Below are 71,735 nucleotides of genomic sequence, written 5' to 3'. Positions count from 1 at the left end.
ATATAAGTGCATGTTTCTCTTGCTTGTTTGGTCTCGTTTTCCCTCCTGCCTGTTAATATTCTAGATAATTTTACAAGTTACAGGCAGAGTTTGATCTGGTTAGTTTCTGTTAATTAAATAGAAGTGGAATACAGAAAAATTCCAAACTTGAGTGACTATGGCTCAGGTTTTGTCATGGGAATTGCCATGGGAATTTTGTGTATGTCTGTGTGTTAAAGCCAGATGATACAAGGACATCTTCATCCAAGCTTGTGGGTAGTGTCTGACAGACCTTCACCATTGACTTGTTCACACTTGGTTAGGAGCACAGCATGTTCAGTAGTATATGCAGGTACATTTTCTTTTTCCCTCCTAAAGACTCAAATGGCACGCCTTTCCTTTGCACAAAACAACCCAAAACTCAACAGCTGAAACTTGCCACCATCTGACCCCCCTTACCTCCTCCTGCACTGGTCTATTGCAGTTAGCTGCTTTCATTGAACATTAAGCTCCTGTTGTTTGTCTTTCAACAAGACACCTGAGCTCTGGTGGTGACCAAGGTTGTTCAGTATTTGGGGTCTGAGGGTATTTTCTACCTCTGTTGTGTTTTTTTTTCAACTCTGCTTAGCAGTGATGAGCTGATGATTATATGCATTCAGACAGATAATCTCAGTTTAGTTTCTGGGAACACTCAGTTGCAAATACCTATCCATAATTAGCCCATCCACTAGCTGTATCAGTAGCCAGGAATGTGCACAAAGCAGATACTGTCAGAAAGGGCAAATCTCACAAACATTAGATGCACATGTGGTTTATTTACTCCAAGGATGTTTAGCTTTGGAGAACAGCAACACTGAGGATGGATTTGAACAAGACTAGTTTACTTTCAATTAATTTTGACACTCTTTTGAATCAGTGTTCTTCATTAAGGTTACAAATAAATTGTATTCCTGGAGGGTGTTACGCAGACAATTATGTCAAGAGCATTAAGATATAATATAGAGTTATGTGATATCAGGCATTCATCCTGCATCTGTGGCTGTGGTAAGAGATAAATTAGGCGGTAGAAAGGAAGGAGAGTTGTTGAAGGATTTAAGTTTCCTAACAAAAACACTGGGGGTGCTTTTGATGAAAAACAGAACAAGTTTAAGGACAAGTATGACTAACTGAGAGCAATGCCCAGATGGTATGGGAAATGTAATTAAACTTCAGCAGCAGTCTCAAAATGATTAAACAAAAATTCACTAAGATTCACTAGTCTACTAAGATGTCCATACATAAAGCTATCAGTTTTTCTACTGATCTAGGTTTACTATCAGTGTCATAGTAAAAAGCCATATGGAAATTATAACAAGACCCAGAAGAAATCACTTAAAACCGCAGTAGCCAAAGACAAGAAAGGTAAAAGTGATGGAGAAAGCCTAATGTAAAACAGAAAATGATTGACTCTTAGTTATCCAACTCACAGGGTGAAAAATGATCCTACTAGCAATAGGAGAAAAATAGGAGACACATTACTTCATGAGGAAATTTGTTTCAGTGCTTCTCTCTAACAAGGTGTCCTTTCTTTCTGACTTGACAGGCTGATAAATCTTAGGATGCCACTAAACTTGAAATGAAGCACCATGCTAAAAATACTCTGCTTTTTTTTCTGGTTCCCAGAACCAGAAGAATCACCTGTGTAATCAGTTTACTACTGAGTTCAAGATACCTCTGTGTGGAGGCCTCCTGGGATGAGAAGTGTCATCTTTTCTCTCGGACAGTCAGAGCAGAGTTCAGTGCTCATCATGTTCTAAATAAGCAGGTAGGATTGGAAACTAGTCATTGGATCCTGTTTGTTCGCTCACCGTGTCTGAATTATCATTAAATATGCTTTAAAAGCTTAAGCCCAAGTATTAGTTGAATGAAGGAAAGTTCTCTTCATAGAAAATGTGGTGCATTTGTTTAATCTTTTAAATTATGTCCAGTTTTATGCAACCACTTTGAAGTCAGATCCTCAAACTTCACATTTCGTGGGCTATGTAACTTTAAACTGGTCTCAATTAAGAGACAGAACTAGAGTACCCAGGAAGGTCTATTGTGTAGGATGTTTAAGGTTTCCATTTTTAGGTTTCATTGGTAGCCATCTCTAACTGCACTCTTCTCAACTGCTGCGTGTAATCACTGGACCGTAGGACTTTCAACAGGAGATAGTCACTAATAGAATCCAGAAATTTCCACAGTCTAATGTGGGGTAGGGCTGACTGAAAAGAAGTTGTTAAGAGTAGTGGATGGGACAGAGATCTGCAAAACCCTATGTTGTGGAAGATGGAAGTTAATCAATATATTATTGACATCTTACATCCTAAACCTCTGTCAGAGTGTTGCTTCCTACCTGAATCACCAGCAACCAAGGACAGGAGGGCAAGTCTTGTCCTGCTTAGGAACTACAGAGGAGAATCTGTAATCACTTGTGGATAATGTTTTGGAGGGTGAAGCAGATTGACAATGCTCAAGGCAGATAATGCTTTTATCTCAACTTTTACTTCTGGCTGTTCACAGCTTCTCCAAAAACCCCAGAATTTTGGAGCCCCTGAGGCAACACTTTGAGCTCTTTAATAATTTTGCCCTTTGGCAACAATTAACTTCATGTAGGTTTGCCTGCAGCAGAGCCAACGTTCTCAGCCAAGTTTCAGTATTTCCACACTCCTGGATGCTTTCTGTGCCATCAGTGATGCTTAGTGCTATGCAAAGTGGTATGTGCGCACATTTCTTGATGAGAAATAAGCAAATCTACAATAAGATACTGCTTTGAAAGGGTGGCTAGAGGAATATCATAATCATTACATCCTTAGACCTAAGGGGACTTGGCCTTCTTAGGGAATTTGGCCAGAGTCCTTTCATCATATCTGTATACATAGGAAGAGCTCCAAACCAGGGCACGCTGGCAGTGGGGTAATGGCCCTCTGCTCTCTAATACTGTTCTCTGTCCCTACACGTATTAGGTTTGACAGATGTGCTTGGTATTCCAAAAGGTAAAGTTACCTTTCAAGCAATAAATAAACTTCAAAATAATGAATATTGAGCATACATTGGTTATGGGACTGAGTATTTCCTGTGAGTTGATGAATGTTGTCCCTTTTGATACGGGTATGTGTTGGTTTTTTCATCTCATTCAGGCCAAAGTGATGTAAGTAAGTTCTTCCATGATTATGACCTGGGGTGTGTTCCTATGAAGTATGAACATGAAAGCTGATCTAAAAGGCATTGACAGAGTTGTTTCAAGGGCATTCCAAGTGGACAACTACATATTTCTTCTCTTGTTCTTCAGAATTGTCCACAATGCAAGTAAATAAAATATTTTTCTCAAAGATCTGGGACTTGCTGCTGTTGGATGAATTTCCTAGACTAGTAAGGCCTCACTCAAAATTCCTGCAGCTGTAGAAGACATTTGATCATAGTGATAGGGGGCCAGAATCTAGCTGTGATGGCTGGCTAGGAATTTCACCAGTTCAGAGAGCTATATAGTGGTATAAATCTGGTAAACGATACTGTGCATGTAGCCCCTGAAGAATTATAGGGCAATGGTATAATTTAGACAACAGTTATGAGACTGCTGTGAAGCTCTAAGGTTACTGGTGCACACTGAGATGGTGTCATCAAGCTGTTTCACTATCAGAGTCCTATACCAAGCTTATCATGGGCATGCAAGAAAATATTGCACGCAGGGTGGATTACAGTGCAGAAGTCACAATAACATTGAGATTAAAATTCCACCTGAGATGAGCACCTACTCCAGGCTTCTGTTTTTCTTGTAGTATTAAGGCTAATACCTAGTTCACTTCTAACTCCTGTTCTTACTGTTTTCCATGTTGGTATTTCTCTTGGATTTGCATAAGGAGAATACCCAGTCAGATTTTACCTGTGCTGTTTTGATTTAATTCTGTCGTGTGATTTTGATTCAGTAGTAAAACATTTCAGTAATTTGTTCAACATATTACTGTACAGAAATTAGATTTTTTTGTGCCCTGTTTATACCAATTTTTCATTCCCAGGTTTGCATGCCAAGTCTGACTTGTTTGGTCTGTTCCAAGTTCATTTGACAGTGACTAAGACCATTCTTGGTGTGCTTGTTGCTGGAAAAGGGATTGGACTCTCCTGTCCCTATAGCATATAGTCTTAAACTGCACAACACATAGTGTAGGGAACTACCACTGGTTTTAATTCACTTGCAGGGTTCCCATGGGCTTGTCACATCTGGAGGAATCTCTAGAGCTCAAGTCTTGGAGTTTATTGTTTGATGAAAGACTCTTTCCACCCAGAATTCTAGTTCAGAAGAAAATCTTTATGTAAACATTGTAGGAAACCCGAGAGTCTACATTTTGTTCCTGCTGAGACAAACAATTTTTGTTCTGATATTAGTGTATTTTCCTGTGTGGAGGAAAATACAGTGAGAGTATTTTTAGCTGCTTTTGTCTGAAGGGTGAAGAGAGAAAAGGAAAATATCTGAATTCTGAGTAATTTTTCTTTAAAGAATATTGTCTTTAAAAAAAAGGGGAATTTTTGGAAAACTAATTCCTTCTTCAGAAAACATCAAAAGATCAACTACTGCCAACTAAACCACTACAAGATAAAATAATAGGAAGTAAATTCTTTTTAGTGAAGGAGAAGAGCTTGTTAGATGGCACCTTCAAAAACACGTGAGGTTATCACACAGTTGTAGAATAAGAGAAAGCATATATTTTACAAATAAATATGTTTGTTTGGGGCATGCTTTGCAAAGCATCACATACAGGCTGAGTTTTGTGTATTTGCAAAGTCTCATCCGCTGATTCATTAATGAATAAAACATTAGAAGACTGGAATCTACCCCAGGGAGTTTGCAGTCTCATTGTAGTACTGACAAACACACAGTATCTAGGGAAGAAGAGGTAAAATCCTTCTTTTTCTTCAGTCCAAGTCCTTTATGTAGGCTTCACTGCAGAGTACAGATGATGCTTTTACTAATGCAGTTCTCTTGCATACAGCACTACTGAAACATTTCACAGGGTAAGATGTTTGAGAAGCATCACATGGGAAGGAAAGAGGTTTTCATAGAGGAAGTAAATTTTAATATTGAATACTTATTCAGATGAAGACTAAGCAAAAAATGAAATTAATATAAAGGTACCTGAATAATTTCAGGTTGAATTACAGTGCATCAAAAAAGAGGTTTTCAGGGTAAGATAGTAATATTTCTTTCTCTGTGTCAAAACTGAAATCTTTAAAAGAAGCCACAGTGGTTGAGCTTCTAATGACATTTTTGTTAACAACTGTAAGACTGACATCTATTTTGTGAAATATAGCAAAACTCTAGAATTAAAATAAAAAGTTATTAAAATAGAAATGTGTTTAGTTTTTCTACTTATTTGAAAGTGGTTTTAGTGTGTTTTTTTAACTTTCATACACTTTAACTGTTCTTCCATCAAGGGTGAGGACTATAAATGTGATATTTTTAATGAGATCATATTTGAGTGCAGTCTAAACAGCAAGAGGTGGAAGAATAAAATGCACTAAAAGCGGGCAACTAATTGCCAGTGAAAGTGAGCAAAACAATTAGCATTTTAATTAAGCTATCTGTAGAAATACTGTGACCATCTTTCTCCAAGTATTTCCCTTTAATAATTAAAAACATTTTGCTTTTCTTGTCATTCCTGGCTCTGTTGGCCCTGCAGTTTTCAGACTCTTGGCTCCCATTGCCAGCCAGTGCTGCCTGTGTTTTGTGTCGTGCAAGGTCTTGTGCTTGGTCATAGTCCTGCTCAAGATTTATAAGGACTGAACCACTGTGAGCTACAGGTTTACAAACTGCTCACATTTGTCAAAAAAATATTTTACACAAGCTTTATGCATATGGGAATTCATTACTAAACCCCAGGCATGAAGTTAAGCAATGCTTCCACTGATTGCAGTTGAAGCAAGTTATTTTTAGCTTGACCTCACCTGCTCAGGTGTAATCAGTTGAGTTCAGCTGATGTTTACCTGTGTGGGTAGAAAATGAAGCACAGTTAGGGATTTATTATGTGGGTCAGGGCTATAATTCATGTGATGTTAGCAGCCCTCCTTTTAGCCTTGTGATGGAAATGGTGAGAGCTATTTTTTAATCTTCCCTGGGGAAATCATGGCCTTGGGAGTACACAAAGATTTAACTTTGGACATGTTCCCCAGAGCTTCATCCTGCAGCTGCTGAACAGTAACTTTAAGTCCAACATAAAGCTGATGGAGGTCAGTGGGTAATATTGCCATCAACTGCAGCACTTTTATATCAGATCTGACTTAGCTTGTTCTCTTAAGAATTTGTGTGTAAGAAGACTTGGACTTTGTATTTGACAGAGACATCGGTCCTCTCACAGTCTTGGTCCTCACCATCTAATGAAAAAATAGTTAGCTAAAAAACATAAGGGTGCAGTAGGTATAATTTCTGTTACATTTCTTTGGTGCACTTATCTACCCCAAAGTGTGCAGATGTAGCATGAGTGCCAGAGGGCACAATGAGGTGTGCTGTGTGGAAGGAGAATCCCATGCTCTTGGATTGCGCTTTCTCTCAGAAAACAAGCACCAGAAATGAAGAATCTGAATAGAAGAGGGGCTAGACAGAGTCCAGAGGCACTGACTGGTCTGATTAAAACTGCTGCTGTTGGAAATTGCAAAAGACAGGTTTTCTGATGAAATCCTGGGTACTTGCAGGGAAAGGGATTTCTGAAAGTTTTACAGTTCCTGTGGTAAAGAAAGTGCAATATCAGTAATACAAATTGTGCAAAAAAAAAAAAATTGCCACTCTTCAGAACAAAATATTTAGTGATTTTTAGAGAGAAATCCTGGCTTTAAGGGACTGACGTGGGATTCCTTGTGCTTTGTCACTTTTTGAAGATAGATTAAATTCTCATGGTGCAAGCCTCATCTTACAGGTTTTAGGCCAAGAAGTAGACTTTTTTGTCTGGCATTTGATTACAAAATCTGCTTGTCTCATTGTATAAAACGACCTACTTTAGAAAAATGAAAGAGAATCTATAACTGACTTTTTAGTGTTTAACTGAGCTTCCAGGCCTTTTAACTTGTAAGCTTTCAGCATGTAAGTAGATAGTACTTAAGTGTGAGAACACCTGCAGTTTAAGCAGTATCCTGGAATGACCCAAGGTTTAAATAAATCACTTGGAAACAGTCATTCAGGTCAATGCCATCCCCACACCCCCCTGGGGAAAGCCACCTTTCAGGTTCATTCTGGGTCAGACCTCAGGATCTGTACTTTGTCACTCAGTCACATTATTTCTGTGGGAAGCCAGACTTCCAGGTTCATACCCAGTAGTCAAAAGAAATGAAGAAAGCACGGTCACAGCACTTAGCCTAATTCTAACCATGATAATAATTTTGCAGCCTTAGACCTAGTCTTTTAATAAAGGCTGCTGTAACTTGTGCAGTTGTGGCTGCACCCTGCAGAGGGTTTGATAAGAGTCAGCCCTGCTCCCCAGGTACAGCCACTGGCAGAAGGGAAAGGAGCTGAGGGAAGATTTGTCTCGTTACCCTCCACAATTTGTCATTAAGCGGGGACAGAACAAGCAGAAAGCAGGAGTGGGGAAAGCAGATACGGGGAATGTGAAAAGGACATGGCAATGGAAAGAGTGAATTTAGAGCCATGTTAGGGTGAGTGCCTTCCTGCATTTGCAGGGATTCAGCCTGAATCCCTGTGTTGTCCAGAAATAGATGCAGGCAAGTCTTAGCCTCCAGTGCCAACTATTCTTAGCTTTCTCAGTTAAGGAAACCTAGAGAAAAATGGTTATAATGGCAAGCAGCTTAGAGGAGGTTGGGGAAAGAAGCTGGAAAATACATTTTGACTCCTTCACTCAGCAAAACTGCTACATCCTTCCTCACTGAGGATGCTTTATCTCAGGGCAGCATGTCTTTAGAACCCCCCCTCCAAAGCAACCTTTACAACTCAGGTTCCTGTCCTCCTTCCCTAATACATCAGGCACACACAGGCACAGGATGTCATCCAGCATTCAGAAGCCAGTGTGCATCCCTCTCCAGGGAGCTGAGCTCTCAGGGGACACTTAAACCAGAAGAACTTGTGTTAGCAAGTGAGGTCTGGACTTGAAGCTACAACATGCAGTTGTATAAGCTGCGTAACTGGAACAGAGAAACTACTACAGAGTGCTGGGTAGGCAGAGAGAAAGACAGACTTCAGCAGAGCTTGTGCTTGTCTGGTGCAACAGGCAAGTGCAGATTAAGTGGCTATTCTGGGAGTCTGGTTTGCAATACCAAACCATTGCCAGGAACTTACAAATACAAAATTGGCACATATAGACAAACACTCATTTATTTCCTGGATTATTCTTAGTAAGGGTGCAGTTAAGCACATTGTTTTTTTATTCCTGCCTGTGTTCTACCAGCTTCTGCAGGCACAGAGAACCTGTTCACACAAAGGACCATTGTGGAAATGTTGGTTTTCTGCAATCCATGTTGCTTCAGAGAACCTGGAAGCAGCTTGTTCAGCTTAGGAGGCAAAATCTGTTGGCAGCACTATTCAGTGTGATAAATCATAACTTCCTCCTGTTTGTCTAGTACTCCAAAATGTCTTCTAGGAAAAATGAGACAGACAGGTCTTGCAATCCAACTCCTATGAGAAGAATTTCCACTACAGAAGACTAATATTAGAAAAGAAAATTTGCATCTTTCTTTACACTTTGAAAGAAACTATCATTAATGTATTCAGATCAGTATAAACTATATTTTTATCTTCTGATTTTTATTGCTAATGCAAGACTAAAATACCACCAACCTAAGTACTTAAGGCATGTGTTATGTGACACCTTCCATTTTAACAACCAACAAAAGAAGAAAAATCTTAGCAAAAGACTTAAGTTAATGGCTGTGCAGAAACAATGTGTTACAAGTCCACATGCCAAAAAGGTAGTCCATTGGTCTTATGAAAAGTGGTTCAAGGTTCAGTACAGAACAAAGAAGCATTGATTTATGGGAGGGCACTGATTTTTTAAATGCATGGGAAGATTCATAAGGACTATTCATGCTGAACAGCTTTGTGCTGCTGCTTCTGACTAGCACTCAGTTCTTCGATGTGCTTGCTTATAAAACTACACTTTACATGCAGCCTTCTGCATGGTAGTTTTTATGAGGCCCTGGAGGTTTATGCAGTCAGACCAGCTGAGCAGAAAACACTACCTATGGCATGAAAAATTAGTAAACAGTGGGTTGAAAGCCAAACTAAAATTGCCTAGTATCAGTGGGTTTTGGTATTGCACTACTTTCTGTATGTTGACATGACTTAAAATGAAATATTGCAAGGAGTGTAAAGTTTACTGCCCTTCTCAACTGGTGAGCAAGTATTACATCTTCCTCTTGCAGAACTGAATTGTCTCTCTTAGCTCCTTGAGGAGGCTTGGTGGTGGTGTTGGTGATGCTACAAACCAAATGCTGTTGTCCATGTTGTATGCATTCTTAACAAAAATGTTCTCCAACATCATTCTCCAGTCATTGTGTCCCCTGTGCTGGCTCCCTCTGCCTTTCTCACTAATGGCTTGATGCCAGTGGGTGCCTTGCACCTCCGTAGTGGAGAGGTTAGGCAGCATCTTACATGTCTTCCTGTATATTAAGCCTCCTGTGACTATCAGATTTAGGAGTTACTTCATCTTCTCAAGCTGCAGAAATCAATTTTATATTCTGGAGGACCCAAGGGTCTTATGTACACCTCCTGTGGAGTTAAGATGGTTTTTGCTGGAAGTTTTCTGCCTTTTATTTTTTTTTTAAGAAAAACAGCAAGTGTACCAATTGTATTGATCCTTACTAAGGCTGTAGGAGAGCTGGCATTTCCCATTATCTCTCTAGCATGGAGGACTGAAGGGTGACCTCATTAGTGTTTATAAATATGTAAAGGGCGAGTGCCAGAAGACAGAGCCAGGCACTTCTCAGTGATGTCCAGTGATAGGACAATGGGGAATGGGAGAAAGCTGGAGCATAGGAGGTTCCACATAAACATAAGGAAAAACTTTTTCACTGAGAGTGTGACAGAGCACTGTAACAGGCTGGCCAGAAAGGCTGTAGAGTCTTTGTCTCTGGAGACATCCAAAACTCACCTGGACATGTTCCTGTGTGACCTACTCTAGGGAATCCTGCTCTGGCAGGGGGGTTGGACTAGATGATCTTTCAAGGTCCCTTCTGACCCCTAGCATTCTGTGATTCTGTGATTATGAGTTCTGGGCTTAGCTGCTTACTTCAAAGAACAACCCTGGTACACACACAGGATCACACAACAGGACTGGAACCAAGTTCTGAGGAAAAAGTAAGAGTAGATGATGAGCTGGGGGTAGGAAAGGAGGCAAATTCAGAAGGGACAGTGCATGGCCAGATGTATGCCACAGGAAACAGGAATGGCAGGTTGCCTGCATTTCAGGCATCTCCCACAGTGTAAGGTTCCTAGGCTGTAGTTACCAGCTGACAGTTGCCAGCTGATTTCTCAGAAACATACTGAAAGGAGTGTGCATCTGTCCCCCATGTTATCGAATAACGTGTAGGCCTACAACTGGAAAAGCAAGTTACTCCATTTGTTTCTTCACTCAGTAGCCACAGTGGGATTGAAGGCAGGAATGGGATCCATGCAGCTCTGCATGGGGAAGTGTGAAGGAAGAGTCAAGAAGCATGTAAAACAATATTAGGTATGAATGCCTTGGAAATTATGTGCAGCAGAACCTTTCATTCTCAGAGATACACTAAAATACGAGTTTTAGGTGCCCCAGGGTGTCCTGCTCATTTTGAAAGGCTCTGGCCATGCCATCTTCAGAGTACCTCGTATCATTTCATAATGGGTAAAAATTTAGGAAGTTTCACAGTACTCCAAGTTGAGAATTTTGGTTCTTTTGCATTTTTCAGTGGGAAGGTGAATCTGAGAGACAAAGCAAGCAAGCCATCCAGTCACTGGAATGCCTGCAATCCCTGTTTTAGTCTCTGGAGCATCTTAATGTAGCTGGGGTAGGCTGGAGCCTAGGCACAGCAAGCTTCACCACCTGTGTATTTAGCTTGTCACTGACTTATGTCCTACTGTAAATAAACTCCTAATACTAGCTTAATCAAAACAGAGGTCTTTTGTGCACAGTGGTTTTATCTCTATAAGCATCACGCAAAGTCAGGGTAGTGGGAAGATGAACATGTTCTGTATTGAGAAACTACTAAAAAAATTACTGTCTTAAGAGGCAGGATAGCATAAAAAACTCTCAGCTTCAATGAGGAGAAGACGAATTACTGTTCTCCATTTCAAAAACAAAGCAAAGTATACACTGCAATACTTGTTTGATAGGTTTGAAGCCAGTGAAGAACACCTTTTTCACACAGCTTTTGATAACTGAATTCCAGAAAGTTTTTGAAACCAGTAATTTGTTTATTACTTACAGTGCAACAGTTTGCACTCTGAGTAATGGAGTAGGATCAACAGAAGAAATAAAGGTGAAGACATTTCTCCACAAGGTGCACCATTCTTCCAGATTGTGATGTAGAATTGCATCTGTGCTCCGGCACTGCTGACCTTGTCCTGAAGCAGAAATCTGTGCAGGTACACAAGTCACTGGGGGCCAAACTGCTAGAGTAATCTGTGCAAAAGAAATTGGTTTGTATGTGTAGAATCTGTTTGGCAGACTGAGGCAGCCACGGGCCCATGTAGGAGCCCTGTCAAGTCACACAGTGTCAATATGTGGCTAAGTTTCACTCACGGCTTTCAGCAACTAGTTTGCTAATTCTACTTGGTACTGAATTGTAATTTGAATCTTGAACACAGGGCTGTGGACAAAATGGTGAGAGAAATATTCTTCTGGCATGGGAAAGTACATAAATAGGTAACAAAAATACATCTCTAAAAGCTGGTATTTAAAAAAAAATAATGGCTGTGGGTTTTTTTAATAATGCAGCATTTCTTGGGAAAGTGTCTCCAGATGGGAAGGTAGTGGTTTTTCGTGCTTGTTTTTAAGTCTTGAAGCTGATTAATGCATGCTTGAGTTGCATTTCTTGAAACTAATAGGGTGACTCATGAGAACATGGAATAAAAAAGGTGACTTTTGTTGAGTCTCATGGTTTCTCTTGATGCAGAAGTTGTCTCTTAAAAAGAAATACAAGCATGGGAAAGAAGATAGGCTATAAATACATACCGGCATATAAATAAATGTTTGCTGACCTCAGTGGGGATGTATTATTAGCAATAATCAGCAAATGTCTAAGCCCAGAAGTAGCTTGTCTCTGAAATAAAGATTGAAAATGTTTGCTGGCATTTGTTTGTGGCACTAAGCCACTTTTCCAAAATACTTGCATTCATTCATGTAATGTCGAGAAGAAAAATGCTTCCAGAGATCTCTTAATAACCACTGAAACCCTAGAAAGCAGTCTGAAATGAAAGAGTAGAGAGCAGAGAGAGGCAAGATCATCAGATGATGTTGACCTACATTTTAACACTGAGGATAGCAGCCAGCATGTCAGGAGAGAAAAAAGTGTAAGAAACCACTAATGTTGTAATAGCATCCTATAAATTATTAGGGGCAAAGGATATAGGTTGAACTTCAGACACCTACCCAGCTTTAACATGACTTCTGGAGGAAAGGGATGGCATGCAGAGATGACAAACTTGAAAGGTGGGCCCATGCCAGTCTCCTGAAGTTCAAAAAGGCCAAGTGCAAGGTCCTGCACCTGGGTTGGGGCAGTGCCAAGCACAAATACAGGTTGGGCAGAGAAAGGATTGAGAGCAGCCCTGAGGAGAAGGACTTGCTGGGGTGTTAAGAAGGGGTGTTGGTTGATGAGAAGCTCAACATGAGCCGGCAATGCACGCTTCCAGCCCAGAAAGCCAGCTGTGTCTTGGGCTGCATCAAAAGACACATGGCCAGCAGATCCAGGGAGGTAATTTTGCCCCTTTACTCCACTGTCATGAGACACCACCCAGAGTACTGTGTCCAGTTCTGGAGCCCCAACATTAGAAATACGTGGAGGTGTTGGATGGGTCCAGAGAAGGGCGACCTACAAAGACAGGCTTAGAGATTTGGGGCTGTTCAGCCTGGAGAAGAGAAGGCTCCATCCAGAGAGACCTTACAGTGGCCTTCCAGTACCTGAAGAAGGGGGCCTAAAGGAAAGCTGGGGAGGCACTTTTTACAAGGCCATGGAGTGATAGGACAAGGGGTAATGATTTTAAGCTAAAAGAGGGTAGCTTTACATTAGACATTAGGAAGAAATTCTTCTCTGTGCGGGTGGACAGACACTGTCACAGGTTGCCCAGCAAAGTTGTGGCTGCACCCTCCTTGGAAGTGTTCAATGTCAGACTTGATGGGCTTTGAGCAACCTGGTCTAGGGGGAGGTGTCCCTGTCCATGCAGGGGGGTTGGAACTAGATGATCTTTAAGGTCCCTTCAAACCCAAACCACTCTGTGATTGTATGAGTCAGATAATTTGCTTGAGTACACCAGATCTCATTCACTGCTCTAGATTCTTGTTTCAGAGTGACAGGTAGGTTTAGTTTACTAACTTTGTATGTAGTGTCTGCAGTTTTTTGAGGAAATAGCATAAATAACTTCAAGCTACTGAGATCATCTGTAACTGTGTAAAGTGAACAAGGGAGTAGACTTGTTATTATGAGAGTTATGCTTTTCATGTCTGTAAACCAGAGCACTGAATGCAAAACTAACAGGTCTGTGAAACCTGCAGTGCTTGCTGGGGGATATTTACTTCATAAGCAAGTGAATGATGTGGAAAGGATAAATCACAACTAGGACACTCAAACCAGCAACCAGTATAATGCTTTTCTACTATGTCCTCCCACCAGAAAAACCTATATTGACCTCTTTATTTGAATTTTCTGAGGACACAGAACAGCTCTGAATATTTTACAGTTGTTGATTGGGAGTTTTTTCCCACACTTGTGGTACAAAGAAAATTAATGCAGTATCTTTACTTTTACTCTGATACCCATAAACCCATATATATTTATATAAACTGGCATATATATGTAACACACTAGAAGATAATTTCTTCTTATCTCATGATTTCTCAATTTGTGATTATTAAAGAATCCTGAAAATGGATTTTTAGATAGCTGATTAAAGGAATTTCACAAGAAAGTGAAGAAATGTACCAAGAACTATACTCTTATCAGTGACATCTGGAACAAAGTGCTGAAGTTGGAGAGTCATTCCAAAAGGCAGTTAGACATTGCCATGTCCCATCAGATCTCATGTCATGGAAAAGAGAAAAGGGAGTCAGCAACTGGTACCAAGGGCAAAGCAGAAAAGCTAAAAAATGGAAAAGATCTGATTTAAAGATTACAGTAGCAAGGTAGTCTTTAAACAGATTTTGGCTACACGAGAGATGCAAGAGGAGTGGCTGTAGTAACATGGAAACAAAAATAACCTAATTGCTGGATTTGTTCAAACATACATCCATCATGCCAGATTCAGCCACTTTTCTCTGAATTTTCTGGTATCTGAAGTAAATGTTGATATTCTGCCTTCCCCTCTTTAATACTGCATCTCTGTAAAAACATCTTCCTGCTCTTGTTCTTCATGTTTCCTCTTCTGAGAAGGTATTTATAACAGATGTCTGCCTCTTTCAGGTGAAAAACATTCTGACAGAACATAATACATACATATACATAAATACTGACCTTGGGAGTTTGTGGATATTGAGATTTACAGTTCCTTAATGTCAGTTTTGACTTCAGGTTTGCTTAGAAACTCTTGAGTTTCTCAGGACAACTAATCTTCATAATTTACCACTGGGTTTAGTATTAAAGCACATTAATTCTGTTTTTTTATTACTTTCACGTACATACACTGATTTTGTGTGAAAATTATTCTTCTGAAATCAGGAAAATACGTTGTAACTTCCAACTTTCTTAAAGAAGAAAAAAGAAGAGTTAGGTAGAAAGGGGTTTCATAATATATTTCCATGCCAAGGAGGGATATCAATGCAGTAGTGTATGCAGAAATTTGAATTAACGTCACTGCTGGGATATGGCTGCATGATTTCTGGTGTGCTTTAAAGCTTTGCATTTAGTTGCATCATCTGATGGTTCAGCAAGTGCTGTGAACTCAAGTGGTTGATGGATGTGTTTGTGAAGGCTTGGATGGATGCTTTATATGCAACAGTAAACCCACTACTGTACTTAATGAGGTTAGGGAAGCAACCAGAAAACAAATATATAAATCTGTAGCATGAGTCTTTAAGTATGGTACTGTCTGGGCTTCATTTTCTAAGAAGCAGCTACTCAGTTGCTGAATATTCCTGTTAAACAGTCTCAGCATGGATTTAAAAACTAAAATGTTGCTGATATCATGATCTCCTTGGAGAGTTCATAGCTCTTATTCTCTTAAAAAGTCTGCAGCTTTTATGTGTAAATGGTTTTTTAATCAGCCATTTGCTTCATTTTCATTGTAAATGAGGGTCAGACTCTGATTTCCTTCCCCATTTTCCTACCCTGTATCCCCAGTAAGCCATCTCATCAGCCTCCAATTTGCTCTCTGGGGTATGCATGGTTTGAAAACAGCTGGAATAATCCTGTAAAACAAACAGTTTGCCTAGCATTTTCTTATTTTAGATGCCTTTCTAAGAAAACAAGTCCCTACACGAAAACTCGCACGGTACAAGTGCTCATGCCCATCATATGCTCACGGTGCTACCAAGTCTGACTGCCGAAGATGTCTATTCAGGAGATTTCAGAAAGTTAGTAGAATTAATTGCTCAAATGCATTGAGATCAAACCACAAGATTTCTTCTAAAACCCAGGGAAATACCGCTGTTTAAAAGGGTGGGTTAATGTGTAATTTTAAAGACACTGTTTCCTGCTGCAGTCCTGGTACTACCCAAGTAGTGGTGTCCAAGGCAAAGTGCTTCTCTTGAGGGTGCAGTGCAGACAAACGTGCCTGGTTTCAACATGTGAGTATCACAGTAGTAACCTGTAGCATTGACGTGGGACTGTGGCCAGGTGTCTCAGGGCGTGCTAGGAAGTCTTTCCCTCCTTTCGCAGAGGGATTAATCCACCCCGTACCTCTGCCGTGGGGGACCGATTTGGAGAGCAAGACTGCAGGCAACATAGCCTCGTGTGCTGCCTGTTGAACCACGCAACCTCCCCGCACCGGCCAGCGCAGCCAGCCAGGAGCATCGTGCGGAGGTAACGGGGATTTACGTTCCTGGGCTCTTTGTTACCCAGCACAACCGTTGCTTTCCAGTTACCACGGTTGAAAGCATCGCAGAAAATGCACTCTTAAAGTGACGGGAGAGAGGCACAGGCAAACTGTGATTTCTGCCTCACCTTGTGGCATAAATTATTACTGCACGCAGGCTGTTATTTAAGTGGGTCTCTGTGACAAAAGCCCTGTGCAGGATTGTTTGCTGGGTCCGTGCTCTGCCGGGGGTTGTTGATGGAAGGCACTTAGCAGCAGTGGAGTGTTTTCACAGGGGATTTGGAGCTGATCGGCCACTTCCTCCGCCGATGCGTAACTTTCCCGGCTGGTGGACGGGAGCGCAGAGCCCCGGCTTGCTGCTTCTGAGACGTGCAGCCTGTCGTTCCGCGGCACAACACGCTGTAAGGCGCTGAGGGGCTTTCGGAGGGCTGGGGCGGGGGGCGGGAGGGGATGTGTTTTCTCACGCCTGGTCTCGACCAGTGCGGCTGAGTTTGCAGACGGGGAGCGACGTGTCCCTTCTCCCCAGCCCGCCCTCTCCCTCCTCCCTAGATGGGGACCCGCCGCCCACCGCCATGAGGACGAGCCGCTGCGGGCACCTGCCGGGAGCCCCGCCGGAGCGTCCGCGCCCGACGGCCCCCGACGGCAAGACCCTGCCCGGCGGCCCGGGCGGCTGCCCGCACTATGTCATGCAGGTGTCGGCTAAAGACGGGCAGCTCCTCTCCTCCGTCGTGCGGACTCTGGCCACGCCGAGGTAGGCTGGGGGGGAGTGGGGGGGGTGGAGGGAGGGCCGGGCTGGGCCCCTTTTCTGCGTGGGCTGAAGTGCCCCCTCCCCAGCTGGCATCCCCGAGCCCCGCGGGATGTGGAGGTGTGCTCCGTGAAGGCATGCCCCTGTGCAGTTGTGATTAAACTCTTGTCCTGACCATCATGGGCGTTCTACCTCAGTTCATGAAGGCCCCACCGTTATGCTGAGTGAGGAAGGGGAAAGCAAGCTGTCTGGGGCTGCTTGCTGCTCAAATACGCCTGCTGCAGTGATTTCCCAGGGTATGTCTGAGGAGGTGTCATAGGGCACAGGCTGGCACGGGGTGCTGTGCTCAGCCTGCATGCTGCTGCCACCAGGACTTCTGCCACACGTTTCCTTGGCACTTCCTAAGCCAGCATGCTGAGCAGCTAGACAAGCTACTTCTGGCAGAGGTGGACACACAAGTGTTGCTGCTTCAGCCATCACTGCTCAAGTGGTTGAGAGCAGCCCTTTCTTCTGTCAGTTTAGAATGACAGGTTAATGATGAAATACACATTTAAACCACATCCCTCCAAACACTGTCCTGCTTTGAGTTGGTTTTCTTTTCATTAGAAGCAAGAAAGAGGATGCATAAGGCTTGGCTCTATCAGACTTGATAGTTGAGTCAAAATTAAGTTCCACTGCACTGGTGTGAAGCTGGAAAGAGTGTGTGGGTCTTGAAGTAGCCCTGGATTTTCACAAAACAGCAAACATAATCCAGTCCACTCTACTTCTGTGGCGTGAAATTATTAACTGCTCCTGCATGTCTGATGTGACAGCCAGAAAAGGCCTTTCCCCCTTTGTCTGTACCAACTTTCTTAAGCCCTGTTTGTTTGACACAGCTGAGATGTGTGTACAGAGCCTCAAGCACAACTTCATACCATATAACCAGGCAGATCAAAAGGAGATTGCTGGCTTCATTACACTTTCCTGCAGTTACATGAGTGAGGTCTACCTAGGGAAGCTTGCAAAGTGCCAGAAGAAGGACAGAGGGAACAGTTATGTGCCACCATATGTTATCCAATAATGAGATTTTGTCAGTGACAAAACCTGCTTTTCTGAAGAGGTCACCTGAGGTGGCATATGTGGTTGGGAGAGTTTTTCATTTTGAGACATCAGCCAAAAAAACAAATTTCTCAGCCTTAGCAGTCGAGGGGAGCTGAGTTGAAGCTTCAGTGGATTCATGGTTCAGCAGCACTGGTGCTTGCAGCCTGATCCTGCTTTCCTCCCACTGCTCTAAGCCCAGCATCCCAGGAAGCCATGTGGCTGCCTTCCTCTTTCCAAAGGATTCCTCTCTAAAGCAGAGAATCCCAGTAGTTAAAATCAGAGTCTTCAGATTTTCAGTGGCAGGAGGAGCACCCATCCTGCTTTGCATGTTAGCACCCCATCACAAGAAGGGTGGGTGCTTTTTGGGAGACAGTGCAGGAGAAATAGCCATGGGCAGCAGCAATGAGGGAGGAATGTGTTTGGCAGTCCTCCTTTTCAGTGCTATTAATACCACTCCTTGAGCTGGGACATCATCCCAAAAAGGGTGAAATCCTCCCCAAGGACAGGAGCTTCTTGCCTGCACAAACCTGCCTGAAGTTGTGGCTTTGCTTTCACACCACTACAGGGCAGGATGCTGTTTCAGATCCAGCAGACCTGTGCTGTTGATCACTGAAAACAGCTTAACCTCTAGGTCAGGGCATCATCACTAGCTTAAGAGATGTTGCCTTCTAGTTCTGGAGTGATGGCACAGATCATCCCTAGTGTAAGAGGTGCCCAGCTGAGGCAGGTTTAAAACTTCCCTGATGTATTTAGACATTTCCTGAAGTGGCTGTTTTGCTGCACTGTGAAGAGGTGGGATCTGCACAGGTACAGAAGCCCTTGGTTATTGGTTCCTCATCTGCCACTCTGATGTGTTTTTCGCTCTCCACTTCCCCCCCCACCAGCTCCCAGAAGAGATCTTTTAAACAAAAATGCCAAGTAGCCCAGCAGCTTTGTGTACTGACTACAGAGCAAAACACACAAGCTGGAAATGTCTCCTGCACTATTAATTTGTGACATACAGAGAAAAAGAGAGAAGCTAGATCACAGCCCTGTATGCTGACCAGCTATCTTCTCTCCTCCTCCAGCAGCCCTTTCAACGACCGGCCGATGTGCAGGATCTGCCATGAGGGCAGCAGTCAGGAAGACCTGCTTTCCCCCTGCGAATGTACAGGGACCCTGGGGACTATTCACCGCAGCTGCCTGGAGCACTGGCTGTCAGCTTCAAACACCAGCTACTGTGAACTCTGCCACTTCAGGTTTGCAGTGGAGCGCAAGCCCAGGCCATTGGTGGAGGTCAGTACCTGGGATAAGTCCCTGAAAGTTCGGCGTCAAAGAGCAAGTTGTGTTTGTTTTTCTGTAGCTCTGCTGAAACCAAAGCAAGCTGTGAGTTTGGGGCTTGGCAAGATGAGGGCAGGAGCTCAGGAAAAGGGCAGGAATAACAAAACCCGTATTTTGAACCAAATCAAAACAAGTGAGAGGAATGGGATCAATGGGTTTGCTTCACTGTAAACATGAGTGAAGACCTGGGGAACAGCATGCAGGAATTTCCCAATATGCCAGCATGCTTGGTAGAGGGTGGAAGAAAGTTCAGTAACAGTTTCTGTGGAATGAAAGAGAAGTGTCAGTATTCAGCATATTAAATATAGGTCATGTTTATATTTTTTTCTTCTTTTGAGAGAGAGGTAACAAACTGAGGAGCCTTAGAAACCTAGTTTCCATGTCAAGCTGACAAGAAGGAATTGTTCTTGCTCAGTGTCTGGCATGTTTAGCTGTTTGTGAGTGACCTTTTGGCCTCCTCTTGCCTGTGTGCCAGACTCAGCAGTGAATTGGACAATTGTTTCTCCCTTATCAATTAAAATTAAGTTTTTGCCAACTATAGATTCTTTAGTGGCTGCATGAAATCTGCCAGTTTTGGGGTTCTTCATCCTCAGGAAAAGAGAAAAAAAGAAAACCAGCCAAGATCACTATCTTAACTCTGCTAGTGATCTTTCTCTTCCCCTGTTCTAATTTGGGGAAAAGAAGAGTAAGAATTATGGTGTGTGTTGAAATTAAATTTGCATTACAAGTAACACCTTACTAAAGTAATGAAAAGCATCTTATTGTACTATCTGATGATACAGGTGCTGACCTGCTAAGCTTGGGTTCAGGATAACATGTCCTTCCTGTGTACCTTCATTATTCCTGTAATTGCAGCAAAATTGGTTGAAGGAGATACAGTATTAAAAATTTGGGCAGTGGGGGGAGCATCTCATTTTGCTTTTATTCACAGATGAGAGGATACAGGATAAAATTGACTGCTGGGAAGTGGGTCAGGGGCCTATGCAGTGATTGGGTGAGCAGCTCTCACTGAATACTACCAAAATTGCTATACACTGGATTAAGTTAGGCGTGCACATTTTGTGTCTAAGCCTAAGGATATCTTCATTTGTCCTTAGGATCAGCAGAAAAGAGATACATGGCATGGTATTTAGCACAAGACCTGTATTCTTGTCAAGCCTTAACCGGGGCAAGCCTAGGTGAGCTGTGTTTGATTGCCTCTGGCTTGTTGCTTGATGCTTCTAATAGCACTCCAGCCTCTTCCAGGAAGCTGGTCCCAGTTTGAGAAATGCTGCTGTTGAGTGTTCTCAGGCTGTCAGCCGCCAAGCAGCAAAATCTTTATGACTGATCATTCACCAGTAAAGATGGTGATGTCTTCTTTAGGGAAGCTGCTTTGAGCCTGCACCAAACAGGTTTTGGTTGTGGTTTTGGTGCCAGGACAATGCCACTCTGAAGTTGCCTTCTGGAAAGAAAGATAAGCAATGCTGAGGCAGTGCAAAGTAAACAGTATGATTTTAGAGTCCAGCTTCTTCAAGCTGTTCCCTTTCAACAGCTGCTTGTGAGGCTTGCTTTCCACATTGTTCAGAGCTAATGATGATTGAAGAAATTGAAAGCAAAGCTAATCCTGCCCAGGCTCGGCGAGTCTGGTCCTTGATCATTCCCTGATGAAGTGAGGCTTCTTTTTGACAATGGCACTAATAAATAATAGCAAGAACAATAGCAGTAATAATAATAACAGTAATAATGTTAAAGCTGTCTTTTGTTTCTCAGCTGCAGACAAATGAGGACCAGGTGCAAGAACATATCTGAAACACACTGTTAATTGATAGTTTTTTCTTCTCTGCCTAATCTTTTCTTGTTTCTCAGCTACCATACCCACAGTATTTTAGTGCAGTAATCAACAGCTATGTGCAGTTGCAGGAAAGGTATTTTAAAAAAACAACTGACTTTTTTTAAGTCCTTGGTGATCCTACACAAGGAATATATTTTCAGTTTAAAAAGGAATTGAAGTTGTTCTTTTAAAGTTGAGAGCAGCAGAGAGAAAGATGAGTTGTATGAAAAGAGACAAATTAAGCAGAAAGTTATCACTCAAACTTCTTGATTTCTGTTAGTATAAATTAAGTTTGTCCTTAAAATTTGTACTTATTTAATACCCAAAGCTTTGAAATCCAAAGATCTCGCCCTGCAGATAATTACAGCAAATCTGGAAGTTCCTAAAGCATGACTAAAGCAGATGGGAGTTGCCGGATTCCCCCATTTTCTGTGTCCTGAAAGCACTGCTCTGTGTGTCTCCCTGTATTACCTACTGTATGAGGTCACGGAGGAAGGTGTATCAGGTATAGCAGGACCCTCTTTTACAAAAACCCACTCTAATCTTTGGACAAGTGACAAGCCAGAGTGGCTACCTGCTTTTAACTCCATCGTGTGTGTGTGTGTGTGTGTGTGTGTGTGTGTGTGTCTGTGTCTGTGTCTGTGTCTGTGTCTGTGTCTGTGTCTGTGTCTGTGTGTCTGTGTGTCTGTGTGTCTGTGTGTGTGTGTGTGTGTGTTCAGGATGAGGAGTCTTAAGTCCTCTTCGTTTAGTATGATAATTAGTTCTCCAAAGATTCGTCTGAGCTAGATAATGGAAATGGTAAATGGTGCTTTCAGTGGAGGTGAATGATGAGTTTAGCAATGCATTTTAGGAGGTCAGGAGGGACTATTGTACTCATGAAGTAATTTGTAGAGCATAGTTTATAGAAGCTTATCCAGTTAACTCCTCAGCAGGCGCTACTCATGCAGAGAATAATATATCCCATCCACTGGTCAGTGACTGTTAGTATAAAAATGCTTGAAGCAATCAATCATCACATTCATCTTTTTCTCCTGCAGTTTTTCCATCAGGAAAAAAAAATTGTATTTCTGACTGTTCAAAGACATTATTCACTTTCTTAAAGGGAAAAAAAGATAATATGGTATTATGTTTTCTTCTCATCCCTTCACTGTATTGATCACTGCTTCTTAGCGTCTTGGCCATGGATGTGAAGGGAATATCAACAGGAAAAATTGAGATACTTTATGTGCTTTATCTAAAAATCTCATATCTGACTTCATTCTTATTGTTAGTGCCAGGTGAGGCTGCAGCAGTCGTGGGCTTGAAATGAAGTGAGCAGAAGGTGCCGTGGATGGTTTTTCAGCCATATTCATTCCTCCCTTGTGTATATTATTATGGAAGCAGCAGAGGATTTCTTGCTGTGCTTCATGACCTGAAAAGAACAGGCTAGTGAACCCATTTCCCCCCACTTGACTCCAGTCCCTGCTATGTTACTAGTTTCCCATTAGTTCGTTATTAAATGAAAATGAGCGCTCCATAAAAATTTTTTACAAAGTGGCTTTTTGCCTTCTTTTAAGCAGTTGTCCATGTTCACATTAAGGATGTGGACCTGTGCACACAAACAGGCAATTTTTAGCTCAAATACAAGGGAAGAGACCTACAACTATATCCTGCCTCCAGTGTACATCTGTGTAGGATGCAGAAGGGGAGGATGCAGGTAGGATGCAGGAGGGAGCTCACCTTTGCTTTCTTTCCCAATTTATGTTAAACACAGTGGCCTGTTTTTTCCTGGATTTCCTTTGCAGGGAAAAGCAAAGGAAAAATAGCATTAATTTTGACCTCCATTTCCTCTTTTATCCTTCCTGTCTTTTCCCTATCATATAAGCCTTTCTCTGGTCAATTGAGTTTCAAAATATGTACCGCTGCTCAAGGGATAGATTCTCCTACCTGTGCCACAGGACATGTTTTTGTTGCATAGTGGAGAAACTTCTCCCAGGAAATGTACCGTCTGATAACTCTTAGATAGCCAAAGCTCAACCAGAGGGGCAGGAAACCATAGTACAGTCTGTCAGGCAGATCCATCCTCTCAACATTGCATTTGTGAAGCTTCAGACATTCTTGATCCACTTTTTTTAAACTCAAATTATTTTCCTAGATGAACTGTGTTTCTGAACCATTAATAAGGCATTATGGTGCAGATTAGCCACTCCTTCAGCATTCTAGGAAAGTGGTTTCTTCATTGCCATCCACCATTTATGTCTTGCCCCCTGCTACACTGGGTGGAGGAGCTCTGTGATTTGTCCTTCATCAAGTTAAAGAAGCACACACCAGGAATGCACACGTTTCACCACCTCCACAGGTGTTTATCAAGGGTTGGTCAGCCAAAAGGAGTGGTCTCCTTTACAGTTCCTTGTCTCCATTCAGTTGGCCTGCATCTATCAAATGTGCCCTCTATAATTTTACAGTTGTTGGTAAGAATTGCTTTCTGTTGAGTGTTCACAGATTTTGTTAAATAGGTGATTAATGTGATGCAGGTAAGTGCAGAGCTTCCAAGCTGGGAGGAGTGGCTGACACACCAGAAGGCTGTGCTGCCATTCAGAGAGACTTAGACAGGCTGGAGACTTGGGCGGGGAAAAACCTGATGAAGTTTAACAAGAGCAAGTGTAGAGTTTTGCATTTGGGGAAGAAAAACGCCATGCACCAGTACAGGTTGGGGGCTGACCTGCTGGAGAGCAGTGTAGGTGAAAGGGACCTGGGGGTCATGGTAGACAGGAGGATGACCATGAGCCAGCAATGTGCCCTTGTGGCTAAGAAGGCCAATGGCATCCTGGGGTGTATTAGAAAGGGTGTGGTTAGTAGGTCAAGAGAGGTTCTCCTCCCCCTCTATTCTGCATTGGTGAGGCCACATCTGGAATATTGTGTCCAGTTCTGGGCCCCTCAGTTCAAGAAGGACAGGGAAGTGCTTGAAAGAGTCCAGCGCAGAGCCACAAGGATGATTAAGGGAGTGGAACATCTCCCTTATGAGGAAAGGCTGAGGGAGCTGGGTCTCTTTAGTTTGGAGAAAAGGAGACTGAGGGGGGACCTCATCAATGTTTACAAATATGTAAAGGGTGAGTGTCAAGACGATGGAGTTAAGCTTTTTTCAGTGAAGACCAGTGATAGGACAAGGGGTAATGGATACAAGTTGGAGCATAGGAGGTTTAAGATGAATATCAGGAAAAATTTTTTTACTGTGAGAGTGACAGAGCACTGGAACAGGCTGCCCAGAGAGGTTGTGGAGTCTCCTTCGCTGGAGACATTCAAAACCCGCCTGGATGCCTTCCTGTGTGATGTACTCTAGGTGACCCTGCTCTGGCAGGGGGGTTGGACTAGATGATCTTTCGAGGTCCCTTCCAACCCCTAGGATTCTATGATTCTATGATTCTATGATTCCTCATGCCCTGCCTGACTTTCATCACTTATACTGCTTTTGTTATGAGCTGAGCTAATTTTCCTACTCCCTCCAGATGAACCTGCTTATGCGAAATCTGCTCAGATGCTGGGCTGGTGCTCATCAGCTCTCCTTTGGGACCTGGGACTTCCTTATTTCTCAGTCACTTGTGAATTTGTTCACAACAGCTTCACTGGAGAGAACGAGATAGATTGTTGGAAAGGAGCAAGAGATGGATTATGACATAATGTCGTGGTTTGGGCCTAACGAACAACAAAGAACCCTGTGGCCTCTCACTCACACCCACCCCCATGCACTGGGGGAGGACAAAAACCAACTAGAAGCTCATGGGTTGAGACAAGGACAAGGAAGGTTCATTCAGCAATTCCGATCACAGGCAAAACAGACTTAACTTGGGGAAAAATACAAATTTAATTTATCACTAATTGGATGCAAACAGAACAAAGACAAAAGAAAGAGCGGTACTTAAATACCTGACCCCACCCCTCCCTTCTTCCCAGGCCCAAATTACTTTATTCCCCATTTTTCTACCTCCTTCCCCTCAGCGACACGGGGGACTGGGGATGGGGTTTAACATCAGTTTGTCATAAGTCTTCTGCTGCTCCTTCCTCCTCAGGAAGTAGGATTCCTCCCAGTCCTCTGATTCCCAGCAGGGTCCCTCCCATGGGAGAGTCCTCCACAAACCCCTCCAACATGAGTCCCTCCCATCAGGAGCAATCCTCAGGAACAGACTGCTCCAGCATGGGCTGCACACAGAGCCATGGGCTGCTTTGGGAACAGTCACTTTCCTTGGCACAGGGGTCCTCTATGGCTGCAGATCCACATCTGCTCCACTGTGGTCCAAGGGCTTACAGGTCCGCCTTGTTCGATATGTGTGTACCTGATGTTCCTTGAGATAAACCTGGAAGGATCTCACTACAAACACAGTGGAATCAAACTGCAGTAATTTCAGTTAGTGACTTTTATAGACCTTCCACTTTTATATAAGCTGCTTCTGTAATGCAGTCAGTCCACAGAAATAAATCCACTCTAGAAAAGTGACATTATTCACATAGATTCTTCATTATTCGTGATGCTCATCGTATTGACAGCAAGAATGCAAACAGAAGTTCCCAGCTGATTCCAAATAGCTGCTTTGGAAAAGGCCAAATGCTATTCTTTAAGGACTAGCAAGATGAGAGAATTTGCTGTGGTTTGCAAAGGTACAGCTATTTTTGGTTTAGATCATGGTATTGATGACTTTACTTTGGACATCATGACTTTATAACACAGTTCTAAACTACCTGTCCTGCTGGTAGAATTTCCTACTGCCAGTAGGAGTCAGTCAAAAGTAGCTTTTTTCTAAGATTAAAAGTTTTATTGCATCTGTCTTTTGGAGAGCTACCAAGCATTTACTGTCTATCAGTTCTTTAATTTCGCTATATTTTAGCTTGTAGATCAGGACATTTGCAATGTGTTGAAATACATGTTGCCAAGAGCAAATCTGCCTTGATTTTGATTTAAAACAAAACACATACTTTGTTGATTGTTTTTCTTGAGTGCATACATTTGTCTGCCTAGTTGGAAATATATTCCTCCAAAATAGAATAGGAGCTTTGAAAACCATGCAGATAAAAGGAATTACTGCTTCTCCCAGAGTGCTGCAAAATTTTTTTTCTTTACACATCTTGAAATCTTTTACCTGATACATGCATCACCTGGTATATAAACTAAAAGTGGATAGCTGTAAAACAGAATAGCAGGAAGCCAGACTAATGTTAAAGAATACAATAAAGTTTAATTTGACCAGCTAGAAATTTCATAGAATCATAGAATGGTTTGGGTTGGAAGGGACCTAGAAGATCATCTAGTTCCAACCACCCCCACCCCCCCCCGGCAAGGGCAGGGACACCTCCCACTAGACAAGGTTGCACAAAGCCCTCTCCAGCCTGGCCTTGAACACCTCCAGGAAGGGGGAATCTGCTGCAGGAGGTCCTCTACCTGGGCAAACCTTATGCAAGACCGTTTCCCCCTTACCCCTGCCCCATGCAAGAGCTCCAGGCACTTCCCACAGCCTGTGATCTGTACAGCAGCCTCTCCCTGCAACAGCTCTGAGTCGAGGCATCAACCACCACTGGGATGCATGGTGTAGAACCTGCAGCCAGAGCTGCAGCCTTTGCCCTCTGCTGAGTGCTCACCATTTTGCCTTGGTAATTCAGATGAGCACCCTTGACCCGTGCAGTATCCCTTGGAGCTGAGTGCTTGGTGACTAAATGGATAGATGCAGAGAGACCAGTGCATGTAGTCTGCCTTGACCTTAGCAAGGCTTTTGACAGTCTCCCATAATATCCTCTTGAGTAAGCTCGGGATATGTGGGATAAAAGAATGGACAGTGAGATGAATTAAGAACAGACAACACAACAGATCCTAAAGAGTGTTGATCAGTGGTGTAAAGTCCAGGTGGAGACTTGTAACTAGTGGAGTCCCTCAGGGATCAGTTCTGGATCCAGTCCTGTTCGACATCTTTATCAATTACCTTGATGACAGGACAGAATGTCTTCTCAGCAAGTTTGCTGATGACACGAAACTGAGAGGATGGCTGATTCACCTGATGGCTGAGCAGCCATTCAGCAAAATTTGGACAGGCTGGAGAGCTGGGCGAAGAAGAACCTAATGAGATTCAACAAGAGCAAGTGCAGAGTCCTGCACCTGGAAGGAACAACAAAATGCACCACTACAATTAAGGAGGTGATCTGCTAGAGAGCAGCTCTGTGGAGAAGGACCCTGGAGTCCTGGTAGACAACAGGTTATCCATGGGACAGCGATGTGCCCTTGTGGCCAAGAAGGCCAGTGGTATCTTGGGGTACATTAGGAGGACTGTGTCCAGCAGATTGAGGGAGGTTCTTCTCCTGGTCTGCTCTGCCCTGGAGACCTCACTTAGAGTATTGTGTCCAGTTCTTGGCTCCCCAGTTCAAGAGGGACAGGAATCTACTGGAGAGAGTCCAGCGGAGGCTACGAGGCTGATGAAGGGGGCTGGAACACCTGCCTTATGAGGAAAGGCTAAGAGACCTGGGGCTTTTCAGTCAAGAGGAGAAGACTGAGGGGTATCTAATTAATGTCTATAAATACATGAGGGCTTCAAGAAGGCAGGGACAAGCTCTTGTCACTTGTGCCCTGTGATAGGACGAGGGGCAGTGGATTCAAACTCAAGGACCCGAAGTTTCACCTCAACACGAGGAAGACCTGCTTTCCTGTGAGGGTTACAGAGCACTGGAACAGGCTCCCCAGAGAGGCTGTGGAGTCTCCTTCTCTGGAGACTTTCAAGACCTGTCTGGATGCCTTTCTGAGTGATCTGCCCTAGTTGTTGGGGTTTTTTTGCCCTGCTCTGGCAGGAGGGTTGGACTCTATGATCTTCAGAGGACCCTTCCAGCCCCTAACGTGCTGTGATTCTGTGATTTGAAGGAACATCCCCCCCCCCAGCACGCCCTTCCTGCACGAACCACCCCAGCAACCTGCCCCGTCCGCCCCGTCCGCTCGCCGCAAATCCCTCCTCCACGGAGGGCTCATCTGCACTGGAGTCTGTCCCCTCGGCGAGTTTTTCAGCTGGCTAACCACGCAAGGTCTAGATTGCAAATTCGGTTATGGTGTGATAGCAACAGCCTGAGATACTCTCCCTACACTTAGGTACCCCCTGGGGTTGGTTATTACCCATACTGTGCTTTATTCTTTTTACAAAATAAAACAAAAACTCCAACAACGTAAAGATTTATCATATACCACCCTTACAATGAATAATATATTGTTTCCACTTCCAAAAACATGCAAATGACATTAATTTGCTATTTAAAAAAAATAGATTTGGGTCATTCAGACATCCACAATTAACATATTCCCTGGAACTTGAGTTAAATTAGGGTTTAAACTTAAATAAGAGCAGACTCCCCCCTTAGAGAGAGGCCATAATAAAGTTGCAGAGATGAAATCGTTTAGTTTCCAGCTGTCACATAGACAGGCTTCTCTGGGACCAAAAGAACATCTCTGAGCTCTCACTAGGGCCTTTCTAAAAGCACCCACTGAAGACAATAACACTGTGTCAGTAATTGAAAGTTTGGTCTGAACAGGAAACACAAAACCTGAAATATTTATAGTTTTTCATCTGAAAAGTTGCTGTCAAATGTTTCTTTTCCTTGGCAAAACATTAACCTGGGAAAGCTCCTCATCACCCAAAATGTTTAATTGCACAGAAAACAAACATACATACCATTCTGGCCTGGGAGACTTTTATTTTGAATCACATGTAGTTAAGCTGACGTTCAAAAGATTTTGCTGAGAACTGTTAAAACAAATTTTTCAAGTAAAAAAGTATTTGAACAAAACTGTTCAGATACAGTGTTGCTTAAATTTTCTTTTTGCCAATACGTGGTCCTCCTGGGCTCTAAAGATGTCCTTCATTCAAGAGAAGCACTCTAAAGACCAGGCAATATCAGTCTGTCTTTACATAAAGCCCAAGGCAAAATGTTCCCATTGGTCACTGCTGGCATAAAACCAGAAATGACAATAATTGCTAGCAGTTTTGACTGTGAATAGGCTGCTTTCATCAACATTCACTGCAGCGCTATCAGTGTGAAGAGAATTAAATTATCTGATACGTTTGATGTGTAATAAGCAATTTTTAGTTCAAAGGGAAGCACGTGTGAGGCAGGCAGTTTCTTCCTCTTTTCTCCCCCCAGTTTCATAGGTGATATGCCTTTAACTAAGAAACAGTGTGATGGATTTTCTTCATTCTCTGCAGAATCTTACTTGCTGCTGGTGTAACTCCAGCAACACTTACAGAAAATCAATTTTTCAAGGAAAATGGAGTGAACTAAGAAGGGCTTCCCAGTAGAAACAGGTTGTAGCCTTAGGATCTGATCTGGAGAACACTATGCACATACTTTGCTTTTGTGAATCATCTAATTGAAGTTAGACCTATGGAGATGATTGTGTCTAGAATTTAACCTTATCTTCACTTACAGTGGGAGGGACTTTGTCTCTCTGGTCTGCATCTTGTGGGCCATCAACATGAGAGTTGTGAGGAGAGGGGTTGCCAGTGAAGGCTGAAGGAAAAAGGTTGTTGAGAACCTCTGCCTTCTCCTCGTCTGTTGTTACCAGTTCACCATGTGGCTCAGCAGGAGGGGTCAAGCTTTATTTAACCTTCCTTTTCTGGTTTATGTACCTGTAGAAGCCCTTCTAGTTTTTTCTTTACATCTCTTGCCAAGTTCAGCTCCAGCTGTGCCTTGGCCTTCCTGACCTCATCCCTGCATAACCAGGCAGTGTCCCTATACTCAGCCCAGGATACCTGACCCCTCTTCCACTGCCTGTGTAGGTCCATCTTGCCTTTTAGTTTGACCAGCAGGTCTTGCCTCAGCCATGCTGGTCTCTTAGCTTCCTTGCCTGATTTCCTATACCAGGGGATTGAGACCTCTTGTGCCATGTGGAAACCATCTTTAAAGATCTGCCAGCTCTCTTCTGCTCCCTCGTCCCTGAGGGCCATTTCCCATGGGGTCCTATCTTCCAACTCCTTGAAGAGCTGGAAGTTTGCTCTCCTAAAATTCAGAGACCTGACTAAGCTTTTCATCTGCCTCTTACCCCTTAGGACAGTGAACTGCACTAGTGCATGGTCACTGCAGCCCAGGCTGCCTTCAACTTTGATATCACCAAAGAGTTCACTTACATTTGTGACAATCAGGTCCAATAACGCATCCCCCCAGGTAGGACTAACTTCCTGACTTAAGAAGTTGTCATTAAGGCATTCCAGGAGTCTCCTGGATTGCCTACAACTTGCCATGCTACTTTTCCAACAGATGTTGGGGTGGTTAAAATCCCCCAGCAGGATGAGAGCCTGCGATTGCGATGTTTCCTCAAGCTGCAGTAAGGAGGCTTCATCGATGGCTCCACTTGATTCGGCGACCTGTAGTAGACTCCAACCACTAGGCTCCCTTTGGTGTTTCAAGTAGTGGATATATAGACCAAAAGTTTCCCAGGGACTGTTGCAAATCCACACTAAGTTCCCGAGCACTTGCATTCAGTTGAAGAAAGTGTGGAGACCCTCTAATGAAGGTCCAGAGCTCAATTTAATCTTTCTAGGGCAGATAATTTAAATTCAACTCCACTTTGTGAGGTAACTGCAACAAATCCTTGTATGTGTGTTACTCATGTCAGCGTGTGAGGTGAGGGAGCCTTGGGTGTGTTAACAGTATTTACTTATCTCAAATGCAGTACATTAAAAATCCCTTTCAAAATGTAAGCAAGCTCCTTCATAAAACTGTGTCATCCTACATCACTCTTCTCAGGTGGCTGTCCCAGCACTGAATTCTCTGAAGGCTGGGAATTTTTTACGGGTTCTGACCCCAAATTTATTGCTTGCCTTTTGTTCTTAAGCCAACATTGTCCATTAGCTTAAGCAGCTTTTCTCCTTCACTGATGCTCCCTTTCAGTTCTCCCTCCTTTTGGCCATCCCCGAGATGCATTTAGAGTGTGACTTTGCTGGGATAAATGAGTCAGACTTTTTTTAAAGTCTTCTTTCATGGTGTGGGCTTCCTGTTCTCTTGATGCCCTTTCTGTTTTCCAGGTGAAGCCATCCTGTCTGAGCACAGGAGGTCACCAGTGTGTCTCAGCAGAGCTTTTTGCCACTGCCTGCAGACTTAGGCAGACATTTGCTGGACAAAGAGACCTGTGGCTGGAGAAGTTGCCCTGCCCAGACTGATTGCTACAGCTGCCCTTTGAGGAGTGCCAATTCCTCAGTAGACAGTTTGGGTCATTTCAGCAGCTCCTTCCCCTTTTAGGTGAGCTGGGCTGAGTGGGAGCCCCGTGCCTGTGGTCCACACCACCAAGGCAGCAGCACCCACGGCCAAAGGGATGGCACAGACTGCTGGGGCAGCAGAGGGGTGTTGTGCAGCCATGGCCATCAGCTCAGGGCTTGCAAGGTGTTTTGCTTGTGAGCAGACCCCATTTGGTATGTGTCGGTGTGAGGGGTGAGGTGGGGCCTCGCATTTATGTGAGAGGTTGGATTCTCATCATTAGTCTGCAGGGACAGGATTCCTTTGCTTGTGTCAGTCATGAGCTGCTATTGGGTCATGCATCAGGCACTGTGTTTACCTGCTCTTGAATTCATCTCTTGTTACTCTGGCACTCCAGTTACTCTGGCACTCCACTTGTGTTTCAGGGACAGGAATCACTGTTCACTTTAAGGTAACACTTGACAAAACAGTGCTTTGCCAGGCAGGCCAGCATTTTGCTTCAAACATGACCCTCTTTTTTCCCCAAAATGGAAATTATTGCTGTGAGAGTCTCAGTTTATTGCAGAAATAATTGAGCACATTGACACATTTTAATAGGACAGATGTTAGAGTATCACATTGCAGATCTGACAGTTGCATCTGGCTTCACATCTTGTTCTTTGCCAGCAGGGTAGTCCCTACTGTTCTGCCACACTAATTAATCAGCTCAGCACTTTGTTGGGAGCACTGTGTGGGTTTCAGTTTCACAGAAGGATTTGCTGACTTGGCTTTTTAGCTATAAAGTAACTTGACAGTGCCTATTTCCAAAACAAAAGACTGAAACCTAGAATCTAAACAGAAGCAGATTTAGAAACTGGTGTGCAGTACTTCAGGAAAAATACATGCTGTGATTGGAATCCAACAAGCCATTGAAATTTCTTATTAATTGCCTTTGACTTCCTCTTCAGAACCACACAAGGAAATTTCTCGAGCTTCTAAGATTAGACTGTAGAATGGCAGAGAGGGGGATTAATTATTATTTAATACTGTGGGTTTTGCCTGTCCTAGCCTTATCTAATATCTGAATTGTTTGGGATTGATTCTTTGTTCACATGTGTCAGACAAGACGTAAGGAGTGTGGGGAGCTGTCAGCCTGTGAAGCACACTCACACCATTTTTGTCTGCACAAACTTTCAGTCAATTTGGACAGCACGCTGTAAACTGCTGTTTTAATTCAAGTACCATGTCTCGTGAGAGTCGTAGGGTGGAGATGACAGCACTTGCCTTAATATGTGTGCTTTGTCGCATGTATGTATTCTTGCTGTTACTCCTTCTCACTCAGATCTGTCAGCAGTATTTCTTGCACCAGCTGAGCTGCATGAAGGTCAAAGGGATCACAGCAGACTGCAGTTTGAGGGTGCAGCCTCCACTAAATAGACTTTGAAACGCTGCAGCGTGTTTTTCACTGCCCAGTTACAGGGAGGACACTCATGGCACTGAAGTAAGGAGATACTGACATTTTTAGGCCTGCTCTAGGAACGTCATGAACACCTGCAATTCCCATTGAGATCAAGGAGAAGTGCAAGTGCTCAGCAATTATCTTGCAGGTCAACTTACAAGCTAATACTTTTCACAGTCACCTTTATGAGCAGAATCTCCACAGCTAGGCACTTTCAGTTCCTCTCATTTTTGCACGACAGGGATTTCTGGAAATCAAACAAGGTGAAGGTTGCATTACTAGAAGCAACCTGGAACTATGCACATATCCACAGGGGTGATTCTAAGTAAATGGAATGAAAGCTCGAAGAAAATGGTGTGAGCCTTCCACGCATGGTTTTATATAATTCTCTGTAAAGTTACAATGACATAAAAAGCTGTTCAAATGTAAATGTATGTCTTCTTATTTTTACAAGCTCTGGAGAAGCAAGCTGTGCTTGCAGTCTCCTCCCCTCCATCCTAACAGTGAGGCTGGGGGATGAGTAAGCAGCTGTGCGGGTGCTTGGGTCACCTGCCTGGGGTGAACCCACTATACCTGGTGTCCTAGTACTGTAAATAATCTTGAGCTTAAGACACTGCTTGAGCCTCCCTCTTCAACTAGCATCTTCCTTTACAACTTCTTGCTTATAGTATCATAGAACTACAGAATCATTTGGATTGGAAGGGACCATAAAGATCAGCCCCCTTGCATGGACAGGGACACCTCCCACTAGACCAGGTTGCTTGCAGCAGTTATGAAGCACTTCCTAGTTCTTTAGAATTTTTAAAGTATTCAAGTAAATTAAAATCCTACATCCTGCAAAATATGTTTATGAACATATTTTTGTGTTCTCCTAAATTTCTCAGTCAGACATGAAAGTGAATCCTAGGCTTCTGAGTTACTGTATTGCAATTAAACCTCACAGAAATCCTGTGAAGTAGATAATTTATTATTTCTGTCTGAGGGATGGTTAGGCTGAGGCAAACCTGTCTACTGATTTGTGCCTTTCTGCTACTGCCAGATCAGTGGCTTTCCTGGTTGCACTCAGTTTCTTGACTGTTGTTTTCCACCATATGAAGATGGAGAGATAAATGCTGTGTTTGTTTTCATGGTGTGGGCAAAGTGAGAAAAGATGAAGCAGGGTCTGAAAATATAAAAGGGTAGGACACCTGGGTGAGAAATATTCATTAGCTTGCACAATGCTCTTAGCCTTGCCCTCTCTTGTCAGAACTCATGAGTCTTGCTGTTCCTCTTGGTCATTGTTGTAGCACTGTAATGGGGAAAAAGAAAAAAGCCAAGGTGGCTGGGTTAAAGGGCATTAACTGGTGAAGAGATGAGGTTATGTCTACAAATCTAGTTTCTAGCGCTAAAGAAACAGGATTTTTACTGCCACGTATAACACGCTGGGAGGAATGAGAAGGCCAAACAGTGTAAGGATGCATGAGCCATAGCCACATCCACTGGCACAGAGCTTTGGTGGCTTTGATTTCTTGTTGTGCTGATGACAGATGATGCCATAGCTCCCTGGAAGAGCATGACTTTCCTTGCCTTCTGCATGGCCTCCACACTTGGAGCTGGGGGCCTGGGAGGGATGTGCCAGCCTGGGAATTGATGGTCTGCCCTGTGTCTGGCACAGGCCATGCAGGCAGCTGGGGTTGTGGCTGCTCCACCTCTGCTGCCCATTCCTGGCTTTCTGCTCAGCTTGTGGGCTTTCTGGGGCAGACACAGTCCTGTGCAGTATGTGGTGTATTTGCCCTTGGTGGCTGGGGCAATAGGTGCAGCTTGCTGGCTGGTGGGGGTTCCTGAGTGCCCCAGCAAGAACTATTTGCTGTCCTTGGTGGTTCTGCACATCTGGGGGATACATGCTCAAAGAACAACAAAATAAAAGGATGCTGCAGAGCGGTTTTGACCAAATCCTGTAGCTTACGTTGGCAAAATTGCAAGCTGTGGTAGTCTTTCCTGTTCAAATATTGACTTGAGTGATGAGGGTTTTTTTTTATTAAAAGGTCTCCATTTGCTTTTGTGTGCTGAACTTCTTTCACCTCTGCAATCTAAAATCCTGTTCATAGAAACATGGTTGTGTGGGTGCAATAGCTGTTCAGTCAACCTTCAGTTCAGCAGCTGACTTTCAGATGCTCTATTTAGCAAGGTTAATCTCTTAATAAAGGTAACCTGGCGTGCATTCAGTTGTGCTTGCAAGGAGACACCTGAAAGCAAGTTGAAAATGGTTTTGCCAGTATTAAAAATAGAATGTAAAAACCAAAACCAAAACCAAAACCAATCAAAAAACCTTAACATAGCATCCAAAGTATTAACAAACATTTTCAGCACTCTCAAGTTGTCAGGAGAATGTGTGATTCTTTCCACATTCAGGAATTAGTTTCTCAGACAGTTTGGCAGCCAAATGCCAGGGGCTGCACTATTTGAAACCCTTTCCCTTCTTGAGGCAACATCAGCAGGCAGTGATGGGGAGGAGTTCAGGTGGGATGTCCCTGGGGACAGCCAAAGGCACGTCCTGCCTGTGGTTCCCTCCTCAAAGGGGAAGGGGCTGGGTTTGCAAGCCAGCGACTCATCTCGGGTAAAACGTCCTCCCGGTGCTGACACTTGCTTTGTCTGCATTTTGCCTGCAGTGGCTGAGGAACCCAGGCCCCCAGCACGAGAAACGGACTCTCTTTGGAGACATGGTGTGCTTCTTGTTTATCACTCCACTGGCAACCATCTCTGGCTGGTTGTGTCTACGAGGAGCAGCGGACCATCTGCACTTTAGTAGTAGGCTAGAAGCAGTTGGCCTCATTGCACTCACGGTCGCACTCTTCACTATTTACCTCTTCTGGACCCTAGTAAGTATTTGTTTTATTTTCAACTTACAAGAATAAGGGAAAGAACAAATCAGAAAATTAACTACACAGAGTGTGGCAGAGGAGGTGGAGCACTGTACAGAGGATTGCTTATTTTTACCTTCTGTACTGGTAAATTCAAGTCACATCTGCAGGAAACCTCTGGGTTCCACACCATTCAAGTTATCTGGAAAACCAGAAAGACCATTTGCATTTGGGGTCAGTAATTCCCAAATCCCAAACACCAGAGGGGCATGACAAGAGGGAGACAAGGAAGTAATGTGGAGGAGGTCAAGACTGATGCTTGAGGAGGGAGTTTCATCAAAGACAGTGTGCAAAAGGTGAAGGCACAGTGCACAAATTCAGGTGAACAATCTGGCTTCCACAGATTTTATTCAACATCCAGCCAATTTTAAAGGCAAAAGCCTTGGATGTGGGTGCATTCCATGCTTTTGCTTTCCCGATGCCTTATGCTTCTGGTGCTGTGGGAAACCCATGGCAGAACACCTACACCCATGTCTGTAGAAATGTAGCTTCTTCTGCAGTGCAGATTAAATAGCTTCCTTTTTCTCATCCTGCACCCAGGTGTGCTGTCATTTGTGTGGCAATCCATCCTAGAAGCTACTTGTTTTGTGCCAAGTTACTAAGGTGAGATGAGTTCCTGGCCCCAGCACACTAACAACAGTTGGCCCAATGGAAATGAAGGGAACCCAGAGGATAGCTGCCAAAATAAGTGTCTATCAAGCCATGGTCAAGCAGTTCACTGAAAACGCAAGGTTACTGCTGAGTTTCATATTTCACACCACTAGCAACTTTTGATGGGAGAAGGAGAAGAGAACAGTGGATGCAGACAGGGAGCATTCACACAAAGAGGGTAATGCTTGGATAGTGGTGCAGGGCTGTGCTGCTGTGAAAGGAAAAGCTCATCTGAGCCTGTATTGCTCTGAGTGGGGCAAGACCACCTTGCCTGTGGTGCTGGCATGGCCACCAATCCCACAGGGCCAGCACCCAGCTTTCCTCTTCAGTGGGTATGGCCACATGCCCTATGGCTACCCCTTTTCAGCAGCTTTTCATCAGTGTAATCTGCTGGGGAGGTATCACTTAAAGAACTGCAGTAGTAGTGCTGGACCACAACAAGAAATCCCCTATGCTGAGCCCAGAGTAAGCTTGGAAAAGGGGGAAGCAGGGGAAACACAGAAACTCCACCCTACCCAACGACTAGCTCCAAAAAAGCTGTGAAAGTTACTTTCATTTATTTCATTCATAGCAGGGAAATGCTTTCTCATCCATAGAGGACTGCAAGCTAATTTTAGCACAACAGTAGGGAAGGCTCAGAGTTTCTCTTTGTATTGTTCCTGCTTTGATTTTCTGTGGAGGAGCAGCTCTCCCCTTTGACAGGATGGACGCTGACTCGAGCAGTGAGGTGGCCTTTGCATTTCCTGCAGCACTGTGTGTAGATATGTCTGTCAGGTACTCAAGCAAAGTTAGTTCCAATTTCCTCTGTGTGTGACTGTCTTAGAAACCCAAATGCTGTCCAATTTACCTAATATATGTAATTCACAAGCACCAAAATAGTTGGAAGTTGGAAAGAGTAGTCTGGCTAAGTAGCTGAATTTAAGTACCCGTGACACGTGGATGTATGAGACCTTGCTCATTAAAACTTCTGCAGCATCTCAGTTGTAGTCCCTAACATCATCTGTTGCATTTGTATTGTGTCAAAAATTCCCTCCATTCACTTTATAACTTTTAGCCCTTCAAAAGCATACAGAGAAATATGTCAATGGCACTTGAAGAATATGGTGATGTTTGATCTAAATGCACACACTGGTTGATTTAATTGCAATACAGTATCTTTAATGTCCACTGAGTTGTGGAAGATGTAATTAGAATCAGAATTAGAATCATGTAATGGTTTGGGTTTGAAAGGAGGACCTTAAAGATCATCTGGTTCCAGACTCCTGCCATGAGCACTAGATGAGGTTACTCCAATCCCCATCTAACCTGGCCTTGAACACTTCCAGGGAGGGGGCAGCCACAACTTCCTTGGGCAACCTGTGCCAGTGTCTCACCACCCTCACACTAAAGAATTTCTTCATAATGTGTAACCTAAATCTCCCCTCTTCCAGCTTGCTCATCCTATCACTCCATGACCTTATAAAAAGTCCCTCCCCAGCTTTCCTCTAGGTCCCATTCAGGTACTGGAAAGCCACTGTAAGGTCTCTCTGGAGCCGCTTCTCCAGGCTGAACAGTCCCAAGTCTCTTAGCTTGTCTTCATAAGTGCTCCAGCCCTTTCATCATCTTCACAGCCCTTCTCTGAAACTGCTCCAACAGTTCCATGACCTTCTTGTGTTGGGGACCCCAGAGCTGGACACAGTTGGCTTCAGGTGGGGTTTCACAAGAGCAGAGCAGAGGGGCAGAATCAGCTACCTTGACCCACTGCTGGCCATGCTTCTTTTGATGCAGCCCAGGACACAGTTGGCTTTCTGGGCTGCAAGTGCACATTTTGAGCTTCTTTTTTTGAGCACATGTTGAGCTTCTCATCAACCAGCACCCCCAGGTCCTTCTCCTCAGTGCTGTTCTCAATCCATTCACTGCCCAGCCTGAATTTGTGCTTGGGGATTGCCCTGAGCCAGGTGCAGGACCGTGCAATTGGCCTTGTTGAACTTCAGGAGGTTGGCATGGGCCCACCTCTCAAGCCTGTCAAGGTCCCTCTGGGTGGCATCCCTTCCCTCCAGCATGTCAACCATGCCACACAGCTTGAGGTTGCCTGCAAACTTGCTGAAGATGCACACAATGCCACTGTCTGTGTCACCAACAAAGATATTAAACAGCACTGGTCCCTTTGTGGACCCCTGAGGAACACCACTTGTCACTGGTCTCCAGTTGGACATTGAGCTGTTGAGCACTCAGGTGAGCTCTTTGAGTGGAATCATCCAGCCAGTTCTTTATTCACTGAGTGGTCCATCTGTGAGGTCCACGTGCCTCCAATTTAGGAAAAAGGATGTTGTGCAGGACAGTGTTGAAGCCTTTGCATGAGTCCAGGTAGATGACATCAGTTGCTTGCCCCTTGTCTGCCAATGCTGTATCTCCATCATAGAAGGCCATCCAATTTGTCAGGCACCATTTGCCCTTAGTGAAGCCATGATATTTGCTGTCACAAATCACCTCCTTATTGTCCATGTGCCTTAGCAGAGCCTTCGGGAGGATCTGCTCTATAATCCTGCCAGGCACAGAGGTGAGACTGACTGACGTGTAGTTCCCCAGCTCCTCCTTTCCTTTTGCAAAATGTGGGTTATGTTTCCCCTTTTCCTGTCAATAGAAACTTCACCAGACTGCCACTGTTTCTCACATACAATGGGTAGTGGCTTAGCAACTTCATCTACCAGTTCCTTCAGGACCTATGGAATTCCAGCCACTCCAGCTGTAAGTCAGCTTCATCAGGAGCCCAACTTAAGTGCCTCTAGCAAAAGCATGCAGCATGGGTAACACCCAAGAGGAGTTACAGACGTGTGTGCCTTCAGGGCAGGGCTGGCTCCTGTAACTGGAGTGCTGGAATGGAAGCTTACAGGCTCTTTAGAAAGGCAAGGCAGGGCAGACATGGAGGGGTTGTCACCTGCTGTGTTGATGACCAGCTGAAGTGCAAGGAGCTCTGCCGGGGGATGGATGAAGAGCTGACTTCGAGCTTATGGGCCAGGGTTAAAGGGAGGGCAGGGACAGGAGACAGTGTAGTGTGAGGCTGCTGTAGGCCACCTGACCAGGAAGACAGAGCAGATAGAGTCCTTCCTAGGAGTACCTTCACATTCATTAGCCCTGGTCCTCATGGAGGACTTCAATCCCCCCAGTATCTGTTGGAGGGTCAGCACAGTACAGCATAAGCAATCCAGGAGGTCTCTGGAATGCATTGATGATAACTGCCTTCTCCAAGTGATAGAGAAGCCAATGAGGAGAGGTTCTATGCTGGGCCTTGTTCCCACCAACAAAGATGGGCTGGTGGGGAAGATAAAGGGCAGCCTTGGCTGCAGTGACCATGAGATGGTGGAGTTCAAGATCCTTAGGGCAATGAGGAGAGCACACTGGAAACTCACTGCTGTAGACTTCAGGAGAACAGACTTTGGCATCTTCAGGGATCTACTTGGTAGAGTGCCATGGGATAAAGTCCTAGAGGGAAGAGGAGCCCAAAAAAGCTGGTTAATATTCAAGGGTCACCTCCTCCAAGCTCTGGAGCAATAAATCCAAACCAAAAGGAAGCCAAAGAAACACACCAAAAGGCCTGAATGGATTCACAAGGAGCTCCTGTACAGGCTGATAAAGACAGAAAGTTTTTTAGGGTACCATAATCCTCCTGTTTAGAAGCAGATTAATTCAGTGGGCAGAGCAGACATGGTGGGAAGGACTCTCAGGCTTTCTTCACAGCACCGATGCCCTCATTGGCCTTGCAGCATTAGTACTGGATGGAAGATTTTTGAGGAGGCTTAAGTAAATGGGCAGGTTAAGTCAACAGGCTTGAACCACTGTTTTCACACACTTTCTCAGAAGCCAGATTTGTGAAGGTAGAGATTTAAAGCAACTGCTTTACAAATGGCTCTGAGCACACTACACATGAAGACAAGCCTGCTCTCTGCCCAGCAGCCTGAGACCCATCAGTCATGCAGGAAAGCCCCAGCCTGCATTTGGCCTGGGAGGCTCCACTCCCCTTACTGTATAGCAAGGAGCAGATCCATACATGGAAGTGCTAACGACATCAAGTGTTTAATTTTCAGAAATAGGAGATTCCTATTCTGCTTGCTTAGCTATGGTTGTGCAGGGAATATATTGAGTGCTGTGGTGTAAATTACACACAAGATGGGATATAATGCTCCTTTAGGTCCTGAGAAAATTTAGAGAACTAGAACTTCATTTTGCTTCCAATAAATCAGCTCATTTTCTCTGGAGGCAAAAGCTGGCATATAGATTATTTACACACCATAGTTAGCCCAGTGAGCAGAGAACGGGAGAGATGCTGGTACTTGAAATCCAAAAAGCTATTTTTTACCTCCCCCTAAACCAGCCAAGTGCTCAATAGAATGCTGTTGCCTTTCCTCTGCATTTAATCACTGTAACTGATGTACATACACACACACACGCACAAAAGCTTCATACTCCTAAGAAGAAAGTTTCAGACAGAAAATGGAGATTGCTGTTTAAACTGAGAATTCAGGGCCACGCTCTGCTCTCTGTTGCATGCAGGTGATACTGACTTCTGTAATACCAAGGAGCAGGTTGGAGTACAACTGGATTTGGCTCTGTAGCTTTCAGTGTAACATCACTGCTGGTTTAAAACAACAGCTAGCCCAAATTAATTCAGAGTAAGTTAGAAAGATAGACACCCCCTTTGCTGTCCTATTGAAGAAGTGAACAAGTGAGTTTAGTGTGACAAGGGGCAATGTAAATCTGGCCTTTGTTCAGCATCTCAAGAGCTTTGCATCCAGTGATGCAGAACAAAGCAGCTTAAGGTGTGCAGGCATGGCTCTACTGAAGTTCAGTAGCTGATGTCACTTAGAAGCTGCCTCCAGGCAAAAACCCAGTGTAAACAACCTGTCAAACTTAACTAGGGTGTCCTGTGAAAATGCCTCAAACGAACAAGCAGTTAGAGCCTGGCTTAACAATGCAACAATTCCTCAAAGAGCCCCATGTGTTGCTACTTGAAAACTCAACTCTAGCTCACTCCTCTGAAGCAGTGACTGCATTTTGCCTAGCATTTGTCTTTGGAGGTGTTTGTTTGGTGGTTGTTTTATTTTTTCCTCTGTCAGCGTTTGACTCAGGTCAGACAAAAATGCTCTTGATCCCCTCCCCCTCCCACCCAGGTAGGGAAGGAGAGAGAGAAAAAGAGAGAGACTTGGCTGGATTGAAAACTCAACTACACAGCTTTAATTAAACACTAATGATGTAAGAACATATATACAATTATATACAGATATGTTCAGGTATGTGCAAGAGCCTCTCACCTCCCCCCACCCCCAGCAACTCCCACAGCATCTCCTGAGCTGTGAACAGTCCTGAAAAATCCTGGAGCTGCTGGAGAGAGCACAGAATGATGAGGGTCAGGAGAGCTCCAGCCTGGGGGTCAGTGGTGATGGATGGATGGAGTCCTCCCTGGATGCCGGCCATGGATGGAAGAGAAGGGAAGAAAAAGCAGGAAGGAAGTTTCTTCTGTGATCTCTGACCTTCCTCTGAGCTTACGTAGATACATAGAATGGAATATCTCTGGCCAGTTTTGCTGTCTGTCTAACTCAGCCTCCTATGGGGGGTCACAGATCTCCCCATGGTGTCTGAGCCGGTAGAGTGAAGGTGCGACCTTGAAGCCCCAGCAGTTAGAAAAACATTCCAGTGTTACCGGTCTTAGAACACACTGGTGTTAGTTAAAAGAAAGCTTACTGAAGGGAAAAAAAAAAAAAAAATCAGTAAAAGGCAAATTGGCTTCATCCTGGCTCAAACCAGGACATCCTCCCTCTACCACATGATACCTGCTGATACTGCAGTGCCTTTTTAAAAGAGATTCCTCATGTTCTATCTTCCACAGAAATGAAGATGCAGGCTGCTTTACCTTCAGGGAGAGCAGAGGAGATTGAAAGGTGGGGAATCAATCTGCTAGAAGAGATATCTTTGGGCAACTGCGAAGTGAACAGCAGGTCTATAACTTCCCCTTGCTAACACCAGACAGCTGTATAAAGATCTGATAAAAAAACCCAGAAAGTCTTTTTTTGCCCCTAGTAGGATTTTATAGATTTATTACTATTTTAAAAGCACCCTTTTTTTGCAATAAGGAAAGATGTTTGAAGGATACATTCATAGGTGTGTCTATTACTAAATATGCTTCCCTACCTCACTGGCAGCCAGGCTGTCATTGCTGTAGGGGTAGGAAAGCAAGCAGTACAGCCCTGTTTCACAGCAGCATGGAGACCCACTGACAGCAAAGTCAGCAGCATCTTCCACCCACCTGACTAAGTCAAGTGTGACGACAATTAAAAAATTCAAAGACAATCTAAATTGAAACATACACACATTGGCAGCTGGCTCACACTCATCTTGTTGCATCTATGCAATCTTGAGTTTGATGCATTCCGTGATAAAGCTTTACAAGGTAGAGCACATGACCCTGTCAGTGGTTGCACCCAGCTTAGCTACCTGCAAGCCTTCCCTGTCCAGCCAATTGTATTATTTATCAGTTTAACAGCTTGCAGCATAATACCCCAAACTCCTTCTCGTTATTAGTGGCTGCCAGTAATTCTAGTTCCTGAGAAAGACTGAGGCAGGATGTCAAAAGTTTTCATGGTATGAAAAAAGGGAATGAGGTAGGCAACAGCAGAAAGAAGGGCACAGGCTGTTTTTCTTCTCTGCTGTGACAACTTGGGGAATAAGTCATCTACAGGGTAAGTCTTGTCTTTGCCCACCACTTTTTTCTCACTTTTATCCCACCCAATTAGGCTGCTTATTAGCTTTTTGTGCCACTTGAAGGTGTCTCCCCACCAAACACCACCTGGTTCTTTGAAGGACTGCAGTGACTCTAAACACAGTGCATCTCTCTTCTCTCCCCAGGTATCTTTTAGGTATCACTGTAGATTATACAATGAATGGCGTCGGACCAATCAGCAGGTGGTACTGCTAATCCCAAAGTCTGCCAACATCCCCTCCAACCAGCAGTCCCTGCTGGGCTTGCAGTCCCTCAAAAGAAACTCAAAGGAGACAATTGTTTGATTTGAGCAGTTCTGCACAGGGGACATGCACTATAATTATAATCTTCAAACTTACTGGGGTCAGACATTGCCCGGAACCCAGCAGTCTGCTATTCTGATTTACAAACTCTTTGCAGAGGTTTAAATCACTTCCAAATGCAAATAATGGATGCTGCAATCATATATTTGCTAAGCTGCCAAACTTGTTTATTTAGCAGATACTGTATGGAATTCTACAAACTTGTGTTACTACTTGCATCATAAAGTGATGAAAGCTTTTTTATTGTTTAAGTATTAAACTATTATAATTAAAAATGCAAAACAGGTTTTAAAAGTACTTTGTTTTTACAGTTTCCTGGTCCTACAGTATCACTTCTTTAGGTAGCTGGACAGTAACCAGTGCTGGTTTTTTCTTTCCTAAAGCACAGCAATGACATTCCCTTGTTGATTTTATTTGAAGGTCACTTGTACCAGTATTTTGGATTATTAAAATTTGTATGTAATCAGTTTTACAGAATGGTATATTATTTAAACACTGTGATTAGAAAACTTCTCTTCCCTGTTTGGCAGGGAAGTTCCAATAGGACAATTCTTCAGTAATAAATTTAGCATGTGCAGAGAAGACAGACATGACACAAATACCAATAATCTTCCTACTCAATATTATTCTAGTACTAGCACTCAGGAAAAAAAAAAAAGTACTTTTTCCACTCAAAAGCAACAAATCAGGCACCACATTCTGCACTGAACTACACATTCTGCTGGTGTGCATTCAGACTTTGCCAATGTACTCTGCATTTACAACAAGCTGAATTTAACCCTGATTGTAAGACTTATTTCTGTAAGGAAACTTGGCTTTATGCCCCAAATTCAGCAGGTGTTCTTTCTCAGAAGAGACACTTACATACACAGACTTATTTTACAGGACTACACACAACTTCATTAACAAATGCTGCTAGAATTAGAAACTGATCTAGTCTCTTTGAAAAGATAATTTAAAAAAAAAAGTGTGTAGATGGGAATGCTGCTATGTGTTGTTTTCAAAACTCTGCAGGAACTGAAAATAAAAAGGAACACATAGTAAGGAGGCTAATAATTTATAATTCAGATAGTTCAAGGTATTACAAGTGTTTACCATCAGACAAGAGCTTATTTGATGTTGTGTGTGCTTTATGGGAGAAAAAGCTTAGTACACAAAACTAAATCTCTTAGTTTCTCTATTGTGTCTTTGGACCAATCTCGCTGTAGGTGTGTTGTTTAACAATCTTCTTTGTAACTGTCAACTTAATGGGGATATAAGATTCAGCTACCTCCATAGAGCAATAACAGCCTCATTCAGACATACAGCTAGTTTCACAGCAAGCCAAGATGTGTAAGAAAACAGTGAACTTGCAGATGTGTACTGATTAGTCTGACAGTAAGGTCAGTGGTTGATCCTACTTCTCTTCTGGAGAAAACTAAACAAGATTGTGAAGACACGGGTATCAAACTCTTATGATGGCCTAAAACACATAGTGCTTCTTTTTTTTATTTTAAACCCTCATCACAATGGCAGCTAACTGGATAGAAAAATGAACATGTATGTAGCAGAGAGTTCCAGGTTAAAAGAAAACCTGCTAGGCAGAGGTGCAGAAATAAAACAGATCTGGCTGGGTCAGGACACTGTCAGACAGTGTTCTAATGCCTACACATTTGCTTCAGATAAGCTTTCTTCAGCATTGTTACGACTTTTACTTCTTTGGGAGATACCCCAGAAATAAGTGTTATTCTTAAGTACTATTCATGGGCTTGTTCCATGAAACAAAAAAATAGTATGATACTAATTTAAGTAGCAACAAGGAAAACGATTATTCAAGTCAAGCTGCGAGGTATACACACAGCTAAGCATAGTGACTTGACCCAGCTCATCTGTTATTTCAGATTTCATGTTATGTTTAAAGACAGCTTATTTAATCTGAAGACCTACTAAAGCAGCCAGCAAGTCTCGTCCAGTTTAGCAAATACATTACTACTACAGTTTCTCTACTTGGTGCACAAGTACAGCAAAACTGACTGTTGAAGTCACTAGCAATAGTCTCCTATGCATTTTCTTGAGGAAAAAAAAAATGCCAGGAAAGATCCAGTCACACACTTACCCTTTTGCATTAAACCCATGGAAAAAAAAGCATACTTCATATTCTTCCTTGTTTTTCCTAAAACACAAGAACAGGAAGGTGGATGGTATTAATTCTTATTCTCACTTTTGTTATCAAGTGAAGACTTGCAGACAGAAGGCTCCTCCTGATGAGTATTGCTTTTCCTTCCACTAGTTCAGGCTGTTGTTGCCACACCAAGTCCAAATTTCCTTTAACAATGTTTAAATTGGATCAATACAGCAAATACTTAACAACAACAGCAATATTAATATCTATCTGAATAGAAACAAAACACAACACTAACTGCAGCAGTACCTAGAGCTAGCAAAGCTCCTGGCAGTACAATGACATCTTTGTTATGCTATCCTTACAGTCCTCAGCTAAGCAAAAATTAGAGTTAACTAATGAAAGATGAGGGAGGGTTTTTTGTTTAGTTTTGTTTTTAATAATGTCCCTCAGTTTCCCTCTCAGCAACATTATGCTTTCTTCTCATGTAGTTGGCCTTACCATTTACATTCCTTCACCATGTAAGAAATTACATAGGAGCAGTATTCAAATCAGTATTTTGAGCTGCAAGTGAGAAAATCAATAGCAACTTAGGTGACCCAAAAAGCCTTCTCAGAAGCTGCAGAGGTAATACAGCCTTGTTCCTTTCTTTCACATCCTCCTTGCTTGATGATAGGATTTGCCATCCTAAGTGTACAGAACTAAACCCACATAGCATCCACTACATTTCAGTATTTGTGATGAGTGTAATGCAGACTGAGGATGTTTTAATTCTACATCAACTTCTCTCTGTAAGACTAGTCTGCCACATTACATACAACAACAAAGACAAAGTAAGATTAAGCAGTAGTATTTGAAAAATTGATGCTGAAAAGTACAAGATAGAACAGGAGGAAGCTAGGCAACTCCTCACTTCCCCATGTAGTGAGCAGAATAAAACAGAGGAAGCAGCAGTGTAAATCACTTAGGTAAAAGGAGGGCAAGCACATCCAGTGGATATAAGAAATTGATGAGGAAGGATGTAATTAAAGATCTAGAACTACAGTTGCCACCTGTTCAACAGGAAGGAAGTCAAGGCACAAGTAGGATGAAAGATACTTCAGGTATTTGTTTTGGTTGGTTGTTTTTTTCCCCATCTTTACTTAACTGTATAGTTCTGCCAGACTAGGACTTCAAACTCATTTGCATCTCATTTATTAAAAACAGCTTTGCATCAGTTTCACAGTAGGGAGTTGCACAGGGCCATGTGACAACTCAGTAGATACAGGCAAAGGGGGCCAATATTTGCAGCTGGCCTCAGATGGGTGGATACCATCAGAAAAAAGATACGAAAAGCTACTGGGAGAGACATGCACTAGAAGAATATAAAAAAGCTCTTTTTCAAATTAAGCTAAATTAAAAAAAAGGCAACTATTAATAATTAAGCTCTCTATTACTGTTTGTGAGACCAAGTTCCATTTAATGTACAGCTGGCTAATTAAAGCATTTTCCTTGCAAGCAGAATACTGTATTGCCTATTTACTGCTAAATACAGGTTTGTGGTATTCAAAAGTATTTTTAAAACTGTAAGACAATACAGTATGTACAGAGGCCCCTAGCTTTATAAATACCTAGCAGGCCCATAAAACAAGAAAGCCTACAGTATGGGTGTATAGTATATAACTAGTGTTGACACCACACTGCTTACTAATTTGTTGCTGTTATTCTGTATTTTAGAATTTCCACATAAAGCTTTTTCAAGAAATCAAGAATTTTCTCTTAAACAGCTGCCAGGTTTGCTAATACTTGTCACTGCCTTCAGTTCTTAAATTTTTTTATTGACAGCCTCTTACACTTAATTGTGGCAATGCTACAAAATGTTTTTTCCTCCCTTTCACGTTGAAGGGTATAGAGCTGATTCTTCTTCCTCTCTATCATAAGTGTACAAAATACTTCCCCAATCAAGTTGTTTAAAATACAGAATCAATGTTGACATTCTATCTACAACATCCCATTACACACAACAAAACCCACCAACATCAGAAACAAAATACAGTTGCAGAGAAAACCAACTTCAATTCTATTCCATGAATTACCTTACAAAGGTCAGATTTGCTTGCCAATAATATTTCCTGTTCATAAAATGCAAGTCAAACCAGCTAGGAAAAGTCACATCCAAGAGTTAACTGTAGGAAAATCCTACCAAATAATCATCTTAAGCTGAAATGTGCCTTTATTGATGCTACCAAATATAACTTTTATTCCTTCAGGGTTAATGACACAGAACAAGCCCTATACTTATGGATACCCATAAAAGGAAACCAGAGGAGAGCAACAAAGGGCTCAGGGCAACAAATGCACACTAAGCAAAACCTGAGATAAAATAGTTAACTTTTGCCATAATCCTATGATGGACCTAGTTGAATATCATAAATATTTAAGTTTCCCAGTGTTCCCTTGAGGTTAACCATCATATACCAAGAAAAGCTAACCAAGCTTTCACATCAATCATGCATAACCTCCATTCCCTTTATAAAAATCACTATTTAGTGCTGGCTGTCCTATTTGGGACAAAAGCTTTAAAAGCTTTTATTGCCCATCAACAGCTTAGTTTCTCTGGCTGGAGAAAAATACCATCTAGCCATTTCTGCAAAAGCAAGTATTTTTTTTCTCCTACTATAAGTACCTATACTGCTTACAGTGCAGCATAAATATAAAAGGTGACATTTCTCAGACTTGGGAGTTTTCCCCTTATACACCCTTTTCACTCCAGAAACTGTCAAATTACTGGCAAAATGATACACTGACAATTTTTCTGAAAATTGAAGACTGGTATTTAAAATTGCTTTTATAGAAGCAGAGAAATGAGTAATTAGCATCATTGAACAGAAAAGGTATATTTACTTTTTCATTATGTTTCTTCATTCTATGTTTTGCTGTCTCCTCAGGCAAATATGATATAGGTATATGCAGTAGGGATCAGCAAGTCTGAGGCATAAGGTAAGTTGTAGGATAAAGCTTCAACTGACTGTACTATGTCAAATATTTTGTGCCATAGGGCTACAATTGATTCCACAGAGGTTTATTAATGAACTTACCCACTATAAGCAAAGAATACGGTTTTGAGGTTTGCTGCTTTTGCTGTGAATATCTTTGGAAATGGGACCAGATGACAGGAATGTGTATCTTGCCTCAAGAGTTTAATCATACAATACTAGTGCTGTAAAGTCAAACAACCTGTTTTCAGATTTTTTCTCTGGTTTTCACAAGAATAAATGTATTTGAGTAGATACATCTCTGGTAAAGTGTTTTTCTATTTGCAAGCAGTAAGTTACTAAACAACTTTTACCTGCCAGAATGATAAAAATTGTATCACATCAGTTGCGTATGACATCAGTATCAAATAATGATAATCCATCTCCTGTCAACTCCAGAAAGGACTGAATGTATCTAAAAAAAGTCTGCCTATTACTGTAGTAGTAAAAATAGCAACCAAAATTTTAATCTCAAGGTGGAGACATTACCTAACAACCTCCAGAAAGTATGAACACATAACCAATTAGTTAACTTTTCAGTGGCCAGATACCTTTACCAAATCCATTGTGCCTTCTCTCACCCAGACTAGTGTAGATGAGGTGGTGTATTTTGACTAACTCCAGACTAATAGAAGCAAGAGTTTCTGTGGACATTGTGTTACAGAGGAGACAAAAAATAGTATCATAAAAATTTGCATTTGCTGCCTACAGTGGTGCAGTGCATTCCTCTCCACAAGCATGAGGCTGGTGTTTCTCAGTACAGCAATGAAATGTCTACGGTACCTTGCAGTAACCAAAATGCTCTTTGGACTGCAGTGTGGGAAGATGGGGAAGAGGCAGAACAGAAGCTGTTTTGTTCAATGAAGCAGAAACTTTCAAAATTCTGGAACTCACAGGGAACTGTAGTAAATTTGGGGGTTTGCTGTTTTGTTTTTTTTAATATTCAAATAGTAAGATCTCCTCCTGGTGGTAGGATGTTTCACTCTAAAGATAAAACACATGCATACCCACTCTAGAAGGGTCTATGCTAGTTAAAGAAATACTTACAACAAGTATTGTCTCTAAAATCAAATTTTGTCCCACTGTGATTCATTGCAAGAGTGCTGATTTACCAGAATATTCACAAGACTCATGTAAAAGCTCTCTTTATCTAGAAAATCAGGTTCAAAGTAGCAGCTCCTCACTACACATTCAGTTAAGTTACAGCACTGTTCATCATCCTGGTGACAAAACAGGCTGTACAAGAGCTATAACCAAAAATGCTTGATTATACTGGCAGATTCCTACTATGAATTAAGAATTGCCTTCCCAATGGTCCTAACTGCCCAAATACAGTATTTATTGGAATACACCACTAGCCTGTGTTGCTAGTTTTGAAAAGAAAAACAAGGAATGGAATTAACCATTTCCTTCAATATACATTTTCATTTATATGGGGTATGCCTATAGATATGAGGCTACAATGACTAGTAAGCCATTAATCATAAAACAAGTGGAGGAGTATTCAGAATGCTATGGAATACAGAGCAATGTGTAAGAAGCAATGACATTTATACTGTGTAAGCACGCAAATATAAACAGAAAATTAAATCAAATATTACCTTTTAATGCAGCTGTTTCAGACCATGTTACAGTCACAAAAGCTATCCCCCTAATCCTCATCCATCTGTACCCCTGGCCATCTCCCTCCCCCCTTACCTTCTGTTGGCACAATGTTGAAATGCCAACACATAGTTCACCAGAAAAAGAGAACTTAAAGATGAATTACATGTTATGTCTGAAATTTGTCATAAGACTAATGCTAGAAAAAAGCTCAAGCCAGATTCCCAAGTTCTGGCCATACATTCAAAAATACTGCTGCCTAAGTTGAAGATAACTGTTTACAGTGTTTGTAAATCTGTGTTATTGTGTCATGGTTCAGCTGCTCACCCTGGTACTTGTACTATGTTGTAAAAGCTAGTCCAGTAAGTATTAACATATGAGCAAAGATTATGCAGGAACAGTTCTACAACAGAGTCTGAATAAAGCTCTAAAGGATTAATCTTCCAAATGTGGAGTTACACTATGCATCATTCTAGAAGAAATCATTACAAGTTAATTACCACCACTCCATTTACATGGATGTTTTCCCAGCTTCACAGCCTATCAGTTCCAAGTATTCAACACCCATTCAACTTTTAGCTCAATTCTAGGAAGAAAACAAAGTCCAAAAGATTTGCTTGATAGCATGTTGAGTATTTTATTACAAGTTTTTTCAGACATCAGATTAATGCAGAAAGGTCAGGGAAAATTTTCACATTGACAAAATTATAATTTTTTTCCATACAAATTTAGACTAGACCCCTAGAAGACTTGTTTTTTCCCCACAAATTGTCAAGAAGCAAAACCATCCACATTAAAACAATCTTCTATTTCTGACCAAATTGTATAAGGAAATTTAAGCTGGTTACACTGTCTTAACAAAAGTAAGAAATTTAACATGAACCTCTCTGGAATAAGAAATCTAAGTTAAGAAAAAGAATACCTATAAGGAGTTTTACAGCATCCTTCATCCTCTTTAAGTGCTCACATGAACAGCTGGGCTACCTTCTTTTTGTATATGGTTTTAATTTGGTTTTGTTTGGGATTTTTTCAGATTCTTTTTTTAACAAATCTTTTCTATTCTATAAAAAGTTTTATAGCCTTGATTGCACTATAGGGGAAAAAAAAAGTCTCCAGTACCAAAGAGTTCATAGTATTGAAAATGCCCTCCTAAACAGCACCTAGATTTAAAGAGGCCAACAGCAATTAGCTAGTCTAGAGTGGTATAAGAAAAATCAATCCCCAAAAACCAGCGGAATATTTCTATTCCGGCAAGGTTTCAATAGAAAAAGACTAGCATATAGATCTGCATGACACGGACATAATTTTTCTTCACAGTCAGGAACCCTGCGAGAAGGTTAGATACTTCTTTTACAAAACTTCCTTTTCAGTGGCAAAGGAAATTAAGGCCAGACTCGCAGATAAAAATTCACATACAGAAAATACAAAAATATGTTGTGCTTCTGAGAAGGGACTCTTCTGTAGACAAGAGTTACCATGACTTGAGGAACCTGGCTGGCTGATCTTCACATCATCACACAGTTTCTGGCAGATGTTCTCAGCTGTGCCTGTTAACAGAAAGAATCTTCCTTGAAAAAAAATCCAGCAGTAAGATACAGCAACTCAGAATAATGAACTGTACATTTTTTAACACAGGAAATAGTTAGCCTGGCATGGTCTGAGCAAGAGGCAGCATGCAAAGCTGTATACTCTGTTCTCTCCTGTTAAGTAAAAGAATCCTAAATATCCTTTCTTATGAGAGGTAATGAAGACTTAAATAAACAGTCGTATTTGAATCTCAAGGCAAAAAGCATCACGAGTGGCAAATACTGCAGGGAGCATATACAAATACATTGAGATTTTTATCAAAAGAAAGCTAATCTCTCTGTAGCATTTTTCTAAGTAAAGCTGCAAAGACACTTCATCAGAACTACACAATCCCAGAAACCAGGAAAGGAGCTGGATGCACTTCAGTACTTTTGTATAACTGCCATAAAAACCTGACTATATTAAACACCACACTTAGGATTCAGTTACATACCAGAATCCACAGTTGTCAAAAAATAGTTTCCAACACAGTCAATTCTTTGCATTTCCTGTCTGTTTACATATGCACACTTAATCACTGTTCCATATTATTTTTTTTAACTAAGACATACACTAACTGAAATGTAGCAAAGTTTTAGGCAAGGCAGCAAACTTGAACATCACATTACAGAAACTTAGGTTTTTTTGAAGTTACCTTTTTTTATGAAGAGCTACTCAAAACAGTAAGGTAATGGTTAAAATTCTGAATGTTAACAAGCAAGTGTATTACATCTCAGTATTTTCCCCTGTATTTTGAAACATATTGTCAGTTCAAGTTTACATCTTCCCACTGCCTTCAGTTGCATTTCTTCGGCATGCAAAAAAATCTGATAATGTCCTGAAATCTCTTTTTCTCTATCACAGAAAATGATAAATAAGTTCTCAAAACTGGGTAAATTGAGGTGTACCTGCTTAAGACAAACTTTACCATAAGCAAGTGTGAAATCGTATCAGGAAGAGAGTTTAATTTAAAAAGCATCCCCTGATCTTTAATCTTTAAAACCAAAAGGAATAAGTATTTTTTTATACTGATATTAATAACACAGCTTCATGCTTTCATTAAATTACTGAGGAAACAAATATAAAGGATCACCCACACTCCAACAGGTGTATCTTTTCAACCTGAATAACCTTGTTAACTAAACCAAGATACCTGTGGTTGATGAAGGCCTTCTTCCACAGTTTCATCTAGTTCTCCCTCTGCTCCCACCTCTTCCCCTTTATGCACAGTTGTTTTAAAGACAGTGCTTCTCTGAGCAACCTCCTGCAACAGATATTTCTTTTTAAGACATGAATCATGTAAATATCTGGTGCTAATCTACTTAAGTTTTGATAAATGGGAGTTCCAGTTGTAGGGAAAGCTGCTTATAGTGATTTTGTCTATATACTATATACTTCTGTATACTATTACATTCCAATATTTTCTTTCAATTGCAAGATGGCACAGCAACTGTCCGACTCAAGTTTTAGCTCCCATGTTACCAGAATTACTGATACCTTATTGCTTATAAATTTCACTGTAGCCTTATCCACTCTCTCTAACCACACAGTTTTAAGGAAAAATAATTTAAGAAACAAGTCACTGAGGTAAGGTTTACTCAAACTTTTTCTTTTCAAAATGCTATAAGGCACTACACAATTCCTGGCATAAGGGCAGTGTCTAAGCAAGTCATGCTACTTATACACAAGATAGGGAGAAAATTTCACACACTTCAATAAATTGAATTCCTGAATTGCAGTTAGGACAGAACAGGGGCATAGGATGCTTGACTGGAAAGCAAAACGAGAAAACTTTACTGAACAATCATATGCATTTAGGTGCAAAGTTGTAACAATGGTTTTACCTGCATCTTCATAGGAGATAGCACCACAGAAAGACAAGTTTAAACACATCTGAGGTACTTTACCTCTCCGTAAGAATTTTTCAGTACAACTTTCACATCTTCACCAGTGCCCCAAGAAGTCTGATTCTTCCAGATGAGATCACTAGGAGGGTTGGCATCAACACCAGAATTTGAAGCCCAGATCTGTTAAAAGAAGTCACACGTGAGCATTATTTGCCAGTCTTACACATTTCCATGTTACTTGAGTTAATGTATTCCATTTAAGTGACACTTGTGAATCTCCTCCAGTTAAGAAAATATGTCTCTTACCTTCTTCCAAAGTTTCTTACAGTAAAAAAATCCCTACTTTCTTAATGCAGTTTTGAATATGTAAATGCACAAATTTATGGTCAAAGTTACTGCTCTACATTGAGACTTCCTGAAAAATGAGGCTCAAACTTCTTCCCAGCAATTGATACAACTGATGCCCGATACAAAATGTAGGTGATTAGTTTCTGAACATGTACCTAGAATAGACAAAACTAAAAAACATTGTCTTGTTGACACACACAAGTTGAACTAAGCCCATTTCAACTGAGCAGCTGAAGCTTGACAACTTACTGTAACAGTCTGACCCGCCTTTAGTGTGTATCTTAAGGTAAATCTGTAACTGACAGAACTGTTCCCGATTTTTCGGATCATCTCCCAGCCTCCCATAGGTTGATCCTAATGAAAAGGAGAAAGAATTTCCATCAGCAGTCATTTCCTGTTACACATACAGATATTTTACATATAAGGCTGTGAGGCACAAAATTGCAGTAAAAGCATTTATCACTTGATCTCCAGTATGCAGTTAGAATAATTTCAGTTAAATTTGTTTTACTTATTTCAAGTTAATGCTGCTTTTTAGTTCTGATGTTGTATTAATTGATATTTATAGTTTGCACCACTTTTGCTATAGCTTGGTTCAGAAAAATACATAAATATGTAAATCCCTTTGCAAATTATATAATAGTTGTTTGAAGCACAGAATGACAACCCGGCTTCTTCAAAACGAAAATATTCCTGTTAGTTATCTTAAAATGCATTTTCACATGTGCTCACCTATCACCACATGCTCCTTTGCAAGACCAACATAATTTTTTCCTGTCTTCTTTTTTTGCTTATTAACTACTTAAAAAGCACTAATATAATAAACATATAGAAATCATAACAGAATGAATACTTCAAAAGAAAGGTAGAACTTTAAATTCTCCCACCAACAGTTTCCAAAAATTGAACAGTTGCCACTGCAGTTTGAAAACAGAGTCACCTAAAAAAACAGATTTCTATCTTTGACATATGTATCACCAGCTGGAGAAGTCTGTCTCTTCACATAGCCTCATGGTCACAGGCCAGGCCTGGTCCTCATGGGAGACTTCAACCACCCTGATATTTGCTGGAAAGGCAACACAGCTAGACACACTCAGTCCAGGAGAATCCTGCAGAACATTGAGGATAACCCTCTAACATAGGTGGTTGAGAAACCTATGAGGAAAAGTGTACTGCTGGATCTTGTATGAACAAAGAAAGACTGATTAGGGTTGTGAGGGATAGAGGCAACCTCGGCTGCGGTGACCACAAGATAGTGAACATCCCGCATGGAAGAAGAACTAAGTAGAATTACAACCCTGGACTTCAGAAGAGCTAAGCTGAGTCTCTTCAAAGAACTACTCAGTGAAATACTTTGGGTTAGGACTCTAGAAGGGGCATCCATGAGCTGGTCAATACTTGAACACTGCTTCCTCCAGGCTCAAGATCAGTGTGTCCCTCTAAGTAAGAAATCAAGCAAAGGAGGCAGGAGACCTGCATGGATGAGTAAGGGTCTTCTGGAAAAACTCAAATGAAAGGAGATTTACAGAATGTGTAAAGCAGGACTGGCCACTTGGGAAGAATACAGGAATGCTGTCAGAGGATGCAGGGATGCAATGCCAAAAGCTAAGGCCCACCTGGACTTAACGCAAGGAGTATCACAGACAACTAGCAGAGCTTTTCAGTATATTGATTAAAAAAAAGGAAGACTGGGAAATGTGTGGGCCCACTAATAACTGAGGTGGGCACCACAGGGACAGAAGACAGGGAAGGAGTTACTGAATGCCTTCTTTGCTTTAGTCTTTACTGCTGAAGCCAACTCTCATGAATCCCAGATCCTGGAGGTAGGAAAGGAAGTGTGAAAGAAGACTTTGCCTTGTTAGTAAAGGACCAGGTTAGAGACCACTTAGCCAAACTGGACATCCATAACTCCATAATGTTATTGGGAGTGGTCAGCATTGTTTAAATGAGGGGAAATAATGCTTGCTCAGTCTGATAGCCTTCTATGCTGTCATAACTGCTTGGTTAGATGAGGGACCCAATGAGGTTAACAAGCCTAAATGTAAGGTCCTGCAAGGAGAAACAACCCAGTGCTTCAGTGCAGGTTAAGGACTGACCTGCTGGAAAGCAGCCATGAGAAGCATCTTGAAGTTCTGGTAGACAGTAAGTTAACCATAAGCCAGCAATATGTCCTTGTGGCCAAGGAGGCGAATGGTATCCTGGGACACATAAGGAAGAGTGCGGCCAGCAGGTCAAGGGAGGTCATCTTTGTCCTCTATTCTACCCTAGTGAGGTCATATCTGCCTCCAGTTCTGGGCTCTCCAGTTCAAGAGGGCCAGGGAACTACTGGAGAGAGTCCAGCAGAGGGCAACAAAGATGATTGGGAGACTGGAGCATCTCTCTTACAAGGAAAGGTTAAGAGAGAGCTGTGACTCTTTAGCCTGAAGACTGAAAGGAGACCTAGAAATATCTACAGGTGTAAGGAGGATGGAGCCAGACTTTTCAGTAGTGTCTGGTGACAGGACAAACAGCAATGGGCACAAAGTGGAATACAGGGGGTTCCATCTGAACATGAGGACAAACTTCTTTACTATGAGGGTGTCAGAGCACTAGAGCGGGTTGCCCAGGGCATTTGTGGAGTCTCCTTCTCTGGAGATGTTAAAAACCCACCCAGATGCAATCCTGTGTAATGTGCTCTAGGCAATCCTGCTTTAGCAGGGGGCTTGGACCAAATGATCTCCAGAGGTCCCTTCCAACTCCAACCATTCTGTGATTGTGACTAGCAGAGACTGAGACAGTTGGAACCAGACCTATCTTTGTCATCTAAAACATCAAGATGAGCTGCCTTATAATGAAGGTAAAGGATCTGATGACATTGGACAAAGCCTTGCATGCCACTGAAAACAAAGAATGCAGCTCACACTTCCACACAAACCTGAGGCACAGACAGCACAGGAGAAGGCAAGAATTACTGAAACCTTCTCTGAAACCAAAGCTGAAAGAAGTTAAGGCTTATATGGCATCCTAATGAGACAATGCTTAATTCTCTCTTCTCCCAAAGGCTTTAAGAAATCAGTCCTCAGTCTCCAACCTCTCCTGTGATGACATGCAGGAGTGTCTATAGTGTAGGACTTCTTATGCAGAAATTATAACTAATGCTAAGGGGGGAAGAGGGAGTCAGGGGTCACATGTACCCAATATAAATTAGTATCATACTGAGAGCAGCATAAGGAAAAGTATCCTTTAATAAAAAAAATTGTGTTCCCAGTATAAACCTATTCACAGAATGAAATCATCTGAGTAATCATCATAAAGATAGCTTTGGCATGAGAACTAAGGACTACTAAAAACTGTGGATGCAGGCAAGGAAGAAGGAAAACTGATTTAAAGGACCTATGTGCAAGTCCAAGGCACACAGGTCATTACTTACATTTAGACATTTATTTTGCATCAGTAGGTATTTTTTTAATGGGGGCATTTAGGGCAAAGAAAGTTTTTATAAGGCTTCTAAAGTAGACTAGCATCTGCTTGCACTCCTTCCTATCAGTGCCTTTACAGGCACATCACTTGCAAGGCAGAACTGAGGAATGATTTAACACTTTGATGGGTAAGCAACTTAGCAACTGAACAAGTGCTGTGAGAAGCATTAAAAACTACTAGAAAGTAGTAATTTTCAGTCCATGATACCATACAAACACTTGTTTTGTGACACTAGTTTCTTAGTGCCATCTCTCAGACAGCATGCTTTAGCTCCAGGGTCAGCATGAAGCCTGTGGGCTGAATGGGTGCTGAGGATGCCTTCTATCTCTCACCACCCCACTGTAAAGAAGTGCTATGTGTACGTTTTCAAACCTGTTTGGAGGTGTTCTTCAGCTGGATAAATTTTCCATCTACATCTATCTCCTCAATGGAGACGTTACCAGTTGTAGAAGCTAAGTGGGAAATGCTGACACTACTGCTAGCTTCAGATTCCTCTACATCAAGCCTCCTCCTCTTCCCCCTGGTTGTACGGACGCTGTGGCTCGATGAAGCCTGTGACACAGTCACACGGGAAGATGGGCTTCCAGAAAGTTGCAATCTGTATTGAAGAAAGGAAGAAATACGCATATATCACACTATTTTTACTTCGTCCACTTTCATAAACTTTCTTCCTCTCTTCTTGTCTTCTCATAGACTTACACAGAAAAAAGTACAGGAATATAGCAAACAAAGTATGTTACATAAGAGAAGCCTTGGGTACTTTTTAAGAATTGAATAAAATCTTGTCAATCAGCTGACTAATGCTTTTGGAGCTTAAGAGCACTGACAGAATGCTACATTAAGGCCATCTCTATGCATTTGTTAAAGACTGCATTCCTGGGTAGATGGAACACAAAGAAAACACTCTTTGCGGGACTTAAGCCATTTGAGGAAGTTTATGCAAAAACCCAATGGCACAGGAGGTTTTGCTGTTTGATCTCCACACTTGAAAGGAACCACCCTGGACCAGTAGGATGGCATTCAGAGAACACTGAAGTATGACACTACTTTAAATGACAGCTGTGACTCACCAGGTGAGAACTTTCAATATTGTTAAAATCAGATGTGGAAAATGCAGCTAGCTGATAAGCTGGGCAATCATTAAAACTACTGCTCTATTAAAATGGTGTGGTATTGTTCCAGTACTCAAGCAGCTTGGTCTCGTGGAGATTAGAAACATGTGTTAGACAGGAGAGGGCAAAAACCAACTGCCCTAGAAACTGCAGTAAGGCACTTAATGAATGCATTCTCAGTAAAACCTGCCTTTTCAGAGGAGAAAAGCAAGGGAAGCACATGAATACCAACATTTGTTGCTATATTTTCATACCTTGCCTCTTCACCTTCCAGCAACTTCCTGTAGGCACTTATTTCCATATCAAGGGCCAGTTTCACATCCAATAGTTGTTCATAGTCACTGAGCTGCTCCTGCATCAGAGTTCTTATCTCTTCCACTTCCTTATCCTTCGCAAAGAGTGTTTTGCAACAGTTTTCCTTTTCCTTGGCCAAGGTGACTTCAAGCTCTTCCACTTTCTTCTGCCATACTCTAGACTAGAAAACATTGAAAACACCAGTAGTGCAAAGGAAAGCTCACTTAATTCTATTGAGGCAACAGAATTAAAAATATTAGGCTAAGCAACTCCCTTCCAAATTCAAGCTTGCCCATATTCAACTTCCTGTTCTCCTACCTCAAATTCCAATGAACTTACAACATACTGCTCCATTCTTGAGATTTGACAATGTTACAACACCTGAGTTTACTCAGTTGAGAAAAATTAAGCCTAAGAGTCAAACCATTTAAAATATTCTGGACAGGACACAGAATCAAAGAGCAGCTCAGTGTACTTCACATCCTATGGTAAGTAATTGCTCTTTAGCTTTCAGATGTCAACTTCCTGCTTCAGTTTACTGCTGCCAATTCTGAATTGAGAAGTTCCTCTAAAGGAATAGGGGTTGTTGTCAGTGAAAACCTGTCTGTCTGCTTTCATAGCCTTCAAGGCTTGCTTAAAGTACAGTGGTAAGTGTTTCATGAACGAAGCTAATTTGCCCCATACTTCAACAATCATATCAAACCAGTAGAACTGAGTATTGTACATACCAAATGGAATCCTTATCAAAGAAAGGCCAAATAATGACAGTTTTAAGGTTTACTTAAGGTTTACTTTAAGGTTTACTTTAAGGCTTTCTTCTGGTTGACAGTCTCTTGAGTTTTACTGAAAGGACACAGGAACCAATGTCCCATAATTACCTTGGCCAGCTAAGTCACCAAGTTTGCTAAGCAAGCACTCTACTTCAGAAGTCATTATAGTCCATAGACAATGAAAACAGGGAGTCTAAAAGGCTGACACACAGGACCAGCATAACTGATCATTAATGTTAGAAGCCAGATAAGGAATTAAATAAAGGAAGCATCACACAAAAGATCCCAGTGGAAACTACTACAGAGCTCAGTGTTGGTAACTCAAACCAGACCAGCACTGGTGATGAGACTTGTCTTTTCCAAGAGAACAGTGCTGGCAAATGGAAAAACTCTGCTGGTTGACATCACTAGCACTACAAAGCCCCAACAGCACAGCAATAAAATGGGATTTTTGGTGGACAACTGAACTTCTGCCAGTTTGAGCACATTTCAATAGCCAACACCTCTGCAAATTCAGAAGCAATTCTCTGAATCTAGCTGTCACTCTAAAGTAAACAACAGAACACAGGTAATTAACTGAAGTAAGAAGGCAAGTAACAATCAGATACACCTGTTAACTGAACCACCAAAAGATGATTGTAATCTAAAGGCAAAAATAAGTAGACAAAACTCTTGATCTAGTTCTTCTGTGACCTCATGCATATTCATTACATCACCTGATCTTTTCCAGAGACTAACTTGTCTCTAACAGAAAACTGGAAAGACTAAAACTAGTATCTGCCAAGTTATTTGAAAAATCATGAAATAACATCCCCTGCGTTTATATTCTTCACTTGAAATACAGAGCATTTTGAAGTCCTACAAGAATCTACTGTACAAAACTAATAGAATTCAAAATATATTGCAGAAAGGATCTAAGCCAAGTATTACTAATATTTTATGTTATAAAATGTTTTGTTGCCTTTTCAACTGATCAGTAAGTTACAAAAGTGCACTTCAGAACCAACTGCTAACATTTCTCATTTTCACTCTAGATTTTCCACTACAGCACATGACATTACTCCCATCAAGTAAGCTAATACTGCATGTATAGCTTGTCATAGGCTGTGTCATACTTCTTTGGGTGTGGTCTATGTGCTTCCTCATCTTGGTTTCTGCTCAAGACCTTGCTCTGAAAACACTCTAGTACAGTTATTTAATGTATTTTCTCAGTCTCACTTTTTATCCTAATCCTAGTAAGTTTTTAGATTTCTAAATGCAAATAGGATCTGGGACAAAAAGACTCCAGCTCTGCCTTTAAATATTGCATTGTGGAATCCCATGCCAGGCTGTCCAATTACTACAGACCAGAACTAAATTGCTTAGAATCTCAAGAACATTTAAATACAGAGCCCTTGTCTAAAATGTCCCATCTACGTGCAAAAGTTTCCACAAAATCCAGTTAACAGTGCCACCTTTAAAATACTTGCACTGCAGCAGGATGCATAAGGAATTCAACTGTGTTGAAAGGAAACTTTGAGAATTTTTAAACAGTACAGTAGAACAGAGACAAATTCAAATAATGATGCTGAAAATACTTACAAGTTAAGGGAAAGACAGTCCTTTAATTAAAAAAAAATCAACAACTGTAACTGGCAAGACTGAGCAGTCAAACAGCTTGTTACCTCTTTCTGAAGGTTGCTGACATGGGAAGACAGATTTTCAATTCGCATGTGACTTTCATTCAGTTCTTCTCTTACTGACTTAACTGTGGATTCACTCTTTTCAGAGGCAAGCTTAGCATTTTCAAGCTGCAGTAGATCAAGGTAAGACATCAGTTTCACAGTAACTTTTATAGGAAAACTTAAGTCCCTAAAAACCACACACAGCACTAAACTATCAAGTTCCTTTCTGCAGCTCTAACATGATGAAGCATCTTCTATTTAGGGGTTAAATACAGTGGCTCAATTACCATGCCAGATTGCCCTACCTGAAAAATCCCAATCTTCTGAATATTTATTGTAGGATTAGTAAATTTCCCTTATAGACATTACTGAAGTTGGACTGCTAAGTTGAGTTTCCATGCTGGCCAGTTTTTATCTTTACATATTTGATTACTGTCGATCTGAGTATGCTTAAACAGAAGAAACTAAACTGAAATTGCCAGTTCTTTAAAAAAAGCAAACTTATGTTAGTTTTCAGCCAACATAATGTTGGCTCAGCCAACAACTTGTAATGTGCCTTCAGATTACAGCAGTGCCAGATGTCACTACTGCTTCATTCTGTCACAACTTCAAGCTCAAATAATTTTTTTTAAACTAGCAAAATCCACTTGAGCAGCAGACTTATTATTGAATTTGTAGTTGCAGATGAAACGGAATCTAAAAAAGCTTTAAAGTAAGAGAGTCCAAAAGCACAGAAACTGTATACCTAAAGAGATGGAGCAAGAAAATCTTAATTATGAAAGGATTTTTAGACTAAAAATGTTAAAAAGTTTTTGCTGTATCTTATTTAAAGTAAGTTTTCCAAGTCAGATTGAAGCCCTGAAGATAAGCAACTGTACAAGGTTAACACAGTAAAGACTGAAAAGACTGAAAACTATGCTAACAAATTCAGTTTGCATCAACTTTTCTGCTGTAACATCCCACCTTGTTTTAAAAACACAAACTGCAACAAGTATAGTCACAGAAACCAGGCTGAGTTGAGACATCAGAACCTCCCCTGAAAGAAATGTCATCTAGGCTCATAGTTGAGGAAGGAAATTATGAAGTATAACTGATTTCAACTTGAGTATGCTTCCTCTCAGAAGAGTGAAAAGCAAAAATCATTTGGTATCGTAAAACTGTCCCTTGTTTTGTACAGGATCAGAACTCAGAAAGCTGTCTTCTCAACATGCCCTATTATGAAAAAAGTTTTATACAAATATGGGAGCCCATATATTGATAATCAAGACCATGTTACAGCTGATACATGAACTTTCCTCATAATAAACACAGTATGAACACTTTTTCCACACAGTTCACCTTCACATGGTGCTTCCTACTCTTACATTATTGCACTTTCTGGGGTTTAAAGCTGCTCCCAGAATGAGACCTGAAAATGCAAATTCATATTCAAAAGCACAGTAATTTTAAACCAAGCTCCAGAACAAAATCCTCTGTAATGCAAGTAAGTAGTTTATCTTTCCATTAAAATAAAAACTATATCAGACAACTGCATGAAAAATATGTTCTCACTTTGGCCGAATAAGTCTGTTTAAGCTCTTCTTGGTAGAGCTTCAGTTGTACATCATGCTGTTGCCTGATTTCGCCAAGAGCCTGGGCCAATTTTTGTTGATACTCAACACGACATCCAGAAGAAGCAAGCTGAGCCAAGGAAGTTTCATGTTTCTTTTTTGTTTCATTCATTTCCTGAGAAAAATAAAATCACATTCAGTAAGTACAAGACAAAAATTTTGGAAGACTATCCACTGAGCAGCTAGCAATACAGATTTTAACTAGTCTTGTGGACCAGCATTAATCTGACATTGAAACTCTCAGTAGAAACACAGGCTCACTTCTCCTGTCTGTTCTGCATACAACCTTATTTTGCAATAGCCAGTGATTAAAATAAGAGCTAGGATACCATCAGAATGTAAAGTCACATTTCCTTCTGAGAGCTGTCTGCATTTTCAATAAATACATCTCAATATGATTAGATCTTAGAAATACATCCTGACTTACTTTAGGAGTCTTGCACAAAATGGAAGTACTGTAAAATAAAGTTCATTTTCAGTAACCAACATTTTCCCCATATATGTGTATGCTTACCCATGGTGTCTAGAAAAAAGGATTTCAACAATGTGAACGAAGATAAAAATACAATTAGCAAGAACAAAAGACAGTATGGTTAGATACATTCGTTACTGCTCTAAGGTTCCTCCTGGAAAGCTTTAAGTACTGCAAGTGAGAGTGCCATCACAAGCATCCTTTTAGAAAGTTCTGAAATTAGAAAACCAGCACCTGTTGGAGTGTTTCTCTCCACTTTGAGAAACAGAAATTTTATGAAAAATTATTAACTTACTAATTACTATGGAAAAGTCATGTACATCACAATGCCATGGGCAGAATTCATGAAACAATGGAATATGTGTAGCTATTTTATCACAAGAGCTCCGAGTTTTTTCCTAGAAACCTAGAGAAAAGGTTGGAAATCTTCCAACTAGAGGTAAAACCTGTTCTGAGTAAGAGTTCAGACCAGACAACTTTTGAGGTCCTTCCCAACCTAAGTTATTTTAGTATTCTAGAATGAGCACCCCAGCTGTCCTCTTCCCTTTAAAAATGTGCATTCTTGAGACTGATGCCTTTACCTTCTCATACATGCTTTTACGAAATTCCATGTCCTCAAGGAGAGACTGACAACGGTTTTCAAGATCGACCTTTAATAAGGTTTCACTTGCGAGTCTTTCCTTGGCAGCAGCTAATTCAGCTTCAAGCTTTAAGAAAAAAAATCAGCACAATTATTAAGTAGCAGAACTTGTGTAATGCAATGACCTCAGCTACCCAGAAGTACAGCTAACTGCATGTTATGGCTGAACTTGGCAAGCAAATCCAATATTCACACCACTGTCATTCCCCAAAACCCTTTTGAAATCACTTGCACCAGTAAATTCTAGATTTTTCTCATCTGTAACTATCATTAAAGTGCTACTCATCTGTTTTCCTTACAAAACTTCAGTTTTTCTACATAGCAAATAGTTTCCTGGTCTCCTCAACTTATCTTCCTAGGGTGGTATTGCTTAAGATCACAAATCATGTTTCAAAGGGTTAACAAAACCAGCATTCCTCCCACCTTGGTTCTATCAGATGCCCAGAAGACCAAGAACCACAGGCAGAACCAAAAGGAGGGCAGAGAATCACAAACTGTTACGTGTTACTCATTATAGGCATTTGTGAAATCAGTCTCTCCCCAGAACAGTTCTACAATTGGTCAAGTTGATTTTGACTCCTGATCTGCTTTCTTCAACACATGTACAACCCCTTGCAATTTCAGAATCTATTACACCATTCCTTGTGTTAATAAAGTAAACAGTAGTGGATATGGTCACCTACTCACCACTGCTTCCAATGTTGACACTGAAACCATTTATAGTTCTAACTACATGACAGGTTTGCACCATTTTTTTTTTTTACTACCAAATTGCATTTTACCAGAATGACAGTTCTTATTATAAATACATCTCACTAATGGGCAGAAGCTTGATGGTTAAATATTTCTTCTTCTCACCTGCCCAATTTGATCTTTCAAGTTGTCAGTCTCTCCTTTCAGATTCTGATTTTCACCAAGGACTGTGGCCAGTGCGGTTTCTTTAGCGTTGAGGGCTATTTCCAGCTCTCTGAGTTTGACATGGGTTGTATTTAGATCATATTCCTTTTTGGTGTAACTGGAAAAAACAGTGGTAAGAAAACCCAAAAATGCTGTTAAAGTAGACTAATAAAATAAGGTACAATCTGAATCCTGAATTTGAGAAACACCCAACAAAAACTTTCTGTATTGTCTTAATTTACTCTAATTTAAATCAACTCCTGCTTTCTCATCTGAGAGAAGTAAATTACCTTTGCAGCCTCTTAACCACAGAGGAACTTGTGCAGATCCACTGTCTAAGCTGACAAAAGCCTATTTCCAATTAACAGACCAGCTTCTCAATGAAAATTGACATTTACTATCTATAAACAAGTCCTCCACAAGCAGATGTAGCATACTGAACAACTATGCAGGACCCTTTTAACTATACGTAATGGCAAAGTTCCACAGATTGCTGGAAAGATACCCAAACCCTGTCTTTATAACTGTGCCACCACTGAAACACCATTGGTGTGTAGGTATAGGTCTTTCTTTCCAAAAGCACATACAGAAGCTTTTAAAATATCCACTTAGTCTTTGTGCCTACACAAGCAGTCAAACAGTTTCCAGAGATTTACTCCATAAAATGGCATATACAAAGAAATAAAATTAAAATAAGAAATGCCACCAACACAAACTCACTTTCTTCAGCCTAAAATAATTATTCACAAATAATGCTACAACAGGCTACTATCAAAAATAGGGGAAAGGAAAATCTTGATCAGGAATTATAGTGACTGACATTTAGCTGACACAAGCAGCTGTGTTCAAACGTGCAACACAAATTCTTCCACCTTGAAGCTGCTTCTTTTACTCTCTGGGATACCAGCAATTCTTTAGTAAGAGCACTAGCATACAGAAGTTCTAGATGTTTATAATCAAGTTATGAACATTTTACAAGAATTGGCAGATGCAGGCTTGATGAGACAACAGCTCTCGCATTCCTCCTCACTCCTCACACTTCTCTGCAGAAGTGAAAAAAGTTTACAACAGTAAACAGAAGATACTTAAAATTGGATACAGATTCTTAAGAACAAGATTTGAAAGTGCCAAAACAGTACATTCACTACTTTTAAAATCACTGTACTGCTTATAAGAAACAACAGAAATGCTTCTCAGCAAAATGAAGCTAATGTAAAATCAACACACAGCTTTAAAAGCACAGACTCTCAGATTTAAATTATGTTCTTCCAAGACTATATGCGAGCACATGAAACTAACATCATGCTCAAGAGAGGTGTGTGCACAAAGGCTTGTCAAAAGTTATCTGTACAAAGAAAATTAGTGTGTGGCTGTCCTGGCACTAGAGCCACAAGATGGCAGGCTTTACATAACAGACTTAGCACTAGCAAACCCCGCGCCTGTTGAGTAACATCACACTCAGAGGAAGGCTGCAAGAGCCTCGGACACAGGCAAGATTCATCAGCACTCAACTCTTTTTTTCCATGTCAAGCTTCTCGGCACTCTCCAGTCCCTCCATGGCATTTTACATACCACTTCTTAGACTCCTTAGTTCAAAGCAGTTGGGTCCACAGCTCAGAAAAAAAAAAACACAGAACATAGGTTTTGGACAGATGGTCTCCTACTTCCAGCTCTCTACAGTATTCACTGGGTATCTCTGTCCTGTCCCTCCCACCCAGGCCTGTAGGAACTTCAGCACAAAGGGAAGCTGTACAGCAGAGGACCAGAAAGAGGGAAGGAAAGGTGTTTTGCTATTGTAGGTCTGTAATAAAAATCTCTCCATCACTTACTGGGAAGTATGAAGGCTCACACTAAGCCTTTGTTTTTTGATCACTGCTGGAGAAAGCTTTACTCAAAACTTGGAGAAACTTCCACATGGGCTCTCACAAGACTTCGTGATGAAACCAAGCCTATCAAGTTGGATCCTGAAACTAGGAAGTTGCACATAGACAGGGACATAGCATGCAGCCCTAAATTATCCTGGACTCTGAAACAGGAAAACTCCTCACATATCTTAAAGCTACTGGCTTTTAAATTTTTAATGCAAGTACCTCTACCACCTGCAAACAGGTAGCCAGCCAAGAAGAAAGCTTTTGCAACTAAGGCAGCAGAGAAAAAGATGAGAAAGATGAAAAGATGAAAGAGAAAAATATACAATTAAAACCCAATAGACTATGTGTACCATTAAATTAGGTATTATCAGTTGCATCAGCCCAAAACACCTTCCTTGCTTGTTTCCAACAAAACTGGCTGTGAAGTAATCCTATAATTTAATGCATCTGAAGACACAGAAGGGGAAAAAAAGAATTAAAGTTAAGCCCTACTAGTTGTTAGTGTTATCAGTTGTCTGAGACAGCTCATCTGAACACACAGAATGAAAACAGGAACTGGAGCTCAACGCTTCAAACACTGGAAGCCAGATGAAATCTCAGCAATTCAGCACTGTCATCCCAGCCCTACAGCAATACGGGAAACAAGATCAGAGAAGCCTCTGTGAATTATAAGAGAAAGCACAAATGTATACAACTTACTCTTCACTCTTACACCTACTAATTTTTACCAGAAGACCTTCAGCCTCTAGACAACAGCTAGCTTCTTCCTCCACAGAAAGCCAAAGCTGCATCTTGAAACAGCAAATAAAAAGCTCCAGCACATTCCTGTTGAAGTGTTCAGAAATTAGCCAGAAACTACTCCCAGTAGTTTGGCTCATGAAAGAAAAATAAAAGCAAATAAATAATTGCTGACTTGACTTGTTGTCTCTTCTGACTTTCAGGTGCAGAGATCTTTTTAATTATGGAATTGCATATTTTATTTTAAATAGCATACAATAGGATCTACCCCCCCAAAAAGCACCAGTTCCCATTAATTTCCACTGTACTTTGTGCACTTCAGAAGTTTAACCCACAAGATTTAACTCACATAGACACTACAGAGCATAAATAACAGCCTCCCTCCTGCCCAGCATTACCAGTACAACTCTATCTCATGGAGTTACAGCCACTAATATTCCAGAAATGGCTCGGCACGGTGCATACACCTTGCAGCTTTGAGGAGAGCTGGTCACGAATCTACCTTTCGCAATAACTGAATACCCAGCAAAGCGAAGAGAAACTGTATTTTTTAAGTAAGCCTGACTCGTCGTCTACTCCTCTCTGTCCGTATTTTTCACTTAACACCTTTCGGACAGGAAGCCTGGACCCGCAACAGCCACGATACGGGCTGTCGTCTCTCCCAAGTTTTGCATCCTGAAGCAGCTCGCGCGCTACGGACGCGCGGGGGGGATGCGGGACGGGGGGTGCGGGGACGGGGGGTGCGGGGACGGGGCGGGGAGGAGGTGCGTGGGCGTGCACAGAGGGGGGAGTGGGGTGTGCGGGGTGGCGAAGCGTCACCCCGAATCAAACCCAGCAGTTCCACCCCCCCCCAGTATCAGTGACGCGAGGGTGAAACCGGGAGACGTCCCCAGCGTGCGGCCAGTCCCCTGGGGGCCGGCTCGGTACGGGGACGGACACACGCCGGGGGCTTCCCGGTCGGCAGGGCACCCAGCACCGCGGGGGCAGCGTTTCGGGGGTCGGGACGGACCCGCTCGGGGGACCGGGCCGGCGCTTCCCGCCGGGGCGGAGCGGGGCGGGGCGGGGCAGCGCTGCCGCTCGCTCATTCATTCAAAGCCGAGGCGGCCGCCGGCGAGCGGGGACAGGGGGGACAGGGGGGACCCCCCGCCCCGCGCCCCTGCTCACCTGCCCCGCAGCTGCTCGTGATCGGCGCGGATCTTGCACAGCTCGATCTGCAGCTTGGCCCGCTCCCGCGCCGTGTCGTCCAGAGCCCTGCGGGCGTCGGCCAGCTCGGTTTCGAACACCGCCTTCAGGCTGCTGAGCTCGCGGCTGCGCAGCTCCTCCCGCTGGGTCACCTGCAGGTGGAGGGAGGTGTTCTCCTTCTCCAGGCTCCGCACCTTGTCGATGTAGACGGCCAGGCGGTCGTTCAGCTGGCGCAGCTCCTCCTTCTCCTGCAGCCGGGAGATGCGCGTGGGGCTGACGCCCGCAGCGGCCGAGGCTTGGCCCCGCGATCTCTGCGGCGCGGAGGCCGCCATGGCGGAGCGGGGAGGGAGGGGGAGGCGAGAGCGACCCGCCGGGGCAAGCGGAGTGGCCAAGAGGGAGGGAGACGGGGCGGCAGGTGCCGCGGCAGGGACAGGACGAACGAGCCGGCACCGGCGCGGCCGGGTGCGGGGGCCGGGCCGCGAACCGGCGGCACCGCACGGGGAGGTCCCCGCTGCCCGCGCAGCACCGGCCGCGCTGCCGCCCCGGGGGCTCCGCGCCGCAGCCTAATATGGCTGGCGCCCCGCCCACGTGACCGGCCGCCGGCCAATAGCCAGCCGAGGGGGGCGGGGCCTCGCCCGCCGGGGGCTCCATTCAAACGGCGGCACCGCCTCCGGCTCCAGACAAAGGGGCCCCGGGACGGGCCCCGCAGGGTGGGCGGATGTGCTGTGCCCTCGGGGGTCCCGCCGCCTTCCCTCCCGTCCCAGGGGGGCTCCCCAGGGCCGACAGCCCCTCGCCCCCTCAGCCCTTCGCCTGGCCCCCCGGCCCGTCCGCGCCGCTGGGCCCGGGGATCGTGCTTTTCGAGGAGAGGAGCGGTTCTGCTGCGCCGGGCGTACCCTGTCCCCAATTTACCCGTCCCTCACCTGCAGGCTGTGACCTGAAAGCCGTGCTTGGCTCCTGAGCCTGAACGCCCGGTTTTTCTTCAGTATTCAAAAGGCAATTGCTCCCAGCCTAGCGCTGGAACATGAATGTTCCTCATCTGGTGTCAGTCTGGCTCCTGGGTTGCTTGTGTCCTTGTTGCGAGGTGAACGTGAGTGCTTCAGGAAAAGCCTGAATCCTTCAGTGCTGTGCATGCAACAGATTAAAAAAAAACCAAAACCCACATGCTCAGCTCCTCGTGGAGCTGAATTCACTGACCGCCTGGTTTCAGGCTTTTAAATCCGCACTATCCCCTCAGAAACAAGCAGGCTGCATGTTCGGGAGGCTGGTTAACATTAGGACCACTGGGCATTGTCAGTGGGATGTCAGAAAGTAACAACTGGGAACACTGAGAACAGTTACAAGTCTTGATTGCAAACCCAACAGTTCTTCTCACAGAAATCCCTGTAGAGAGGAAAGACGTTTTTTCCTACTTAAATTTCCTTGAAGTCTTTTACTAGGGTTCCTTCTAGAATAAGCCACCACAAGATTCCAGAAACCTAGTAGTTTTTCACTGGACATGAGATCCCCCTGCGGGATCTAGGTGCCTCTTCTGAGTTCCCGGACCTTCATTCTCAATTCAGTTAGCTTAGCAAAGCAATTTTTGAAAATTTCCACTGTTAAGTGATGTCCCTCCAAAGAAAAAAAAACCCAGCCACAGGGCTGTACACAACTAAAGGTAACAGCCATAGTGTGGAGCTCCTGCTTTTCCCCACATGGTGCCTTTCTTGACACAAACCATTTTAGGTTTCTCCTTTTTCCTTTCTTGCTTGTTATTACAATATTTTTTTAAATTTATTGTTTTTCCCCTAGCCCTTTGGAAAAACATTAAAGCTGGCTAAAAAGACTGACAGCAGCTGGGGAAAAAATACATAGCACCTGCTGCAACATAACATTTTCAACAAAGTAGAATTATAGCCTAAGTTAATTTTACACTACAGCTTGCATTAGAATGAAAGGGTCTGTATTCACAGGCAGTACAAGAGACAAATGAAGTTTGGGAGATTTTATTCTTGTACAAACTGACCCCTCTGCAGATGTATAGTGCTGATTAGTTTTGATTCTGTCTACTTCCAGGATTTAATTTTGTGCTGGATTTCAAATCACTGAGTTTTCGTTTAATTATTAAAATGTATATTATTATTCCCTCTCCACCCTCCACTATTTGTTTTGCAGTTAGTGTGACTGAACCAGAACTTTGCTTCAGGTGGGATGTGTTTCATTTCACCTCACAAGTTTAAATAATGTATTTAAAATCCAAACTATTTCTAAGGAGGTCTTTCTCCTCAGAATCCTGGAGCATTAAATCTTTGTTGTTGAAACTACTGCATTTTATCTTCCCAGCCTACCACATGAGATGAAGTTAGATGGGGCTTACTTAGCAGACTAGGTTGGCTAATGCTGTAAAAATCAGATGGAAACAAATATTGCAGTAGTAGGGGCTGGCCAAATCAATTTGCTCGTTATAATTACTCAGTGAGAAACAAGATGTTTATCTTGCCAGTTCCCTGCTTACTTTACACCAGTCTGTGTTTTTAGGTTGTTGCTTCCATCTAATTAAAAACTAAATATTGTTGTAGCATTTCCTTTATATATTTAAAAATAAAAGTACAATAGTTGAAGGTATTAAAATCTTGGTATTAAAAAATGTCATGTTTTCTGTGGTTTCAGTGCCAGGATTAGGTTCTATGTTGAAGCAAGCTAATCTCCGGTACTTGTGCCACCAGGTTTCTCTGCCATTTCCTCACAACTGAGGTTTCTTGCTGCTACTTGTGTGGTTAAATTGTTTTTTCTCTACTGGATTGAAAAAGAGAGTAAGAAAAGAAACAACTTTTAAACTGTGTCTCAGCTGATGTCAGACACTTTAGTTGTGAAACTGAATAACGACATTGCTCCTCTTTGCCCTGGGCAGCTTGGCTTCAGTTCAGGGTGCATATGTGATATATTCCTTTGTATAGAAAAGCCTGTAAGTGCCATTATTAAGTCAGCTCAGAGGCTCAAGGCAGCCCTGAAGGACTGAGCACTGACACTCCCATGCCTCCAGACTGAATCCCACAGGAATCAGGAGTGTTTTCTCTACCTCAGAAAGACAAAACAAAGCAAAGCAATGTGATGTTTACCCGTGTAGCTGACAAATTGACTGTAAACATTTTCTCCTTATCGAGTATGACTCATACAGTTCACAGAATGATAAAATGGTTTGGGTTGGAAGGGACATTGAAGATCATCTCCTTC

At 42.3% G+C, this 71,735-nt stretch overlaps 2 protein-coding genes across 2 annotated transcripts; one reads left to right on the top strand and one right to left on the bottom strand.

The window, feature by feature from the left end:
* The first annotated feature begins 16,707 nt into the window (after positions 1-16,707).
* MARCHF3 (membrane associated ring-CH-type finger 3) lies at positions 16,708-43,368 on the top strand. The gene is made up of 4 exons (XM_051642755.1): positions 16,708-16,901; positions 19,043-19,250; positions 35,380-35,589; positions 43,162-43,368. The coding sequence occupies exons 1-4, from the start codon at positions 16,723-16,725 to the stop codon at positions 43,318-43,320; spliced, it is 756 nt and encodes a 251-aa protein (XP_051498715.1). The 5' UTR covers positions 16,708-16,722; the 3' UTR covers positions 43,321-43,368.
* Positions 43,369-50,676: 7,308 nt separating this feature from the next.
* Positions 50,677-68,857, bottom strand: LMNB1 (lamin B1). Its single transcript, XM_051643363.1, has 11 exons — positions 68,508-68,857; positions 64,696-64,852; positions 63,779-63,904; positions 62,667-62,840; positions 61,116-61,241; positions 58,642-58,862; positions 57,648-57,873; positions 54,066-54,170; positions 53,529-53,648; positions 52,775-52,885; positions 50,677-51,602 (listed from the first exon to the last, which is right to left on the bottom strand). Exons 1-11 carry the CDS (start codon positions 68,855-68,857, stop codon positions 51,561-51,563), a joined length of 1,758 nt encoding a protein of 585 aa, XP_051499323.1. The 3' UTR covers positions 50,677-51,560.
* Positions 68,858-71,735: the final 2,878 nt, after the last annotated feature.

The sequence above is a fragment of the Apus apus genome, chromosome Z (genome assembly GCF_020740795.1).
Source record: "Apus apus isolate bApuApu2 chromosome Z, bApuApu2.pri.cur, whole genome shotgun sequence".
NCBI classification, from domain to species: Eukaryota; Metazoa; Chordata; class Aves; order Apodiformes; family Apodidae; genus Apus; species Apus apus.
Note: the sequence above shows the minus strand (reverse complement) of the source record. Positions and strands in the feature narration are given on the sequence as shown.

Coding starts and splice junctions, on each gene's coding strand:
- MARCHF3 (XM_051642755.1), top strand. CDS start 16,723: ATGAGGACGAGCCGCTGCGGGCACCTGCCGGGAGCCCCGCCGGAGCGT. Junction 16,902..19,042: donor CGGACTCTGGCCACGCCGAG/GTAGGCTGGGGG, acceptor CTCCTCCTCCAG/CAGCCCTTTCAACGACCGGC. Junction 35,590..43,161: donor TTTACCTCTTCTGGACCCTA/GTAAGTATTTGT, acceptor TTCTCTCCCCAG/GTATCTTTTAGGTATCACTG.
- LMNB1 (XM_051643363.1), bottom strand. CDS start 68,857: ATGGCGGCCTCCGCGCCGCAGAGATCGCGGGGCCAAGCCTCGGCCGCT. Junction 54,171..57,647: donor TGAAGAACACCTCCAAACAG/GTTTGAAAACGT, acceptor CCTTTTCATTAG/GATCAACCTATGGGAGGCTG. Junction 52,886..53,528: donor TGAAAAATTCTTACGGAGAG/GTAAAGTACCTC, acceptor TATCTGTTGCAG/GAGGTTGCTCAGAGAAGCAC.